The 60,948-nt window shown below is 57.9% G+C and overlaps 5 protein-coding genes and 1 long non-coding RNA gene across 6 annotated transcripts; all 6 read right to left on the reverse strand.

The window, feature by feature from the left end:
* Positions 1–3,526: 3,526 nt before the first annotated feature.
* On the reverse strand, positions 3,527–13,474 carry LOC105485864 (putative serine protease 29). The gene is made up of 9 exons (XM_011748441.3): positions 13,442–13,474; positions 9,317–9,425; positions 8,892–9,010; positions 7,057–7,107; positions 6,378–6,669; positions 6,061–6,241; positions 5,701–5,966; positions 4,062–4,225; positions 3,527–3,936 (listed from the first exon to the last, which is right to left on the reverse strand). Exons 1-9 carry the CDS (start codon positions 13,472–13,474, stop codon positions 3,772–3,774), a joined length of 1,380 nt encoding a protein of 459 aa, XP_011746743.2. The 3' UTR covers positions 3,527–3,771.
* Positions 13,475–16,967: 3,493 nt separating this feature from the next.
* On the reverse strand, positions 16,968–21,350 carry LOC105485865 (putative serine protease 29). The gene is made up of 9 exons (XM_011748442.3): positions 21,075–21,350; positions 20,614–20,888; positions 20,406–20,417; positions 20,234–20,321; positions 20,049–20,109; positions 19,704–19,884; positions 19,344–19,609; positions 17,493–17,656; positions 16,968–17,378 (listed from the first exon to the last, which is right to left on the reverse strand). Exons 1-9 carry the CDS (start codon positions 21,348–21,350, stop codon positions 17,223–17,225), a joined length of 1,479 nt encoding a protein of 492 aa, XP_011746744.2. The 3' UTR covers positions 16,968–17,222.
* Positions 21,351–23,184: 1,834 nt separating this feature from the next.
* Positions 23,185–27,064, reverse strand: LOC105485948 (mastin-like). Its single transcript, XM_071083664.1, has 5 exons — positions 26,887–27,064; positions 26,507–26,687; positions 26,019–26,284; positions 23,702–23,865; positions 23,185–23,609 (listed from the first exon to the last, which is right to left on the reverse strand). The coding sequence occupies exons 1-5, from the start codon at positions 27,032–27,034 to the stop codon at positions 23,445–23,447; spliced, it is 924 nt and encodes a 307-aa protein (XP_070939765.1). The 5' UTR covers positions 27,035–27,064; the 3' UTR covers positions 23,185–23,444.
* Positions 27,065–31,064: 4,000 nt separating this feature from the next.
* On the reverse strand, positions 31,065–33,304 carry LOC105485947 (mastin-like). Its single transcript, XM_071083665.1, has 5 exons — positions 33,103–33,304; positions 32,747–32,927; positions 32,321–32,595; positions 31,603–31,763; positions 31,065–31,502 (listed from the first exon to the last, which is right to left on the reverse strand). Exons 1-5 carry the CDS (start codon positions 33,161–33,163, stop codon positions 31,332–31,334), a joined length of 849 nt encoding a protein of 282 aa, XP_070939766.1. The 5' UTR covers positions 33,164–33,304; the 3' UTR covers positions 31,065–31,331.
* A 9,255-nt stretch (positions 33,305–42,559) lies between these two features.
* Positions 42,560–46,242, reverse strand: LOC105485863 (mastin-like). The gene is made up of 6 exons (XM_071083666.1): positions 46,110–46,242; positions 45,958–46,018; positions 45,601–45,781; positions 45,175–45,449; positions 43,176–43,348; positions 42,560–43,081 (listed from the first exon to the last, which is right to left on the reverse strand). The coding sequence occupies exons 1-6, from the start codon at positions 46,209–46,211 to the stop codon at positions 42,896–42,898; spliced, it is 978 nt and encodes a 325-aa protein (XP_070939767.1). The 5' UTR covers positions 46,212–46,242; the 3' UTR covers positions 42,560–42,895.
* Positions 46,243–47,610: 1,368 nt separating this feature from the next.
* Positions 47,611–57,571, reverse strand: LOC139359796 (uncharacterized). The gene is made up of 3 exons (XR_011616234.1): positions 56,503–57,571; positions 51,733–51,860; positions 47,611–48,780 (listed from the first exon to the last, which is right to left on the reverse strand). It is a non-coding gene; the product is annotated as an uncharacterized lncRNA (long non-coding RNA).
* Between the last annotated feature and the right edge of the window lie 3,377 nt (positions 57,572–60,948).

Below are 60,948 nucleotides of genomic sequence, written 5' to 3' on the forward strand. Positions count from 1 at the left end.
TCAGGCCAGTGTTGCAAAAGTGTTGGGCTGGAGAAAAGACCAGGCAGAGGGTCCCAGCTCAGGGGCCCAGGGGCCTCAGAACAGAGTGTGCAGAGCCCGAGGTCACTGGGACCTGGGAGATGAAGGGCTCATGACCACGATTCTTCCATGTCCCAAGGTCACTCAGCCTTTGTGTACAAATGGAACCCTGGTGTCCATCAGTCTGGCTTCCCTGGTGTGGAGTCAGCTCTCACAGACCTGCGACGCCCTGCACACCTGCTTCCCGGGGTCCTGGGAAGACGCTTCCTGGGCACAGGGTGGAGTCTGCTCCTCGTCCCAGGCGTCTGCTGGTCTTCCCCTGGCACCCTGCACGCCGGGTGCCCGCTGCTCACACTGGGCACTCCTTTGTGACGAGGCCACTGAGCTGCACTTCCTGGGTTGGGAGACCATTTCCCAAAGGCGTTTTAATGGAGTTTGTGATGAGCTTAAAACCCACATCGATATGACTTGAAAAACCAGAAAACATTATCTTCTTCCAATGTGAAATAGTTTTTAAGGTAAAAGACCTCGGCCAAAATACGTTTTTGAAGTAGAAGTTCTGCGTAATTCTATACCCTGCAGTCCCCGCTCTCACCGCCCGCCGTCACTTCCCCGGCGTACACCCGTGTGTTCACGAGAGACAGCTGTGCGGTGACGGTGCTGTGAACACTTCCCTCCCTGCTGACGACCTGCAGGAGAAACGTCGTGCTTAATGGCATGTCGTACCCGGCTGTATGGATTTAGGGAGACTTATTTCACCCGTTCTCCATGGACATTTAGGCAGTCTCCAATAATTTGCTGTTATAAACCATAATGGGAGGGGCCGGGCGCGGTGGCTCACGCCTGTAATCCCAGCACTTTGGGAGGTCAAGGTGGGTAGATCACGAGGCCAGGAGTTCAAGACCAGCCTGGCCAACAGAGCAAAATCCCATCTCTACCAAAGCATAAAAAAAAAAAAATTAGCCAAGTGTGGTGGCACACACCTGTCATCCCAGCTACTCGGGAGACAGAGGCAGAAGAATTGCTTGAACCCAGGAGACAGAGGTTGCAGTAAGCCCAGATGGCACCACTGCACTCCAGCCTGGGCAACAAAGCGAGACTCTGTCTCGAAATAATAATAGTAATAATATGAATGTTCTTGCATGTACAGAAGATGTATGCTTGTCCCAGTTAATTACGCACAATGCATAATGCTCAGTCAGGTGTATCTGAGTCCAAAATGATACCCAAACTGAGATCACTGAGCCATTGAGATCCACCCACTTACCCATCCGCCCATCCATCCATCCACTCACCCATCCAGCCGTCCACTTACCATCTATCCCCCAACTTACCCATCCATTCACCCACCTTCCTAACCACACACCCACTCACCCATCCACCCATCTATCCACTCAACCATGTACCCATTCATCCACTCACCCATCCAGCCATACACTCATCCATCTATCCACCAACTCACCCATCCATTCACCCATCCTGCTATCCACTCATCCATCCACCAACTCATCCATCCATTCACTCATCCTTTCAACCACACACCCACTCACCATTCCACCCATCTACCCACCCATCTATCCACTCAACCATGCACCCATCTGCCCACTTACCCATCCAGCCATCCATTCATCCATCCATCCACCAACTTGCCCATCCGTTCACCTGTCCTCCCAACCACACACCCACTCACCCATCCACCCATCTATCCATTCACTCAAACTTGCGCCCATCCATCCACTCACCCATCCAGCCGTCCACTCATCCATCCATACACCAACTCACCCATCTGTTCACTCATCCTCTCAACCACACACACAATCACCCATCCACCCATCTACCCACCTATCCATCCACTCACTCACCAATCCACCCACTCACTCATCCACACATTCATTCACTCACCCACTCATCCGTCCACTTTTTTTTTTTTTTTTTTTTTTGAGACAGAGTCTCACTCTGTGTCCCAGGCTTGAGTGCAGTGGTGTGATCTTGGCTCACTGCAACCTCCGCCTCCTGGGTTCAAGTGATTCTCATCCCTCAGCCTCCCAAATAGCTGGGACCACAGGTGTGTGCCACCATGCCCGGCAAATTTTTGTAATTTTAGTAGAGTCGAGGTTTCACCATGTTGGCCAGACTGATCTCGAACTCCTGACCTCAAGTGATCTGCCCACCTTGGCCTCCCAAAGTGCTGAGATTCCAGGCATGAGCCACCGCACCCGGCCTCCATCCATCTATTCTTCTATCCCTCGATCCACCCACCCATCCATCCATTCTCCGATCTTCCCATCCCTCCCTCTCTCCTCCAACTAGTCACTCGTTATGACTTATTCACATACTTCACCGTCTATTCCAATTATCTGGACGAGACACACCACCCCAGCCCTTCCCAGTCGTGCTTCTCTTGGGGTGAGTTGAGGGGAGAGGTGTGGGTCCAGAGCTGGGGGAGGACTTCTCCAAGTGTGTGCAGGCCAGCCTTGCTCAGCCCCGTCCCACCCAAATTCCCCGGGGACAGAGCTGGGGGCTGGTGATTTAGAAGGATGAACCCCGCCCAATAGCAGAGTCTGAAATGATTAAATGTCTTTCCTCACAGTGAAAATAACTTTATTGTTCCCTTTATGTGCACGGCGCAAGTTTGCTATCACTGCTCTAACTAACGATGCAGTGAGATGCAAGGGTTTCCGGGCTTCTCCCGCAGGTGCAATCGGTTTTTCCGACTGGCACCGCCCTCTGTCCAGCCTGCAGGCTCAGCCTTGCAACCAAGCCACACCTGACGCCTCCGGGGACCACTCAGGCTTCCCTTCCTGGCTAAACCTCACTGACACCCAGGGGAGCAGCCTCTTGTTCTCCTGTGGACTCTTCTGTCTATGACACGACCTCCTGCTGCATTTCAAATCCCTGTCACACACCCATCACCTCCAGGTCCTGAGATTGGGGTAGGACAAGGTTATTCCCCTATAGTCCAGGACATGCCACCTAGTGACATCGGTAGAACGAATGAATAAATGAATGGCATGAATGAATGAGATCTTGAAAATGAGTCTGAATTGTGTGTGAACCTGCCAATACCCTTGCTTGTGGGGTACACGGCATGTAAAACGCAATAGGGGTGAGGTGCAGTGGGCTGTAATCCCAGCACTTTGGGAGGCTGAGGTGGGTGAAGCACCTGAGGTCAGGTGTTGGAGACCAGCCTGGCCAACATGGTGAAACCCCGTCTCTACTAAAAATACAAAAATGAGCCAGGTGTGGTGTTGGGCGCCTGTAATCCCAGATACTCAGGAGGCGCTGCACTCCAGCCTGGGCGACAGAACGAGACTCCGTAAAACAGCAACAAAAAACCACGATAGGGAGTGATGGCCCCAAGCTTGGAGGAGAGGCTCTGAGCCTCTTACCCACCCGAACTCCACCTGCCCAAGCCAGGCCTGCTCCGTTCCCCCAGCACTCAGGGATTCCAAACGGGAGAGCTGGACCACCCCCTCTGCAGCCCCAAAGACCACTCTGACCGCCAGCCTGTTGGCTCAGTTGTTTAATGAGATGATCACAGCCGCATGGCACCCCAGCTCCATGGGCGCCTCCGCCCTCCTCTCGGAACTGGCGGGGAAGGAGAGGGGAGGAAGAGGGGGATGGGAGCGGGGCTGAAGCACGGGGAAGTGGGCGGGAGGTGTGGGTGGAGGGGATCAGAAAGCCCCACCAGGGAAAGTCGGGACAAAGCTGCCGCCTCCGCCTCCTCCGTGGATCATCGGGCCCACCCGGGGCTCACCCACACTTCCTGATTTCCCGGCGGATCCAGGCGACATGGCGCTGGACGCTTGTGAAGACAGCCGGCAGCTGGATCGTGGAGCAGCCGATCCCCCAGCTGACCACTCCCACCTGGACCCAGGAGCCTCCCTTCCTGCAGACCAGGGGCCCTCCGGAGTCCCCCTGCAGGGAAAGGGGACAGTCACACGTCTCGCCAGGGGCCTTGGCACAACGGGACTCCTTGTCCAGCCTCGAGAGGCCCAGACCAGGAGGCGCCCCCGGGGCAAGGCAGAACCCAGACATCTTACCATGCAGGGGCCGCGGCCCAGGCTGCCGGCACACAGCATGTCTTCCGGGATGACCCTCCCGTCGGCACTGGCGTGCAGATACTCCTTGTAGCCCTCCTCACAGGCCTCATGGTCTTCCAGTGGGATGTGCACCTGCTGCAGGCGGTAGGGTGGGTGTAGTGGCGCTGGGGGTGGAGGAGGGGAGTCAGGAAGCAGCAGGGGGCTGTGTCCCCGACACGGTGGATTCGTTCACACCCACCACGGCCAAGGCGGCCATGGGGAGGGGTCCCGAACCGCCTGTGATGCCCGGGCCTGGGGCTCTGGTCCTGCTCTTGTCACTCCGACCTGGAGCCAGCCTGAGCCTCAGTTTCCCCATCTGTCCTAGGTGGGAGTGTGACCTCAGCCCATGCCGTGATAGTCAGGCTCAGATTCCGCAGACAGACCCAGGCTGGGTGGTGTCCTGGCATTCACGTCCCTCCAAAGCTTCAGGATGGGGTCTTATTTAGAAATAGATTCTTGGCAGATTGATTAAGGTGGGATGAGGCCATGCTGGGTTAGGAACGGCCCTAATTCCAAGACAGGTGACCTAATGAGAAGCGGAACAGGGGCGGCCCCAGCCCAGAGGAGAAGGTGACATGAAGACCCAGGCGGAGATGGGAGCCATGCGGTCATGAGCCCCGGGACACCAGGGCCACCAGAGGCTGGGAGAGGCCAGGAGGGGCCCTCCCCTAATGCCAGAGCGGGAGCAGGGCCCTGCCCACACCTGGACCTTGGGAGAACCCATCTCCGTGCTGTGAAGCACCCAGGGTGTGCGACTTGTCATAGCCCCAGGACACACCCAGGGTGTGCATCTTGTCATAGCCCCAGGACACACCCAGGGTGTGCATCTTGTCATAGCCCCAGGACACAGACGGGGGGGCACCCGGGGGCCTGCAGCCCAAAGGTCCCAGAACACAGGAAGAAGCGTGACTTCCCCCATCAAAAAACATAACCAGGCCGGGCGCGGCGGCTCAAGCCTGTAATCCCAGCACTTTGGGAGGCCGAGGCGGGCGGATCACAAGGTCAGGAGATCGAGACCACAGTGAAACCCCGTCTCTACTAAAAATACAAAAAAAAATTAGCCGGGCGCGGTGGCGGGCGCCTGTAGTCCCAGCTACTCAGGAGGCTGAGGCAGGAGAATGGCGGGAACCCGGGAGGCGGAGCTTGCAGTGAGCCGAGATCGCGCCACTGCACTCCAGCCTGGGCAACAGCGTGAGACTCCATCTCAAAAAAAAAAATAAATAAAAAATAACCAGATTCTTCCTCCCACCCCCACCCCAAAAACCTGCACACAGCAGAGTGTGAGGGCAGCAGGCTGCGGACCCGGGGACTTGAACCGATTCCGCCCCCGCCGCTGGCAGACCCGGAGAGCTGTGAAACGCCCTTTACCGCCTTTAATGTAAAACGAATATCAGAGCATCAGGGCGGCCACGGGGGGCTGAGAGGTCGCGCCGGGGGGACAGCTGGGAGCTACAGGACGCTGCTTTCCTTCCCTGTCCCATTTATTTCCGAGCTTGTGAACCAGCCCCCGAGGGACCTGCCTCCAGGAATGGGCATGGAGGGGAAAACTGGGGAACTTCCCCATGCCCCTCCAGGACCCTCGCCCCCCAGCCCTTCTTACCGTAGTAGGACGTCCTGCCCCAGCCGGTCAGCCAGCACTCGTCCTCCGGGGTGAAGTTCAGGGCCTCGGGCGGCAGGGTGACCGGCTGAACGTTGCTTGCTGCGCCCACGCGGGTGGTCAGCTGCAGCAAGGCCAGGTCGAATCCGAGGTGGGCAGCGACGTAGTTGGGGTGGACGATGATCCGGCTGATGTTCAGCAGACCCCGGCCCCCGTACAGATACACGTCCCCGGCGTGGATCCGGTAGGTGGACGGGTCGGTGTCCTTCCTGGGGGAGGATGGACCTGGGCTGCTCAGGGGGCCTGGTCTGCGGTGGCCCCACTCCCACCTCCCCTCGCTGGGGTCCTCGGCCCAGGACTCACCGGAAAATGCAGTGGGCGGCGGTCAGCACCCACTGGGGGTGGATGAGGGAGCCCCCGCAGATGTGCACCCAGGAGGCCCAGTGGTAGCTGTAGATCCTCAGGCTGACCTGCCACGGCCACTTCCCCTGGGGGGCGTTGTGGCCCCCCACGATGCCCACCAGGTCATTCTCAGGGACGGGCTCTGGGAACAACCGAAGGAGGTCAGGGAGCCACCCTCCTGCAATGCCAGGAGCTTCCAGGTCCTGCTCGACGAGGGGGTCAGCTCTCTGTCCTAGCCCAGTCCCTGAGGTCCAGTGTGAGGTGGGGCCGGGACTCACCTGGGGTCTCGGGCATGGAGCCCCCCAGGCAGGGGAGGACCAGGAACAGCAGCCACAGCATCTGTGCAGGGAGGAGAGGGCTGGGTGGGAACAGCTGGGCAGGACCTGGGTCTGGAGGCCACAGATGGCTGCCGGTGGTCAGTGTCCTCACCGTGGTCTGTGGCCACAGCTGCCCTCCTGGACCCGCCCGGAGCTGCTTTATCTTCCTTGCAAAGGGAGTGGGTGGGGCTCGGTCACACCTTCCTCCCCTCGGGGGTGGGAGCAGTAGCTCCAAGCCCAGGCTGTGACCAGGCTGACCGTGAGGACAGGGGCCACCCCCAGCCCCTCGCATCCCCTCTGCTGGGCCAACAAGGGCCCCGCACCCGAGTTCCCTGTCTACACCAGTGGCTCCCACCGGGCACATTTATGGTTGTCAGGGGTATGGGGATACCACCCACATTTAGTGGGAAGAGGCCGGGGTTGGGGGGCTAAATGTCTCCAGTGCACAGGATGACCCCACTGCAGAGGATCCCTGGCCCCAAATGCCCACAGTGCCCGGGTTGTCGCCATGCTGCCCATTCTCGTGGCCAGTGCTCCAGAGGCCAAGGAAGCACCTGGGCCTCAGAGGAGAAACTGCCTGGTAACTAGCACTCCCTCAGCCTCTCCGGCCACTCGGGACAGGACGGGCACTTGTACCCACCTCCACGGGTGCAAAAGCATCAGCCAGAGGGCCCGTCAGAGACGCTTGGACCTAGGGCCAGGGGACCCGCCTGCTCCATGGTGGCTGCCCCAGGCTCAGGCTCCAGCCTTGGAGGGAGTTTGCAGAGTCCACACAGGCAGAGCTTCTGGGTGGGCTCCAGGAATCTATTTTAATCAGATACAAACCTCAGATTGCAGGAGGGGCACACCCTGCTCTGGGAGAGGGGCCATCACCTACTGGGATTCTCAGAGGGTGGGAAGCTGCATTCTCAGGCCAGGACCCAGCCCCCTAGGCCCCAGCCTGCCACTGCTGTGCCTCGGGGCCCCGGCAGCAAATGCCTGTTTCAGCCCAGGTGGCAGACACGTTCTGGGGCAGACAGGGGCAGTAGAGGCCGAGGCCCAACCCTACAGCCTCTCCTCCAGGAGTTTTGCTTTGCCATGAGATTGTAACGGAGGTGATCGTGGGGCTGTGGGAACACAAGGGAGCACTGTCAATGGGTGGGGTGTGTGCCTGTGTGTGTGCACGTGTGGGTGTAGGTGTGTGTGCATGCCTGTGCATGTGTGTGTGCATACGTGTGTGGGCATGGGGTATGTGCATGCCTGAGTATGTTCATGTATGTGTGTGCATGTGTATGTGTGTGCATGTGTGTGAGCTTGTGAGTGTGCATGTGTGTGTGTGTATGTGTTTGTATGCATGTGTGTGAGCATGTGTAAGCATGTGTGTGCATGATGTATGAGTGTGTGTGCATGTGCGTGCATGTGTAAGTGTATACGTGTGTGCATGTGTGTAAGCATGTGTGCATGAGTGTGTGCATGTGTGAGTGCATTGTGTATTTGTGTATGCGTGTATGAGTGTGTCTTGCGTGTGTGTGCATGCATGTATGTGTGTGTGCATGTGTGTGTGTGCATGTGTGCATGTATGTGTGCGTGTGTGCATGTGTGTGTGAAAATGTGAGTGCATGCACATGTGTTAGTGTGTGTGCCTGCATGTATGTGTGTGGTGCATGTGAGTGCATGTGTGTGCGTGTGTATGCATGTGTGTGCATGCATATGTTCCTGTAAGTGTGTAAGTATGCATGCATGTGAGTTTGAGTGTGTGTGCCTGCATGTATGTGTGCTTGCGTATATGAGTGTGTGTGCATGTGTATAAGTGTGTGCGTGTGTGTGCCTGCGTGTATGTGTGCATATGTGTGCATGCATGTACGAGTCATGTGAGCATGTGTGTAAGTGTGGGTGTGTGCATGCGTGTGAGTGTGTGTGTGAATGCGTGTATGTGTGCATGTGTATCAGCGTGTGCATGTGTGTCTGTGTGTATGTGGGTGTGTGCGCGTACATGTGTGCGTGCATGTATGTGTGCATGTGAGTGTGTATGACTGTGTGGTTGCCAGCATGTGTGCATGTGTGCCCGTGTGTGTGCCTGCGTGTATGAGTGTGTGCATGCATGTATGAGTGTGTGCCTGCGTGTGTGAGTGTGTGCGTGCATGTGAGAATGAATGAGCGTGTATGTGTGTCTGCATGCATGAGTGTGTGCATACGTGTATGAGTATGTGCATGCATGTGAGTATGAATGAGCGTGTGTGTGTGTCTGCGTGTCCTCCAGCTGGAGAAAATCCAGCTCTCTCCGTGCTACCAGCAGCTTCCTGGTGATGCCTCAGGATTCCCCGGAGGCTGAGGGAGTGGGTCCCGAGGCTGGGCCTGCAGCTGTGAAACCCTCTGCAGCCAGACTTCCGCCTGCATGCCCAGCCGTGGACCTCCCCGCGTGGGGAGGAGAGAAGCCCCAGGCTGCCTGGGATGGGCTCTCAGCCGCCTGTGCCCCTCCCTCCTGGCTGCATTCACCGGTCGTGGGCCAGGACCTCTGGCTCTGTTTTGGTAGCAGTCGCACCCCTCACTCCCAGAGCGCTTGACCCACGCCCACTTCAAGGTGCTACCCAGGCCCGTGGAACGGGCAGCTCCACCTGAAGACGCAAGGAGACAGGAGAGCAGCTGAGGATGGGAGGCCTGGGAGGCCTGGCCAGGTGAGGCCAGGAGAGGCTGATGGGAGGGAAGCTCGGGTCTGGATCACCTGGGTTCCGTGTTTAGACCCAGAGGGCCGAGGAGAAGAGAGGATGGCTGCTTAGCCCGGGAGCTTTCTTGGTGATTCCTCTCCCTCCCAGGACACCAGGATAATGTCGCAGCTGCATCACAGTGCAGGACCCTCCTGGGCCCCCACCCAGCTACCGGGAGGCAGGGTCCAGGAGGCCCAGGTAAGGCGGGGACAGCACCAGCCCTGAACCAGCCAAGATCCGCAAAGCGCAGCCAGTCTGAGGGCCGCGGGGCAAGCATGGCCAGGGCCTCCAGGGAGGCCTGGAGCCTGCAGACAGGGATCCTGGGCTGTGGGGGATAGGCGGGAGAGGCCCAGGAGCCCTCGGGGCCCCGCTGAGTCCAGGCTGGGTGAGCCAAGCTCGCCTGGGAGAGGCCTAGGAGCCCTCGGGGCCCCGCTGAGTCCAGGCTGGGTGAGCCAAGCTCGCCTGGGAGAGGCCCAGGAGCCCTCGGGGCCCCGCTGAGTCTAGGCTGGGTGAGCCAAGCTCGCCTGGGAGAGGCCCAGGAGCCCTCGGGGCCCCGCTGAGTCTAGGCTGGGTGAGCCAAGCTCGCCCTGTGCGGAGGCCGGAACGTCGCATTCTCACTAGATGCAGGTGACACTTTCCTTTCATCTTTTATTCGGTGCTTTATACTTGGAATCGTGTGAGGTCGACGAAAATTGGGCATTGTTGTGTGGAGAAGGTTCTGGAAGTTGCCCAGTGCTGTGTCTGCACAGATAGGCTCCTACAGGACGTGCAGGTGAAGGAGGAAAATACCTCGGGGGTAGGGAGCCGGGTGCCGCGGCAAGTGAACTGCATTTGCTGAAAACACACATTCAAGCCTGAGGCCCGGGGCCTGTGAACGTGACTTTATAGGGAAGTTGGTTTTTGCAGATAGAATTAATTATGTAATTAAGGATGTCAAGATGAGATCATCCTGGAGTTAGGGTGGGCCCTAAATCCAACGACAGGCATCCTTATAAGAGAAAGGAGAAGGGGGTTGAGACCTAGAGCAGTGGAGGAAGGCCAGGGAAGACAGGCAGGGATGGGAGTGATGTGGCCACAAGCCAAGGACAGCCAGCAACACCGGACACGAGGAGACAGGCACGGAGCGGCCCCTCCCTCCAAGCCTCTGGAGCAAGCAGCCCTGCTGACACTCCAGGATTGAGAGAGAGTAAGATTCTGCCCCTCAGTGTGCAGCACTTTGTGTAGCAGCCCCAGGGCACTGATACAGGTGATGAGAGATGGGGTGCAGGCTGCTCACCGTGGCTCATGCCTGTCATCTCAGCACTTTGGGAAGCTGAGGCAGGCAGATAACTTGAGGTCAGGAGTTTGAGACCAGTCTGCCCCAACACGGCGAAACCCCGTCTCTACTAAAAATACAAAAATTACCTGAGCACGGTGGCGGGCACCTGTAATCCCAGCTACTTGGGAGGTTGAGGCAAGAGAATCGCTTGAACCTGGAAAGTGGAGGTTGCAGTGAGCTAAGATCGTCCATTACACTCCAGCCTGGGCAGCAGAGCAAGACTCCGTCTCAAAAAAAAAAGAAAGAAAAAAGAAAAGACCGAGTAGAAAGATGTCAATAACACTTACTGTTGGCATCTGGGTGCAGTGGCTCACGCCTGTAATCCCAGCACTTTGGGAGGCTGAGGCAGGAGAATCGCTTGAGCCCAGGAGTTCAAGACCAGCCTGGGTAGCAAAGTGAGACTCCATCTCTACAAAAAAAATCAATAAAATTGGCAGGGTGTGGGGGTATGCCCCTGTAGTCCCAGTTACTGGGGAGGCTGAGGCAGGAGGATCACTTGATCCCAGGAAGTTGAGCAGGGAGCTATGACCACAACACTGCACTCCAGCCTGGGTGACAGAGCGAGACTCCGTCTCAAAATAATAATAATAATAAACATCACTGGATATTGGGATGGGCTGGAATCGAGCCCCCGGGAACCACAGTGGAGCCCAGGGAGGAGCTGGCTCTGGGGTTGGGGCAGGTGGAATGTGGGGACCAGCCTGGGAGTCGTTTTCCGTCCCTGGGCCGATGACAGATTTGTCGCCGTTTCTGGTGGGCGGGGCTCTCTTCCTTGTTATTTTTTCCTCACATGGTCTTGGATACGGTGGCCCTTTCTCTTGTGAAATCATGAGACTTCATATTGTGCTTTCAACTTAAATCCAACAAAATCTCTGTCTTTCTTTCACCGCCACAGCTGGTGTGGAGGGAAAACTAAACCAAGGGTTTTGGTGTCTTCCCGGCCAGCAAGACGATTTGTGTCTAGAGGACACTCCTGTCAGGGAGCTCCCGTGTAGGAGGTCCATGAGGGTGGTCAGTAGGTGAATCTTCAGAAGTTAGTGGGTAAATTTCGTTTCTGATGACAAGTTTTGCTTAGGGCTTTAAATGAACAAAAGCAGTTTTCTTCAACAGACATTGGAGCCAATACAATTATAAAAACTTTTTTTTTTTTTTTTTTTTTTTTTTTTTTTTTTTTGACACAGGGCTTTGCTCTGTTGCCCAGGCTGGAGCGCAATGGCAAGATCTTGGCTCACTATAGCCTGAAATTCCTAGGCTCAAATGATCCTCCTGCCTCAGCCTCCTGAGTAACTGAGACTACAGGTGCACACCACCACGCCTGGCTAATTTTTGTATTTTTTGTAGAGATGGGGTCTTGCTGTGTTGCCCAGGCTCTGCATGGCTTAAAACAAATGTTTTTATAGAGATAGACTCACTATGTTGCCCAGGCTGGTCTTGAATGCTTTGGCTCCATCTGTGCTCCTGCCTCGGCCTCCAAAAGTGCTGGGATTATAGGCGTGACCACTGCGCCCGGCCGGGAAGCCCTGTGTGTCGCCAGCTGTTGGTCTTGCACTGACGTGAGTCCGCTGCCTTGCTGCGCTTGTGCCCCTGATACTGTCTGCAGGTGACCTTGGATGGTCTATGAAGATCACCGCATTGTGGGCAGACACTGCAGCCCTTTCCCTTCCTTTCCAGTCCTGACACTGCTTGTTCCTTTCTCTTTGGTTTTTGTTTCATTTTGTTTTTCTGTTTTTGTTTGTTTGAGACAGAGTCTCACTCTTCACGCCGAGGCTGGAATGCAGTGGCACGATCTTGGCTCACCGTAACCTCCACTACACCAGGTTCAAGCAATTCTCCTGCCTCAGCCTCCCAAGTAGCTGGGATTACAGGCATGTGCCACCATGCCTGTCTAATTTTCATATTTTTAGTAGAGGCAGGGTTTTACCATGTTGGCCAGGCTGATCTCGAACCCCTGACCTCAGGTGATCTGCCTGCCTCGGCCTCCCGAGTAGCTGGGATGACAGGCGTGAGGCGCTGCGCCCAGCCTGTTTCTCTTCACATATGTGCTGCCTGGGGCTGCCTGCACTGAGCTGGGCAGAAGGAGGGGTGGTGGTCCCTACCCGTCCCTCACTCACAGGAGGGGCTTCCCGAGGTCCACTGTTAAGTAGGACGTTTGCTGTGGGCTTGGATGAGATCCCCCTAAATTTGCTAAGAGTTTTATTGCAGTTGGTGGTTGAATTTATCAACCAAAAGAATCAGATGCTTATCAAGTAGATTATCAAAGGTGGTTTATCTCTGCTCCGTTAACTGACAAATTAGATGGTTAGATTTCCAAGCGTTAAACCAACCTGATTTAGACCTGATTAGGTTTTCCTGTAATTCTGAGTACATTTTCTGAGTCAGCTTGTTAATGAATTGGGGGGATGTTTGAATCAGTGTTCGTAAGTGAATTCGGCCTGAAGTTTTCCTGTGTTCTATTAGTCTAGGCTTGTCCTGCAGGCGACACTCATCAAATCTGATCAGTCAGGACATTGGCCTCTTTTTTCTAGTCTCTGGAAGAGTTTGTTTGAAATGGGGATTATCTGTTCCTTGAAGATTTAGTATAAGTCTCACATAAAACCGTGCAAGATAGATATATACACAACTATGTACCCACAAAAATTTAAAAATAAAAAAGTTGAGAGAATTGGCCAGGTGCAGTGGCTCACACCTGTAATTCCAATACGCTGGGAGGCCGAGTGTGCGAGGATTGCTTGAGCCAAGAAGTATGAGACCAGCCTGAGCAACATAGTGAGACCTGGTCTCTACCAAAAATTTAAATATTAGCTGGACATGGCAGTGTGGCCCAGAGCGTCGTGAAATGAGGCTCGGGGCACACGTGGTGGACATGAGGAGCGGACGGATCCCAGGCCTTCCCGGCACAGCAGTGGGAAGAATGCAGTGGCAGGCACCCTCGGCCTGTCCCTGTGGGGCGTGGCTCTGCCCAGAGGCTGTCCAGAGGCTGTCAGACCCAGCAGAGGGTGGGTCACAGCACTGAGATGACCCACGGACAGGCACAGGACACCTCCGTGGGCCTGCATCCTCTATGAGCAGGGGGGACAACAGTGAGATTCCCGTCTCATCAGGGTGGCCCCTTTGTCCCTGTGGCAGGGCCCGGGAACAGCCATCGTGTAGCAGGTGACATGGGTGAGGGTGCCGGACACGGCCATCGTGTAGCAGGTGACGTGGGCGAGGGTGCCAGGGACGGCCATCGTGTAGCAGGTGACGTGGGCGAGGGTGCCGGGGACGGCCATCGTGTAGCAGGTGACGTGGGCGAGGGTGCCGGGGACGGCCATCGTGTAGCAGGTGACGTGGGTGAGGGTGCTGGAGACGGCCATCGTGTAGCAGGTGACGTGGGCGAGGGTGCCAGGGACAGCCATCGTGTAGCAGGTGACGTGAGTGAGGGTGCCGGAGACGGCCATCGTGTAGCAGGTGACGTGGGTGAGGGTGCCAGGGACGGCCATCGTGTAGCAGGTGACGTGGGTGAGGGTGCCAGGGACGGCCATCGTGTAGCAGGTGACGTGGGTGAGGGTGCCAGGGACGGCCATCGTGTAGCAGGTGACGTGGGTGAGGGTGCTGGGGACGGCCATCGTGTAGCAGGTGACGTGGGCGAGGGTGCCGGGGACGGCCATCGTGTAGCAGGTGACGTGGGTGAGGGTGCCGGAGACGGCCATCCTGTAGCAGGTGACGTGGGTGAGGGTGCCAGGGACGGCCATCGTGTAGCAGGTGACGTGGGTGAGGGTGCTGGGGACGGCCATCGTGTAGCAGGTGACGTGGGCGAGGGTGCCGGGGACGGCCATCGTGTAGCAGGTGACGTGGGTGAGGGTGCTGGAGACGGCCATCGTGTAGCAGGTGACGTGGGCGAGGGTGCCAGGGACAGCCATCGTGTAGCAGGTGACGTGAGTGAGGGTGCCGGAGACGGCCATCCTGTAGCAGGTGACGTGGGTGAGGGTGCCAGGGACGGCCATCGTGTAGCAGGTGACGTGGGTGAGGGTGCCAGGGACGGCCATCCTGTAGCAGGTGACGTGGGTGAGGGTGCTGGGGACGGCCATCGTGTAGCAGTGACGTGAGTGAGGGTGCTGGGGACAGCCATTGTGTGTCAGGTGATGTGGGTGAAGGGCCTGCAGACTCACTCCTGGCCCTGGCCCAGGTCTTTGGGCCTCTGGACGGTTGGCACACTGCCAGCTGCCACAGCACCCACCTGGCTCTGGCTCCCACTGCAATGTTGCAAAATGACCTGTGGGTAGTGGGTTCTGTGCCGTTGTCCAGGCTGCATCCTGCCTTAGGCACGGGGGCCCTCACCATAGTTCTGTTCCGTCCCTGATCTGTCCCCCGCACCCCACTGTCTGAATACAGAGGCCCCTCCTCTCTGTCGGGGAGCCCAGGCATCCAGCCCTTGCCCCGTGTGGTTCTCTCCGGGTGCGGTGGGAGAAACCTGCCAGGAGAGACAAGATTCCTGCTGCTTTATTCACAGTGTGAAGCCAGAAGGGACCAGACCCAGACCTGCTCCCGGGCCGGCTTCTCTGTGAAGCCCCTTTCTCCAGCAGGAGAGTGCGGCTGCCCCTTCGGGTGCTCAGGGGCCTCCTCAGCCTCACCTGGCCCTCACCTTGGGGGTGGGGGGTACAAGAGAAAGGAGAATGAAGATTTCCCCATCTCAGGTTGAGGATGCCTGGTGCCCTGTTACAGCCCAGCAGCCTCCCTGACCCGGTGTTGGTCCCAGAGCTTCTGCGAGGTGGGCACAGGGCGGCCATATGGGAAGTCTCAGTGCTAAATGCTCCAATGCCCCTGAGCAAACAGTGGCCCGGCAACTACGGATGTCACCCTTGCTTGGGTTTCCCCAGAAGCCTCCCGTGCAGCACCCTGGAGATGCCGTGGGCACTGGGCAGGGCTGGGCAGGGCTGCAGGTGGGCACTGGGCAGGGCACTGGGCAGGGCTGCAGGTGGGCACTGGGCAGGGCTGGGCAGGGCTGCAGGTGGGCACTGGGCAGGGCTGGGCAGGGCTGCAGGTGGGCACTGGGCAGGGCTGGGCAGGGCTGCAGGTGGGCACTGGGCAGGGCTGGGCAGGGCTGCAGGTGGGCACTGGGCAGGGCTGGGCAGGGCTGCAGGTGGGCACTGGGCAGGGCTGGGCAGGGCTGCAGGTGGGCACTGGGCAGGGCTGGGCAGGGCTGCAGGTGCCAGTTATTTCAGGGGTGGAGGAGTTGCCCAGGGGTTCAGAAGAGCTTGAATGGGAGGGGACTGAGAAGGAACTTAAAGAAGCACCCCCTCCTCCAAAAAAAAAAGCCCAAGAGATCAGCAGGGCATCCCAGGAAGCAGCAAGGCAGCCCTGGGGCTACAGCAGGGTCTGGGATGAGCAACCCTGGGTGGGGACAGGGGGAGGTTGTAGGGGTGGACTTTGCTTTATCTGCTGCTTATCTGAGGGAAGGGAGTCTGCCCCAGACCAGGCACCCCAAACCCCTGCAATAATGGCATGGACCTAGAAAAAGGGAGGGGGGAGAGAGGGGTGCATTAGATGGGTGGGTGGACAGACAGATGGACAGATGGACAAGTGGATAGATTAGTGGGTGGGTGGGTGGATGGGTGGATGGATAGATCAATAGATACGTGGATGGATGAGTGGATGGATGGATGGACAAATGGATGGACTAATGGATGGGTGGGTGGATGGGTGGGTGGATAGATCGATAGGTGGGTGAGTGGATGGATGGATGGATGGATGGATGGATGGATTAGTGGATGGTGGGTGGATGGGTGGATGGATAGATCAATAGGTGGGTGGGTGGATGGATGAATGGTTGGATGGATGGATTAGTGGGTGGGTGGGTGGGTGGATGGATGAATGGATGGATGGATGGATGGATGGATGGATGGATGGATGGATTAGTGGATGGTGGGTGGATGGGTGGATGGATAGATCAATAGATAGGTGGGTGGGTGGGTGGATGGATGGATGGATGGATGGATGGATGGATGGATTAGTGGATGGTGGGTGGATGAGTGGATGGATAGATCAATAGGTGGGTGGGTGGATGGATGAATGGATGGATGGATGGATGGATGGATGGATTAGTGGATGGTGGGTGGATGGGTGGATGGATAGATCAATAGGTGGGTGGGTGGATGGATGAATGGATGGATGGATGGATGGATGGATGGATGGATGGATGGATGGATGGATGGATTAGTGGGTGGGTGGGTAGGTGGATGGATGAATGGATGAATTCATGGTTGGATGAGTGGATGGATTCAGTGGGTAGATAGATGGTAGATGGATGAACTTTGGTGATGAGGCTGACCTGGACTTTTAGTGGAGGGCTGGGCTGGGAGCTGGGCCCCAAGAGAAGTCATCACTGAGAATATTTCCCCGCTCTTGCCACCCATCCATCATTTCCCCCCACCACCAGTGAATGCCTGGTCTGGAGCAGCCATTTCTACAGCCCGACGGTCCAGAGCAGATGCACCCGCATCAGGAAGCCCCAGTCCCCGCCCCGCTAGCCGCACCCACACTCGGGAACACACTGGCCACTTCTGGTTTGCTTTGCTAACAGTTTAATGCGACGACACTGCAAACTGGCTCCAGGACTTCCATCCCTAACCTCACCCCCATTCAAAGCACCTTCCATGCCTCCTCCTCCCAGTGTGAGGGAGGAAGGTGCAGGTCTGAAAAGGCAGAGGGAAGTGAGGACTATGTGGGATGGAGGAGCAGAGAAGGTGGGTGCTGGAAGGAGCAGGGAGCGGAGGGGCCGAGACGAGGAATGAGCTGGATTTTAGGGAGCTGAGAGGGGCCCGGGGCTTAGAGGCGCATTTGCTGCAGGATCCAGGGCACATAGGTCTGGACTCGTGTGTAGACGCCAATGCTGGGCTGATGACTGTAAAATCCCCAGCTCACCACTCCCGCCTGGAGCCAGGTACCTTTCTTCTTGCAGACCAGGGGGCCGCCTGAGTCACCCTGTGGAGAAGGAAGGCCCAGCTTGACCAGAGACCCAGGACCCTGCTCATCCCAGTCCAGCCTCAGAACTGCAGACAGGAAAAGAGATGGCAGGAGAGAGGCGCCAGGTGTCACCTTCCAGGTGCGGCGGCCCGTGCGGCCGGCACAGATCATGTCGTCCTGGATGAACTTTCTGTCTCCAGCACCGGGAAAAGCGTCGTGGATCTGCTGCTCACAGTCTGCGTTGCTCAGTGTGGGGACCTTCACCTGCTGCAGGCGGTAAGGAGGCGGCAGCGGATCTGCAGAAACCAACCATGGGTGTCAGGAGCGGCTCAGGAGGGGCCCCCGGCCAGCACCATGGCAGGACCCCTCCCCACCCCAAGCCTCAGCTCAGGACCTGGGATGCTCAGCCTGCACGGCCTAAGGTGGAGTTAAAGAGGAGAACCTCTTTTTTTTTTTTTTTTTTTTTTTTTTTTTTTTTTTTTTTTTTTGAGACGGAGTCTCGCCGGGGCTGGAGCGCAGTGGCCGGATCTCAGCTCACTGCAAGCTCCGCCTCCCGGGTTTACGCCATTCTCCTGCCTCAGCCTCCTGTGTAGCTGGGACTACAGGCGCCCGCCACCTCGCCCGGCTAGTTTTTTGTATTTTTTTACTAGAGACGGGGTTTCACCGTGTTCGCCAGGATGGTCTCGATCTCCTGACCTCGTGATCCGCCCGTCTCGGCCTCCCAAAGTGCTGGGATTACAGGCTTGAGCCACCGCGCCCGGCCAAAGAGGAGAACCTCTAAAGCTGCAAGAACGCAGAATGGAAATGCCAGAGTGGAGTACAGCGGCATAATCATAGCTCCTTGCAGCCTCCGCCTCCCAGGCTCCAGCAACACTCAAGCGATCCTCCAACCTCAGCCTTCCAAGTAGCTGGGACCACAGGCATGCAGCACCATGCCCCGCTAATTTTTTTTTTTTTTTTTAAGATGGAGTCTCGCCCCGTCACCCAGGCTGGAGTGCAGGGGCGCAATCTCAGCTCACGGCAATCTTTGCCTCCCAGGCTCAAGCGATTCTCCTGCCTCAGCCTCCTGAGTAGCTGGGATTACAGGTGCCCACAACCATGCCTGGCTACTTTTTGTGTTTTTAGTAGAGTCAGGGTTTCACCATGTTGGCCAGGCTAGTGTCAAACTCCTGACCTCAGGTGATCCACCTGCCTTGGCCTCCCAAAGTGCTGGGATTACAGGCGTGAGCCACTGCGCCCGTCCAATCCATATTTCTCTTAATTCTTTGTAGAGGTGGGGTCTCCCTGTGTTATCCAGGCTGGTCTTGAACTCCTAGGCTCAAGTGATCCTCCTACCTTGGCCTCCCAAAGTGCTGAGATTACAGACTTGAGTCACCGCGCCCACTCCCACCCCCCACCACCCTACCACCCCCATCCACCAATACCTCTTAAATTGGGAGAAGAGGGAGATGGGACCCTACACACATATTCTAGCGAACGGAGGCAGGACCCATGCGCACACTCTAGAAAAGGGAGGCGGGATCCACGCACGCACTCTAGAAAAGGGAGACGGGACCTATGCGCTCTAGAACAGCACCAGGTATTGCCTTTCAAAGAACAGAGGCCCGAAGCAGGAAATGAAGAAAGCCTCAGGGTCCCTGAAACCTTCAGTGGAGGAATGGACAGATGGGTAAATTCGTGCCCTCTTTGAACCCATTTTCTTTTCCACAAAACGAAGAAAATGTCTTGCAACGAGAATATGCATAAAATACGTGTTCTAGACACACACGCACAGCACGGTCGCTGCCTCCTCCCACCCACCCCAAAGGCTCATTTTCTTTCCTCCCTCTGTTTTATGAGCTTGTATCCCTAGGGCAGCTCACCTGAACCCTGCACCCCCAACCCTAGCAAGAGAGACCCCAGAATGTGCAAACCAAGCGCTAATCTTTCATGAGCCTCCCAGGACCCCCACGTGTGCCCGTCCCGCGTCCCTCTGGTTCTCACCGAACAAGCTGACCCTGCCCCAGCCTGTGGTCCAGCAGTTGTCACTGTCACTGAACTCCAGAGACTGTGACGGCAGAGCCACCGGCGCGAGAGTGTTTGTTTTCCTCACACTGGTGGCCAGCTTCAGCAGGGCGATGTCTGCCCCCAGGAAGAAGACAGAGTAGTTGGGGTGGACGATGATCCGGCTGACGTTCAGCAGACCCCGGCCCCCGTACAGGTACACGTCCCCGGCGTGGATCCGGTAGGTGGACGGGTCGGTGTCCTTCCTGGGGGAGGATGGACCCGGGCTGCTCAGGGGGCCTGGTCTGCGGCGGTCCCACTCCCACCTCCCCTCGCTGGGGTGCCCCGCCCAGGACTCACCGGAAAATGCAGTGGGCGGCAGTCAGCACCCACTGGGGGTGGATGAGGGAGCCCCCGCAGATGTGCACCCAGGAGGCCCAGTGGTAGCTGTAGATCCTCAGGCTGACCTGCCACGGCCACTTCCCCTGGGGGGCGTTGTGGCCCCCCACGATGCCCACCAGGTCATTCTCGGGAACGGGCACTGGGAGCACCGGGAGGAGGTCAGGGAACCCGGCCTCTGCCACCCGAGCCTCACCCCGCACCTGCCCTCGGGCAGAAGCTGGTCTGTGCACGTGTGCCCTGGATCCTGGGGTCAGGGGTGGCAGAGCCCCTGGGAAGGGAGGGCTGTGTGGGGTCGGGACTCACCTGGGCTCCCCGCGCTGCAGCTCCCCAGGGAGGAGACGGCCAGGAACAGCAGCAGCAGCATCTGCGGGGAGAGGGCGTGGGGTGTGGGCTGGGGGCTCAGACCCAGGATCAGGGGAGAGGGCGTGGGGTGTGGCCTGGGGGCCGGGAACCGCCTGCAGGCATCGGGGAGGGGACGGTGCCCTTACCATGCCGGGACTCAGCAGCTCTCTTCCCCGGCCCCTGGGAGCCTCTTTATCCTCAGCCACAGGAGGAGGGCAGCAGGAGGGTGGGGCCCTGTGGTGGCCTCAGGTCCAGGAGGCGTCTCTTCACCCCCTCCTCCTCTCTGTCTCCCACCCAAACTCCAAGTCTCCACCCTACCCACAGCCCAGGCTGGCAGGACAGGGGTGAGAGGAGAGGGTGAGGGCAGAGTGCGACTGGGGCGGTGCTGGGGCCCTCTGGTCTGCCTGTTCCTCCAAGAGGACGCCACAGCATCACGGGGCTGGTTTGGAGGGCCAGGCCCTTGGAAAAAACTCAGGTCTGGAGCTCAGGAAGGAGCCCGAGGCAGCGGCAAGGCTCTGCCTCCCACCATGGGGTCCCCAGGACAGTTGCCAGCAGTTCATGTGCTGCAGCACCCCGTGAAGGCGAGAGGTGGCCCCGAGTGGAGGTGCGGCTCGCTCCCAGGACAGGGGCCACAGGCCCAGCAGACTGTCCAAGGAAGGTGCCCACTGTGACGGTGCCCACCGCAACTGGCCAAGCCCATTCTGGCCAGATGTCCTCCAGCCGACTCACCCTGGGGTCTGCATGTGGAGACACCTCACTGGTGGGTGTGGTTGGGGAGAGGTCCTCTGTCCTCAGAGAGGCCTTCAGGACACAATTGAGTCAGGGTCTGGCTCTGTCGCCCAGGCTGGAGTGTAGTGGCATGAACACAGCCCACTGCAGCCTCCACTTCCTGGGCTCAAGCAATCTTCCCACTCGGCTCTCCCAAGGTGCTGGGACCAGCGGAGCACTATGCTCCAGAGACAGGAGAGAGACCCATGCAGTGCTGACCGGAGGGGCCCAGGGGCAGAAATGCTGCCCTGGATGTGCCACGGCTGCACCCTGGGTCTTGGGCAAGAGCTTCGGAGCTGTGGCGGCGTCAGAGCCGTGGTTCTTCCAGGGAGCACGGGACTTCGAGGACAGAGCCAGGACTGGCAACCACAGAGGCTGCCGGAAAGGCAGGGAGGGAAGGGACGGAGAGGAGAGAGATAGGGAAGAGGGAGAGAGGACCCGGGAGGAGAGTGGGATGCGGCTGTCCAGTGTTGGAGGACTCGGGGTGCCCCACATCCTGCAGCCCGGGCCATCTGTTCCCAGCCTCGGTGAAAGCTGGTCCTCCTCTGGGAACCCCCACCAACAGGTCACAGGCACCGTGAGAAAGGCCTGGCAGCTCCAGGCCCCTCCCTCCTCCAGCGGGTGCTGGGACCCCAGTCAGAGCTAATGAAGGGGCCTCGGGGGCTCACATCCTGCCCAGAGTGTAGGGAGCCTGACCCCCATGCTCCTTGAGGCCCCACGGTCCCTACTCTTCCCTCCCTCCCTCTCTGGCCTGGGCCCCCACCTGCTCCCCGACTTCTTCCTAAATCCCTTTCTCCAGTCTTAAGCCTTAAGCCCCTCCCCAATCTCTGTGTGCCCCCCACCCCTGCAGCACACCTCGGGCTTCCCAAGTTGGAGGTGCGTGTAGTTGGGGTGGGCAGTTTGCACTAAAAGCCAGAAGTTCCTCGGCCAGAGGTGAGGAGGTCAGAGGTCTCTCGGCCCCTTGCCTGTCAGGCGGATGGACAGACGATCCCATCTGATGGTCACAGCCACGGCAGGGTGGCGAGCCTGAGAGCATCAGGCACCCAGGGAGACCCTCCTGCTGAGGCCCGGGGGCGGAGGCAGCCACTCTGGGCACCCCCTGCCCCATCCATCTCAGGGCGAGGCTGTCCTGCCCCAGCCTGGGGGCCGGCGGGGGAGCTGACGAGGCAGCCAAACACCCAGAGCTGGAGAGAAGGCGCCACGGTGTTTCCCCCTGCGTTTCTTCACTGAACTTTCTCAGCCGTTTCCCCGCAGACCCCTGATAACAGAAACCCGATCTGATGCCCAGTCTGGGGACGTTCAGGTCCACCCAGGGTCAAAGGCCCTGTGGCCCATGCAGGCCCCCCGGGATCCCAGGAAGCCTGGGCTCTGGGAAGAATCCGAAATCCTGGTGGGGCCAGGAGGGGGTGCAGAGAGACCCCCAAGGAAGCTGTCTTCAGGCCCCTATCATGGAGGAGACCCTGGGAGGGGGATGGATCCCCTGTTTCGGAGGGGCCCGGGGAGCAGGAGGGGCTCAGCAGGGCGGAGGCAGGGCCTCCCTATGGCTCCTGGAAGCCCACACGGTGGGGGTGCTCCCGTCTCCCCCAGAGTTGGGGATGGACAGTGTTGGTCCCAGGTAAGTGGGAGTGGCCATAGCTCACCAGCAGGGGCCCTGGGACCACATGGCCTCGTGGTGCCCAGGCTGTGGCTGTGGCTGTGATGGGGCCACTGTGTCCTGTTTGGAGTCTTAAGGGCAACCATGGGGACCCACACCCACAGCGGCTCCTCTGCCTGGAGAGGAGGGATGAGGGAGCAGCTGCTCAGGGGCAGAGCTGGGGTCCCCCAAATTCCAGGGCAGCGAGCTCCGCAGAGACCCCACAGATCAGGGAGGCTGTGTCCTCAGCTGACCCCGAGACTCCGGGAGGTCCAAGGAGGAGACCCGGCCGAGGCAGCAGGCTCAGGCTGCTGGCCCCGCAGTGCGGCTCCGTGTCGGAACTGGGGTGCAGCGAGGCTGGGTTTGATGTCACAGATTTGGGGGAATGAGGGGAAGGAGCAAACAGCTGTCCCAGCCAGGGGTGGGTGTTGGGGAGAGAACAGGTAGCTCATCCCTGGGTTGTGGGAACCTGCGGGGAAGGCTGAGCCGCTCAGGGAGCTCAGGCACCGCCTCTGGGAAGCACAGCCCTCCCAGAATGGGCAGGAACCACACACCCTCCCCGTGGGCCCCCAGCCTGGCCTGAAGGTGCGGTCACTCCAGGCTGGCCACGAGCCCTCCAGAACCTTGGGATGTGTACCAGGAAGTCCCACCACGGCCCAGGACGCATCAGAGAATCGGAGACTCGGAGGCTGCTGTTCACACAGTTTAATAGCATGGCAGACCCAGGCAGGAGGCAGGTCCCTGGGTGCGTCCTCCCCTCCCCCACACCCACGGGACACCAGCTTCTGAGCTTCCCCTGCCGCTGTGTCCTCACCCCCAGGTCAGGGAAGGATGGGGTATTTCGGGGGCCAGGCGGGGTGGACAGGAACAGGGCCTGGAGGCAGGAAGGGGAGCTGAGGGGAGGCCCGGCGGGGATGGCAGGGGGACAGGTCGGCTCCCCAGCTCTCAAAGCCTTCTCAACGCTCCAGCGGGACGTGCTGGCGGACCCAGGAGGAATAGGTCATCACCCGGGTGTAGACACCAGGGTAGTTCCCGTGTCTGGAGGCCACGCCCCAGCTCAGCACGCCAACTTGGAGCCAAGTGTCCAGCCAGTAACAGACCAGTGGGGCCCCAGCGTCGCCCTGTATGGAGAGGACACAGTCAGGGGACGGCCCCACGGCAAGGCAGGTCCCACGGCTGACACCGAGGGCAGAGGGCGGGGCCGGGGTCTCACCTGGCAGGAGCCCTGCCCCTTTCTCCCTGCACACAGCATGTCAGCCTTGATGACGGTGCCCTGGCCGTGGGCAACGGAGCTTTTGTGATACATCCTCTCGCAAGCTCGGGTCCTCACGATGGGGATCTCAGCCTCCTGCAGGTGGGGGGCTGGGGGCAGCGGCGCTGTGGGGAGGGACTGGGTGAGCATGGCTGGTCCTGGGGGGGGGGCTCGTGCCCTCCCTCCATCTGCCAGGGAGCCTGGGCCTGGCAGCCCCTTTTGGGCTCATGTTCCCACTCAGCAGAAACAACACACTGAAGCTCCAATGGAAGCAGGGCTTCGGTGCTATAGAACATGACTTTCCCAAAATTAAAGACCAGAGCTCCAACAAATAGGAGAAAAAGCCATCTAGAAAATAAGCAACAGCCACACTGAAGCCGTGAGTCACCCTGAGAGCTGCGCCTTCTGGCTTTTGGAAGATCTCGCTACTTTATTACCAGTCAGGAAGAAAAGTTGCAACATTCCGGACCTGGAGACAGCCAGTGAGGCGCCTGCAGCCCGGAAGGCCGCCTGGAAGGCAGCCTCAAACCCAGACCTTTTTTTTTTTTTGGAGACGGAGTCTTGCTCTGTCGCCCAGGCTGGAGTGCAGTGGCCGGATCTCAGCTCACTGCAAGCTCCGCCTCCCGGGTTTACGCCATTCTCCTGCCTCAGCCTCCCGAGTAGCTGGGACTACAGGCGCCTGCCACCTCGTCCGGCTAGTTTTTTGTATTTTTTTTTTTTTTTGTAGAGACGGGGTTTCACCGTGTTAGCCAGGATGGTCTCGATCTCCTGACCTCGTGATCCGCCCGTCTCGGCCTCCCAAAGTGCTGGGATTACAGGCTTGAGCCGCCGCGCCCGGCACCTTTTTTTTTTTTTTTTTGAGGTGGGGTCTCGCTCTTGCCCAGGCTGGAGTGGAGTGGCGTGATCACAGCTCTCTGCAGCCTTGACCACCTGGGCTCAAGCGATCCTCCCACCTCAGCCTCCCCAGTCACTAGGAATACAGGCGCTCCCACCACGCCCTGCTAATTTTTTTTTTTTTCTTAGAGACAGGGTCTTTCTGTGTTGCTCAGGCTGGTCTGGAACTCCTGAGCTCGAGTCATCCTCCTGTCTGGACCTCCCAAAGCGCTGGGATTGTGAGTGTGAACCAGTGCACCTGGCTGCCAGATGGCTTTGAGGGAATAAGCCGGAACTGGCTGTGGCGGGGTCTTGTGATTCTGGGGAGCAGCGAGGTGCAGTGGCCTGTCTTTGACAACCGCCATAAAGAGGGTTTTGGGGAAGAGAAACCACATCGTGAAGTTGTCATCATCATGCGTAAGTCCCAGAGGAAAACACTCAGAACGCCGGCTGTTCAGGGAGGACCGAGGGGCCAAGTCCAGCACACGATTCCCCTGCGGTTACCAGGGTCGGAACCACGAGCAGCCAATGACACAGGCCAGGTCGGCAACAGCAGGCCCGGGAGCCAAGGCTGAGGGGAGCCTCTCTGAGAAGGACAGCGTAGCTCTGTGACCCTGGGCACGCCGTTCCCCCTCCCCAGCCTGTTTCCCCACCTCAATGCCGGGCGTATGGACAAAGGGAGTTCTCAGAACAAGCACGGAATCTAGAGATGAACAGCCCGAGAGACAGGGCCAGGAAGTGAAACAGGAGCCCACTCTCCCCCTAGGATCTTCCATCGGAAAAGTACAGACACAGACCATGCCTGGGCAGCGAGGCCAGAGAGCCATGGGCTGAAGGCCACGGCCCTGGGTATGAATCCTTGGCCAGCCCCTGGGAGTCCTGCCATCCAGATGCATTACTCGCTTTGACAACTGCAAACCGAGGCCAGGCACAGTGGCTCATGTCTATCATCCCAGCTCTTTGGGAGGCCGAGGCAGGTGGATTACCTGAGGTCAGGAGTTCAAGACCAGCCTGGCCAACATGGCAAAACCCCGTCTCTACTAAAAATACAAAAAATTAGCCGGGCGTGGTGGTGCGCACCTGTGGTCCCAGCTACTTGGGAGGCTGAGGCAGGAGAATCGCTTGAACCCAGGAGGCAGAGGTTGCAGTGAGCCAAGATTGCGCTACTGCACTCCAGCCTTGGGGACAGAGCAAGACTCGGTCTCAAAAAAAAAAGACAATTGCAAACCGAGAAATGGTGTCCAGCTCCTGCAGCTGTCTGTCTCCAAGGTTTAAACAAGAGCTAAAGATGCCTCCTGGTGGGGAGGCCTGGAGCCCACCTGTGGCCTGGGCACACACCTGCCGTCCCCATGCACCCTGCCTGAGTGCTGCCCAGTCCTTCCTCGCCCCCCTCCCCTGATCTTACCGAGGGTCCCCCAGCCGGTCACCCAGCACTTCATCCCCGGGAGGAGCATTAGTGAGTCGGGGGCCAGGGAGACCGGGTGGACGAGATCGGACAGTGTCACGGCGGTCTCCAGCTTCAGCAGGGCGATGTCTGCGCCCCCCCAGGCTGACAGGCTCATGTTGAACTTGGGGTGCAGGATGATCTGGGCCACCTTCGTCAGCTGGTCGTGGCGATAGAGCGTCACTTGTCCAATTTGGACCCTGTATGTCTGTGGCTCCCATGCGGCCCTGGGAGAGACCAGCTGCCTCTCAGGGCAGGGGGCCTCAGCCCCCAGTGCAGCAGAAACAACGTCCAGGGGCTCAAAGCTGGGACCTCCTGTTCCACAGGCTCAATACCACCGGGAACCTGAGCCGCCTCCTGCCCCAGGACACGGCCCCGCCACACTGCGGGGCCCCTCGGCTTCCGCCCGCCCGCATCTCCCACCACAGGCCTTCGGGTGAGCCACTCACAGTGCCACGCAGTGGGCTGCGGTCAGCACCCACTGGGGGTGAATGAGGGAGCCCCCGCAGCTGTGCCCCCACTGGTTTTGCTCCTTGTCGAAGGTCCTGAGGCTGACCTGCCACGGCCACTTCCCGGGAGGGGCACTGTGGCCCCCTACGGCGTGCGCCCACTTAGTCCCTGGGCTGAGATCTGGGGACACGGCGAGAGGGGCTGTGAGAGGCCCAGGCGCCCTGCCCAGGGCCAGCATGGCCTCCCACACACAGTTCCCCAGAGCCCAGGATGAGCCAGTGGCTTCCAGGGGGTGCTCAGCACCCGCCCCACCAGAGCCAGCGCAGGCCTGGGGTCAGGGCGGGTCCCAGGACAGTGGGAGCATTGGATAAGGACTCACCCGGGAACACGGGCACGGAGCCCCCCAAGCGAGGCAGGGTCAGGAACAGCAGCCACAGCATCTGCAGGGTTAGGGGGAGGGCAGGGTTGGGTGAGCAAAGCTGGATCCCAGGTCTGGGAGGACTCGAGAGGAACCTGGCCCTCACCATCGTCGTGTCTCTGGCCTCTGCCTCTGGGCGCCTCCGAGCCCCCTTTATCATCTCAGCATAGAAAGTGGGCGGGGCCTGTGCCGCCTGTGGGCGGGGCTTCCCTCCTCCCAAGTCAGACCATCAACATCTCAGCCGGGATCTGCGCCAGGCCCCGGGGAAGGCCCCCGGTGGAGGTGGTGGCTTTGGCACTGAATGGGGAGTTTCAAGGAGTGCTCAGTGCTGCGGGAGATGCCCGGGCTGGGCCAGGCCGCCAATGCTCAGGAAAGGCCTCTCACCGCAGGAGCCGCCCCAGCACAGCCAGGGCCTGGCCTGTGCTCCAGCCCGGGGGTTCACGGTCCACAGCCTCCCTGGGAGGTGGGGTCCGGGCATGGGCCGCTGCCTCCTCCAGTGGGCCTGGCGCAGAGCCCCCAGTTCCCACCCACCTGGGAGAGCTCCAGGGCGGGCTGAGTGGGAGGCGGAGGCAGCCAAGGGGCAGACAGGACTGGGAGGGGACGGGGCCTCCCACCCTCTTCCTGCCTCTTTCCGAGGCACCGGGCGTCCGTGGGTCCTGGAGGAGAAGGCTCCCCGGCTTCCCCCAGAGCCGAAGCGCCAGGACTGGTGAGATCTCTGAGGTGGGGGCGCTCCCCCTCGGCCTCCCCCAGCCAGAGAGGAAACAAGAAGGGATTGTCCGCTGGGTACAGTGGCTCACGCCTGTGATCCCAGCACTTTGAGAGGCTGAGGCCGGGGGATCAGCCGAGGTCAGGAGTTTGAGAACAGCCTGGCCAATACATTGAAACATCGTCTCTACTAAAAATACAAAATTTAGCCAGGCGTGGTGGTGCGTGCCTGTCATCCCAGCTGCTTGGGAGGCTGAGGCAGGAGAATCGCTTGAACCTGGGGGACGGAGGTTGCCGTGAGCTGAGATCACACCACTGCGCTCCAGTCTGGTGACAGAGCAAAACTCCGTCTCAAAAAAAAAAAAAAAGAGACTGTCACCATCACCCGAAGGAGTTCCCTGTTCCTGGGAGAGGCCTCCAATCAGCACGGAACCTGGGAGGCGAGGGACCAGGGTGGAGGACGCCGGTGGGCGCAGTGTCCTGGCCACCACCTGTGAGCCCTGTGCCGCTGCTGCTGGGCCCCACCCAAACCAGTGACTGCCTGAAGAGAGAGACTCCACCCCTGCCAAGACCCCGCAGAGGGACTCCCCACACTCCAATAACCGCACACGCCCAGGGTGGTCCTGCCGCAGACCCTGCCTCGGGAGGACAGGGCCCTGGTGATGCCCGACGTGCAGGGCGGGGTGCCTGGAAGGCTGGGGCCGTGTGTGGGCCCGTATGACGAGGAGGCCCCTCAGGGGCTCGTGTTGCCGCTTTGCCGTTGTGAAAGAATTGGGGAAATGAAGATTTCTTATTTTATTTTTTTGAGACCGATTTTCGCTCTTGTTGCCCAGGCTGGAGTGCAGTAGTGGCGATCTCGGCTCACTGCAACCTCTGCCTCCCAGGTTCAAGCCATTCTCCTGCCTCAGCCTCCTGAGTAGCTGAGATTACAGGCGTGCGCCACCACGCCCGGCTAATTTTGTACTTTTAGTAGAGACGGGGTTTTTCCATGTTGGCCAGGCTGGTCTCGAACTCCCGACTTCAGGTGATCCACCCTCCTCAGCCTCCCTGAGTGCTGGGATGACAGGTGTGGGCCACTGTGCCTGACCTCTTTTTAGTTTTTCATATTTATCTGGGTTTTTTTTTTTTTTTTAACAGAGTTATTGAGATTGAGTTCACAAAAACTTACAATTCACCCATTTAGAGGGTGGAACTTCATCGATTTTCACGCATTCGGAGGCATGTGGCTGTCGCCATTCCCAATTGTACGACATTTTTATCGCCCTGAAAAGTCCACACCCTTCTGGTGGCTGTCGCTTCCCATCCCTGTCACCGCTCCCCCGGGCCCCAAGAACCTTCCGTCCACCGCTACGGATCTCCCTGTTCTCTAGACCTGTGGCCGCGGTGCCCGGCTCCCCTCTCAGAGTGGACGGCAGAATTTTGGGCTCTTCCCCTGCTTGGTGCCCTCCCCTGCCTTGGGAAGCCGGCTCAGCCGCAGGCTCAGCCGTAGGCCTTCGTGTCAGCAAAGACCTCCTGGAGACCCCTCGCCTGGCCTGTGAGGAGGCCTGGGTCACCCGTGCCCGGAGGGACTCTGCCGGCGGCTGCAACAGGCCACAGCCGGGCGGTTTACGCACAGCGGGAATTCATTCCCAGTGACCCCGGAGGATGGAGGTCCGAGGTCTGGGGAGGACCCACCTCCTGGTTCATAAACAGTGCCTTCTCTTTGGGTGCTCCAGGCTGGGAGGGAGGAGTGAGCTCTCTGGGGTTCCTTCTCTAAGGGCATGAATGCCCTGTTTACCTTCCAAAGCACCCCCTCCCGATCCCATCGCCCCAGGGGTTAGGGCTTCAACATGTGGATCTGCAGGACCACAAATCTTCAGACGAGAGCAGGGGTCTGAGCTGAGGGGCCTCCAGGAGTGAGGAAGGGGCTCCCTTTCTCCCATGCCCGGGGTCCGGGGGGTGTCTGTGCACCCCTCCACGACCCACCTCTTGCCGCTGCATCTGGCAGGGATGGGGTGTGGGGCTGGGGAGGAAATGGCCTGAGAGCCCTTGGGAGCTGACTCTGGACAGAAGCACCAGCTGTCTCCAGGATTTATCCACGACGCGGGAGGGAGATCAGCTCTCAAGCCTTCAGATTTTGAATTGCCACGTGGCTCCCAAAGTGACACTGGGCACTGATGGGAGGGACTGAAGTATCGGGGCAGGTCCCCCCAAGCTGAGCTCTGCCTGAGATTCTGGGGCCTGCACAGAAGGGCAGCCCAGGATGCCCGCAGGGAACGCCAGCTCTGTGGGGCTGACCTCCAGCAGGCCACACACAGACAGTGAGTGGGGAGGGAGTGGCTCTCCAGCCCTGACGTGGCCCCTCGCCTGCCTTTCTGGACACCCTTGCTCTGCCGGCTCAGCAGCCCCAGCACCCGCTTCTGAGCTCTTGGTTCAAGCAGAGATTAATCAGAGCGTCATCAAGTGCACCGGGCGCCATGCTGCATCACCACAGAGCCAAGGAGACGCAACCAACCCCACACAGCATGAGGCCGATGCAGCCCAAGACGGGGACAGGACCCCACGGCCGATTCAGGACAGACAGCAGGCTCTTTCCACTAAAGTCATTTGTCCCAGAGGTTCCCGAGGGACGCGGGGCTAGTGTGGGGCCTGGAGTCAGGTAGAAACCGGGCAGGTTACAGATGGGGGCCCTGAGCTGTCCACCTCTCCCCACTGTGCTGTCCACCACCCCAGGACCCCCCAAGAATCTCAGGCTCTGGGCATTCAAAGGCACCTTCCTGTGCCCCAGGCCAGGCGTCCAGGATGACCAGCAGGACGTGTCACAGCCAGAAAATCCAGAGGTGCCCAGGGGCCTCCTGCTTCCCAGGGAAGCTGTGGGCCCACAGAACCCCTGTAGGAAGCATGTCTGGGGTTGGGACTGTGGGGTCACATTTGCAGAACACAAACCAGAGAATCTTGACTTAGGACATTTGAAATCCAAAAAAGAGGATTTTGTGCCAGAAAAGGAGGAGAAAGTCTAGAGTCGGCCGGAAACACTGTCTGGGGATGGAGGGGCCTAGAGCATCGGGAGAAAGAACCGGGCCCCATGGGCACCAGGACCCCGCACCGTGCCAGCTGCTCTCAGGGCCACATGTTGTGGGACCAGGAGGACCCTGGTGGTGGGTCAGGGCGCGGGAGTTCTAGGAGGAGGTGGCTCTGGAAAGCGGAGGGAAGGAGAAGTCCGTCAGCTTGGGACAGACGCTCCAATGTCAATGGCCCTGACAGACCTGTGTGCGCTGGGGGAGGGGGTGCAGCAGAAAGGAAGCCGTCCCCTGCCAGCCCTGGGGCCCATCCCTGTTCTCCTGCCTGGCCTGAGAGTGCCAGGACCCGGGCTCTGCAGCCAAGCCTGGCCACCCCACTCGGTGACCCCCAGCTGCTCCCACAGTCCAGACACACACCGCAGACCCGGAGCGGTTTCCACACTGTTTAATGGAGTCAAGTCACAAGAAGTCATCTAGGATTTCTGGGATTCTGTTCCCACTCCCGACTCATCTCTGAGGGCCCCTCCCCTGCTCCCTGAGCCCCCTGCCGGCAGGAAAACACAGAGCCTTGAGAGGCTGAGAGCAGCAGAAGGGTATCGGGGCAGAGACCCGCGGGAGGGTGAGGCTGGGACTGGGGAACAGCAGGGGTGTCCACAAGGAAGACGGGGCCTCCTGGATCATGCAGACCCCACTGCACCCCAGCTAGGGTCTGGGGAACGGAGGGACGCACTGGCGGATCCAGGACACGTAGCTCGTCACGCGGGCGTACACGCCGGGGTAGTCACGAAGGCCACAGGATTTGCCCCAGCTCACTACCCCCACCTGGACCCAGGTGCAGTTCCACCTGCACACCAAGGGGCCTCCAGAGTCACGCTGTGGGGAGAGAGATGCTCAGCAAAGCCCTTGCATGCACCCACAGCGACGGGGCTGGTGGGCAGGGGCAGGAGGAGGCAGGGCGGGGCTGGGGTCCCACCTGGCAGGAGTCCCGGCCCTCACTCCCGGCACAGAGCATGTCGTCTTGGATGACCCTGTCGTCGCTGCCTGAGGACTGGTTCTGGTACTGCTCCTCACATTCGCTGTTCCCCACGATGGGGACGTCCACCTCCTGCAGGTGGTAGGGCGGGGGCAGCGGCTCTGTGGGGAGAACATGGAGCTGAACCTGGACGTGGGGGGCCCTGCTTCTTCCTTAAAACAAAGACCTCACTCCACCCAATGCGGGGCCTCCCCGACCTTCAGCGGAGAGCACAGGGGAGCCCCCACCCATGAATCCTGACCCAGTGACTCAGTTTCCCCAAGTCCACTATAGTCAGGATCTGACCACATGACATCTGAGGGTCTGGACACCAGCCCAGCACCAGGACACAGGGCTCCTCTTGGAAGCAGGGGCAAAGCCGCAGGACTCAGGACCCCGGACCAACCCTCCGTCCACAGCGGAGGAGCCTGGCCTCGGCTGCCATTGGCAGAGTGGAGCTGGGAAACACCGGGTCTGGAGCGGCGGCCAAAACTGCCTGCCCAGAGCAAGTCCCCGTTCCTGATATCCGTCCCAGAAACGTCCTATCCAAAACCTGGGCTTGCAAAGGGGGTCAGGTTTGCAAGGGAGCTTGCAAAGGGGGTCCCAGAAGCCACAGAGCGAGGGATTTTCCGCAAGACCCAGCCCCTCGTCCTCCCCAGAGAGCCTCGCTGACACCCACGGTTGTGTGTAATGTCACCCCAGCCGGTCACCCAGCAGGTCTTCCCCGAGGGCACGTCCAGGGAGGCAGGCGGGAGTGAGACCGGGTGAACGAGCTCAGACAGCGGCACTGGGGCCTCCAGCTTCAGCAGGGCGATGTCCGCACCACCCTGGGTAGACAGGCTCTTGTTGTACCGGGGATGACGGACGATCTCAACCACCTTCGTCGGCCGGTCGTCCTCATAGAGCCTCAGCTGCCCGACCTGCACCCTGAACGCACAGGCCTCCAGCTCCTCCCTGGAGAGAGGAACGGGCACCTCTCAGAGCAAGGCTGGATGCTCAGGACCGGGGCTTTCCCTGAATCCCGGGAGGGGCCCCCGGCACACAGGACACCTGCCCGTCCCCACCCCCACTCCCACCCACCGAGGGGACGGCAGGCTCCACTCACGGCTCGAGGCAGTGGGCGGCGGTCAGCACCCACTCTGGGTGGATGAGGGAGCCCCCGCAGATGTGCTCCCACAGGCCCTTCTCCATGCTGTAGAACCTCAAGCTGACCTGCCAGGGGAACCTCCTGGCCGAGACGTCGCAGCCCCCGACGATGCCCACCAGCTCACGCCCCGCGCCGGGCTCTGGGGAGGCAAGGGAGGGGCGTGAGGGGGCCGGACGAGGGTCTTCCCAGGGCTCAGGGGCACCAGGAAAGACCAGCAATCAGACAGTCCCCACGTCCCCTGCAGGGCTGGCGCTCTGAGCCCAGGGCAGGGAGGGGGTCCTGGGCAGAGGGGGTACTGGGTGGGTTGGACTCGCCTGGGTTCCTGGGCACGGAGCCCCCCAGGCAGGGGAGGGTCAGGAGCAGCAGCCACAGCATCTGTGAAGAGGCCTGCAGTGGGGAGGGGGACCCCAAACACCAGCTTCTGGGGACGGAGGTTGAGCTCAGGGATTCGGCTCTGACAGGAGCAGCTCCCTCCCACACTGGCCTCCACACGCACCCCTCCCGGGGCTGTCTCGCTCAGGGCCCCCTTTATCCTTCCATCACAGGAAGTGGGTGGAGGCTGGGAGTCCTACTTCGTGGGTTCAAGATGTGCCCAAAGAGATCTCCTCCCCCGGCCGAGCTTGGTGTCTCACGCCTGTAATCCCAGCACTTTGGGAGGCCGAGGCGGGCGGATCACGAGGTCAGGAGATCGAGACCATCCTGGCTAACACGGTGAAACCCCGTCTCTACTAAAAATACAAAAAATTAGCCGGGTGTGGTGGCGGGAACCGTAGTCCCAGCTACTCAGGAGGCTGAGGCAGGAGAATGGCGGGAACCCAGGAGGCGGAGCTTGCAGTGAGTCGAGATCGCACCAGTGCACGCCAGCCTGGGCGACAGAGCGAGATTCCATCTCAAAAAAAAAAAAAATCTGACCCCTTGACTGCGGCTGTGGGGCCTGATGACCAGAGGAAGCACAGACCTCACGTTCCTCCACGGGGCAGGGGCGGGGCGGGAGGTGCAGACGGACACGGGCCGTGTGCCGCCCTCCACCGGCCTGTCCTGTCAGTGAAGGAGAGTTTGGAGAGGCTGACGGTGAGAGAAGAAAAGGCCTGTTCAGGGCGGCACTGGAGCCTGTGACAGAGGGAAGCGTCTCTGAGAGCCACTGGAGGGCCTGCAGCCGGGGCCCTGAGCCCTGGCCCCGCCCTCAGGAGTCCTGCTTCTCTGCGTACCAAGTGCCCCAAGGGTCTGGACACCCCAAACCACCAGAAAAAGGCTCTAGCACGGCCCCAAAGGACACACAGTTACTAACCAGAAATAGGCTCCAGGAGGCCCAGAACCCAGGCCAAAGGAGAGGGTTGTCAGAGACCACGGGACTGGTGCGGACCCGGCCTTTCCAGGAACATACTGTTACCCAGAACAGCCGGAATGGACCACGCCGTCCACTGTTAACGCCCTGCTTGGGGCGGGAGGCCCAGGAACGTTGCCCGGGATCTCAGGTCCACTGTGCTCCAATGGACACAGCAGAGTCCTCCAAGCAGGTGGAGAGAAGGAAGGGTCAGGGCACTACGGGGGTCCCAGGGACATGACCTTCCCCTCCAGTGAATCTCCAGGGTGAGGGAAGAGGAGGACCAAGCTGTCATTTGGTGTGGTCACCTGTGCAGGACCCGGGGTGGGGTCCACATCACAGCTGCCCCCACTGCAGCAATGACTCAGATACCACAGACCCTCCAGCCCAACCAGTGAAGCACCTGTCCCTGCTTCTCAGACCCTCTGGCTCCCGGTACAGCTGGATCCTCCCCGTTGGCAGATCTGGGTCACAGACGGCACCCACGTGGGGGGAGGTGGGAAGGGCACTGCCTGGGGCTGGAGAGGCCCCTCCCCTGCCGAGGCACCCAAGGTGGGACTCCATAAACCTGGAGGGAACGGGGCGCTGGCCCCAAGTGAGGACAAGCATCTGTGCCCCAACTCCATGCCTTTCCCAGCTACCCTGCATCCCACGTGACTCTAGTCAAGAGCCTCTGAGGCCGGGACATGGCTCTGGATCCCTGTGCGGCCAACAGGTCGCTGGTGGACTGTGGTTTCGTTGCTGTGAAAGAATCAGCAGACAACAGTGGACGTTTCTCTGCATCTTCCCTTCCTAACAAGCCACTGTGATCCCAGCAGCCCACGCAGTGCTGCTTGAAGATGGCTTGGGCCCGGCTTCCAGGGGGTCTGAGGGTTTGAGAACGTTTTGCTAAGTGTTGGAAGAGGCGTGTGTGTTTGAGAGAAGACAGCCCGACCTGGGAGGGAGGAAGGGAGGGAGCAGGAGTCTTCCATCCCCTTAGGAAGAGGACAGGGCCTGTGGGTTCGGCGAGGAGGGGGTCCTTGTTATGGCCTGGAGTGTGACCCCCATTCCTACATTTGTTGTTTTATTTTTGAAACACAGTCTCGCTCTGTCACCCAGGCTGGAGTGCAGTGGCGCGATCTCGGCTCACTGGGTTGAAGCGATGCTCCTGCCTCAGCCTCCCAAGTGGCTGGGATGACAGGCGCCTGTCACCACGCCTTAATTTGTATACTTCATTTTTATTTCATGCGAGGCGCCGTAGCTCTCCTTGCTCACCAGGGGAAGGAGCTTTCAGGACCTCTCGGGCCCCCAGCACCAGGGTCCTCAGGATGATGTGACGCCCTCGTGCCTGGACCCTCGGCCCAGGGTGGGTTCCTCCTGGAACCTCACTCTTGCTGCCTCAGCCGTGGCCAGCACTCCCTTCCGCCCACAGAGTTTCAGGAAGAGGTCAGAGGACAGTAACGGCAGGTGCTGCCCCATCCCTATCTCTCACTGCAGGGCCCCAGCCCAAGCCCCACCCTGCAGGGTGCAGATGCCCCCAGGCCAACCGAGGGTGGGAGCCTGCACGGGAGTGTCTCCGACACAGAGCAGGACCCGTTCTCCTCCCCTCTGCCAGGCCTTCAGTGCCTGCCACTGGTCTGCAGACCTAGGTTTGGGCATGGAGCTGGGGTCACTTAGAGAACAATCAAGGTGAAGGCAGATGCCACCTGTATGGGGGTCTCCCAGTTTCCTCCCACACGCCGACCAGTGGCCCCGATCCCCGCTTCCATCTCTTTTTTCTTTTTCTGAGACAGGGTCTCATTTTATTGCCCAGGCTGGAGTGCAATGGCACAGTCTTGGTTCACTGCAACGTCTGCCTCCCAGGCTCAAGCGATTCTCCTGCCTCAGCCTCCCGAGTAGCTGGGATCATAGGCACCCACCACACCCAGCTAATTTTGTATTTTCAGTAGAGACGGGGTTTCACCATATTGGCCAGTCTGGTCTCAAACTCCTGACCTCAGGTGATCCGCCTGCCTCGGCGTTCCACAGTGCTGGGGTTACCGTGCCCGGTCTGCTTCCATCTTCCATCCCTTAAGGCTGCTCACAGAGTCACAGACTTCCGTCCAGAGAGAGGCATAAACGCCTCAGGCCTGGGGAGCGTCTGTGCCCTGCCACACGTTTCACCCTGACGATAGCCCACAGCAGGCAGGCTCCCGCAAGGGGCTTCGTTCAGAGTCAGATGGACAGCCCCAGGAACACCCCACACCCATTCTTACCCAACCCCTGCCCACCCAGGCAGCTGCTCCTCCTTCTGGGCCTCAGACACTAAAGGGCTGACCACGGCCCTCGGGGGAAGGGTCACCATCTCCGCATGGTCCACCCACGTGCAGGGAGGGAGGGCTACTTCTGTGCCTCCAAGGGGACCCAGACGGCCATTCCGTCACCACAGCGTTCCGTTTCTCCCCGGCGTCGGCGTGTCTGCCGTCATCTACATTGATACCAGCGTGGCTGGTCCACGCGTTTTACCCCTTGCAGTGTGGATGTCGATATGGTTACACAAGGGATTCATTCATTTCAATTGAAGAGTTTGTAGTTTTTATCTCCAGGTTCTTGCCACCACAAACATAAACAGGACTACCTTTATTTATTTTTTTTTTGAGATAGAGTCTCACTCTGTTGCCCAGGCTGGAGTGCAATGGCATGATCTTGGCTCACTGCAGCCTCTGCCTCCCAGGTTCAAGCAATTCTCTTGCCTCCGTCTCCTGAGTAGCTGGGATTACAAGCATGTGCCACCAAACCTGGCTAATTTTTGTATTTTTAGTAGAGACGGGGTTTCACCATGTTGGCCAGGCTGGTGTCGAATTCCTGATTTCAGGTGATCCACCCGCCTCGGCCTCCCAACGTGCTGGGATGACAGGCGTGAGGCACCGCACCCGGCAAACAGCACTACCGTTTAAGGAGTCTTCTGGGGCCTGGGGCCTGTTTTTCCTCGGCTCACACAGGGTGGAAATGGCTCGGCCCGTCCTGGATTGCAGCCAGCTTGCCCTGTGGGGAGGCTGGAGCCATTTCCATCCTGCCCTCGGCTCTGAGAGTGCCGATCTCCCCGGGTCTCCCCCAGCACCATGCTTTTTAGTTCTCTTCAAGCTGAGAAGCGCAAAGTGGCTCCTTGTGGATGTTTAAATAGCCCATCCACAGCGACCGAGGAGGGTGGTCAGTGTCCAGGTCCTTGACTCTGGCTGCTTCTGTGAACAAGTCTGTCTGCTTTTCTTTTCTTTTCTTTCTTTCTTTTTTTTTTTTTTTTTTTTTTTTTTTTGAGACAAAGTCTCGCTCTGTCACCGAGGCTGGAGTGCAGTGGCACGATCTCAGTTCACTGCAGTCTGCTTCCTGGGTTCCAGTGATTCCCCTGCCTCGGCCTCCTGAGTAGCTGGGATTACAGGCGGCTGCCATCATGCCTGGCTAATTTTTGTACTTTTAGTAGAGACGGGGTTTCTTTTACCTGGGTAAAAGAAACAGGGTATCTTTCTGATCTTTACAGTGAGCTGAGATCGCACCACTGCACTCCAGCCTGGCAACAGAGCAAGCCTCCATCTCAAAAAATAATAATAATAAATAAATAACTTAGAACCCAGAACACGCTATCCAAGAAAACTGCCACCCAAGGCTGAGGGCAATATAAATGCATTTTCAGGCACAGTGCATCTCGAACTTTTCATATCGTTTAAAACAGTCTATATAAAACTCTTAAATAAAAGGAAAGACAATTACAGAAAATGTTGCAAGAGATACATTCAGCAAAGGAAATCAAATAGCGTGATAAAGTTTAATGTTATCTTTTAAAAACTGATAACACTGAAGAAAAAGAGAAAATGTATCCACAATAACCCAGAATTAACAGTCCAGATGGTATCAACATGCTGGATTCAGGGGACGAAGAAAGGCCAGGGGATGTGAGAGGCTGATAAACTTTCTATCTGATTGAGGGCACACATAGCTGTCTGTTTCAGAAAGGTGAGAAGGGGAAAAAAAGGAGACAAAAATAACTGAATTTATAAAATAATAAGATAATAGGAACCAGTCTGAGTAAATCAATGATTCTAATAAATATGAAAGAGTGAACTTACCAGTTAAAATATTATACAAATATTAGCAAAAAAAAAAAAAAAACTTTAAAAAAAGAGGAAATTTAAAAATACAAGCATGGCCGGGTACAGTGGCTCACGTCTGTCATCCCAGCACTTTGGAAGGCTGAGGCCGGAGGATCACCTGAGGTCAGGCGTTTGAGACCAGCCTAAACAACATGGAGAAACCCAGTCTCTACTAAAAATAAAAAAATTAGCCGGGCGTGGTGGCAGGTGCCTATAGTCCCAGCTACTCGGGAGGTTGAGGCAGGAAAATCGCTTGAACCTGGGAGGTGGAGTTTGCAGTGAGCAGAGATCTCCCCACTGCACTCTAACCTGGGTGACAGAGTGGGACTCCATCTTAAAAAAAAAAATACAAATATTCATGATGGATATAAAAAACAAATCCAGACATATACTGTTTACAGGAGAGAGAAAAAGAGAGATAGTAAAACAATGGGAAAAGATATTATAGTAGACTACTAGCTGAAAGATGGCGTAATTCATTTTTAAAATACAGACGGGGTCTCACTATGTTGCCCAGGCTGGTGCTGACCTCCTGGCCTCAAGGGATCCTCCTGCCTCAGCCTCCCAAGTGCTGAGATGACAGGTTGAGCCAGCGTGCCTGGCCCATTTTAAAAAATAGTTTTCTTAGCTAGATTTTATCAAAATGAAAAACCCTTATCAAAAAATACTCTTAAGAAAATGAAAACAAAGTTACAGACAGGGAGAAAATATTTATTAAAGATACAATGTTTGTATCCAGGAGGTGTAAAGAATTCTCAAAACTCCAGAATGAGAAAACAGAAACGCTTTTAAAAAAGATTTAGGGCTGGGCGCGGTGGCTCACGCCTGTAATCCCAGCACTTTGGGAGGCCGAGACGGGCGGATCACGAGGTCAGGAGATCGAGACCATCCTGGCTAACACGGTGAAACCCCGACTCTACTAAAAAATACAAAAAACTAGCTGGGGCCGGGCGCGGTGGCTCAAGCCTGTAATCCCAGCACTTTGGGAGGCCGAGGCGGGTGGATCACGAGGTCAGGAGATCGAGACTATCCTGGCTAACACGGTGAAACCCCGTCTCTACTAAAAATACAAAAAACTAGCCGGGCGTGGTGGCGGGCGCCTGTAGTCTCAGCTACTCGGGAGGCTGAGGCGGGAGAATGTCATGAACCCGGGAGGCGGAGCTTGCAGTTAGCCGAGATCACACCACTGCACTCCAGCCTGGGCGACACAGCGAGACTCCGTCTCAAAAAAAAAAAAAAAAAAAAAAAAAAAACTAGCCGGGCGAGGTGGCGGGCGCCTGTAGTCCCAGCTACTTGGGAGGCTGAGGCAGGAGAATGGCGTGAACCCGGGAGGTGGAGCTTGCAGTGAGCTGAGATCCGGCCACAGCACTCCAGCCTGGGCGACAGAGCGAGACTCCGTCTCAAAAAAATAAAATAAAATAAAATAAAATAAAATAAAATAAATAAATAAATAAATAAATAAATAAAAAAGATTTAAAAGATTTGAATGGCCGGGCGCGGTGGCTCACGCCTGTAATCCCAGCACTTTGGGAGGCCGACGCAGGCGGATCACGAGGTCAGGAGATGGAGACCATCCTGGATAACACGGTGAAACCCCGTCTCTACTAAAAATACAAAAAATTAGCCGGGCGTGGTGGCGGCGCCTGTAGTCCCAGCTAATCAGGAGGCTGAGGCAGGAGAATGACCTCATTCTAAATCAGCAACTTGGCACCGTGATGCTGAGTACACGGTTTCCTCCCTGGGAGCCTCCGTTGCCCTGTGTGAAGCTTGACGGCTCTCCTGAAATAAAGCCTATGGGGGGCATGGCACGTCTCCCCTTGCTGGAGCTGGTGCTAGTACCATCTTTCAGTCAATCAACAAATGTCTGTTGAGTTCAGTCTTTAAAACACCTGGCAGATTTTATTTAGACAGTCTCACTCTGTCGCCCAGGCTGGAGTGCAGTGGCGTGATCTGGCTCACTGCAGCCTCTGCCTCCCGGATTCAAGTGATTCTCCTGCCTCAGCCTCCCGAGCAGCTGGGATTACAGGAGTCAGCCACCACACCCGGCTAATTTTTGTATTTTTAGTAGAGACGGGGTTTCGCCATGTTGGCCAGGCTGGTCTTCAACTCCTGACTTCAGGTGATCTGCTCACCTCGGCCTCCCAAAGTGCGGAGATGACAGGCATGAGCCACTGCGCCCGGCCAAGATTATTTTAAAGACTTGTATTCTCTAATCCCAGAACATGCGGGTCCCATTTCTCTGTCTCCCTCCCCGTCTTGGGGGTCACAGTTGTTCTTAGGATGAAAGGGAGTGACACCTGGCGGGGAGGGGACGTTTGTCTTCTCTCCAAGAACCAGAAGGTGTCAAGTGTTGCCTGATGAAAGGTGGAGAAACCTGGCCTCTGGGAGAGTCTTGTCCTCTCTAGGGGTGGAAGTGAAACACTCACGTGGGTGCAGACCAGGGCACGTCAGCGCAGCTGCAGTGGACTTCAGACTCGGTGGGTGTTCTGACATGTCTCACTCTGCGGAGACTTTGTTCACAGTGCCCTGCGCGGTGTGAGAAACCCCTAAAAACACCGAGATGGAAACGCTCGCTAACGTGCAGGGCGATTTTCTATGATGTGGAGAACACGGGACAGTGTGACTGCTTTGCTCGTCCGCGAGATGGTGAGTGAGGAGATATTCACGGCTCCCAGCACCAAAATCTCCAGAGGCCTTGACCCCCAGACTCTGTGCTGAGTCTCGTGGTGGAGAACCCCCTTCAGCAGCCAGGGACTCACCCAGTGCGCTTCTCGGCCCTGCTGGACACGGAGCTGCAGACAGAGATGAAGGAGATAGTGGGAACCGCGGGCCTTACCCAACCCAAGCCGCAGCCCCCTCACCCCGCCCACGTTGCATCACAGCCCACCCGAGGAGCCGACACAGCCCCCAGAGGAAGACGCGGTGGGGCCGACACAGCCTGAGATACGGGGAGAGAATCCCGTGCCCAACTCCGGACAGAGCAGGAGCCTGGTCTCCCTCCTCTGGGTCAGATCTCCCTCCTCCAGGTCAGGTCTCCCTCCTCTGGGTCAGGTCTCCCTCCTCCAGGTCAGGTCTCCCTCCTCTGGGTCAGGTCTCCCTCCTCCAGGTCAGGTCTCCCTCCTCTGGGTCAGGTCTCCGGCCCTCCCCGGGCCTGCAGGGCTGCATTAGGATGGGGAGTTTGAGGTCAGAGACCAGTCCCAGAAACGCAGAGAGAGGGTGCAGCCCCCAGTCCTCTCCCCCACACCCCAGCAGGCTGGCTCACCGCTTCCCATGACCAGAGCCACCCCAGACCCTGGTTTTCCAGCAAGAGGCACCAGAGGAGGCCTTTGGTCAGTGCCGTGGGCAATCTACAGACAGCACAGCTGGGCCCCAACCCCAGGAAAGGGCAGAGGGATTCAGGGTCCCCTCGGAAGAATCGCCCTTCCCAGGAGAACTCAGCACCCGGCAGACCCCACAGTCAGATAGTTTCAGCCTGAGGCCCCTGCACACGCTGGCTGAGAGTGGGCGGGAAATGAGCAGGGTGCCACTCAGGTGGGGCTGTGGGCCACAAGTGGACACCTGGTCCAGCCCTGCCAGCAGCCCTGACCCGTGCTGACCCACTCTGAAGGGAAGGGGCCTGTCTCTGGTGGGCCTGGACCCCCACTCCCTGCAAGGGGGCATCTGTCCTTTCTGACTCTGACCCTGTGGAGGTGCAGGTATGGGCCCTCCCCCAAGGAACGTGTACGTCAGGCCCCCTGGGGCGAGAGAGCACCACCATGGCCTCTGAATCCCAGGACCTGAGCTTGGAAGGGCTCCCAGAGCAAACACCGCAGCCCACAGCCTGGACTGCAGATTGTAGGGGTGGGAGCCGTGAGCCAAGTTCCAAGGAGATGGAGGTAGAACCCAGCCCCACCCCGCAGGTGGCCCTGACCCTCTTGCAGGCAGGAACAAAGGTGAGGCGCTTGACGCTAGAACCTCGGCACATCCCTGTGACCCTGTCATTTCTCTGCCCCCCGGGGGAGCCAGCCTCAGCGTCACCGTCCAGCCCAAGCAGCTCCCACTGGTTAAGCCCCTCAGCTGGTCCAGGGACGCCCGGGACCCCACTCCCAGGCTGTTCCAGTGCACCCTACAGCCGTCCCCACTGCCGGTGACACGGCGCCCATGCTGTCTGTGGACACAGCTCCCTCCCTCCCGCTGTGGAAACCACCACCTTATCCAGCTGGAACCTAAGGCCTGGCCCAGGGCAGACTATTGCCAATGAGGAGGGAGAGGCGAGGGAAGGAGCAGGGAAGTGCCAGCCAGGATGAGCCCCCACAGCACCCTGGAACCCCCACTGCCCACACCCAGCTCCAGGAAGGGCCGGAGCTTAGAGACCCCAAGGGAAGCCTCCCCAGCCCTGTGGACAAATGCACTCAGACACACAGAGGCTGCTTTACGCACAGTTTAATCAGAGTCAAGGGCCAGGCTGGGCAGGAGGCAGGAGAGCCGGGCCTCTGCTCCCCACGCACACCCGCCTTCCTGGAGACATCAGCCTGCAGAGGCGCCCAGGCCTCTCCCTCGAGAAGGACGGGACGTGGATGAGAGGCAGGAAAGGGCAGCAGAAATGTGGGTCCCAGGCAGAGGACCACTGGGTGCCAGGATAGTGAGGCTGGAACTGGGGAGGGGCGGAAGGTGTCCACAAGGAAGGCGGGGTCTCCTCCGTCACGTGAACGCCCCTGCAGCCCCAGGGAAGGGACGGACGTGCTGGTGGATCCAGGACATGTAGCTCGTCACGCGGGCGTACACGCCGGGGACGTCGCTGTGACCGCAGAAGGTGCCCCAGCTCACCACCCCCACCTGGACCCAGGTGCAGTTCCACCTGCACACCAGGGGGCCCCCGGTGTCGCCCTGTGGGGAGAGACGGCACTCAGCAAGGGCTCCCCATGTGCCTCCCCACGTGTCCCCCCCAGGAGGGGACGGACAGGTCGGTCTGGGGTCTCACCAGGCAGGAGCCGTGGTTCCTGTCCCCGGCACACAGCATGTCGTCCTTGATGAGCTGCTCAGACGGCTCAGTGTGGTTGGAAGGAAAGCGGCGGCAATAGATCTGGTTACAGAGGACGTTGCTCCTGACCTTCACCCTCACCTCCCGCAAGCTGAGGGGCCAGGGCAGTGGTTCTGCAAGGAGAGGCGTGGTGAGGCTCAGGGGCCTGGTGGAGGCAAGGCTGCGGCTTCTCATTTTGTCCAGAGCTGAGGCATACTATTCACTCACAGCTGGGCCTTCCCTGGCCGGGGGTGAGCCCCAAGGCTGCAGTCCCGGGCCCAGGAGCCCGGAACCACAGGCCTCACTCTTAGAAATGACGAGGGGCCGGGCGCTTTGGCCCACGCCTATAACCCTAGCACTTTGGGAGGCCAAGGTGGGAGGATCACTTGACCCCAGGAGTTCAAGACCAGCCTGGCCAACATGGAAACTGCATCTCTACTAAAAATACAACAATTAGCCAAGGGTGGTGGCTGACACCTGTAATCCCAGCTACTCAGGAGGCTGAGGCAAGAGAATCACTTGAACCCAGAAGGCGGAGGTTGCAGTGAGTCGAGATCACACCACTGCACTCCAGCCTGGATGACAGAGACTCTGTCTCAAATAAAATAAAGTAAAAATAAAATAAAATAAAATAAAATAAAATAAAATAAGACAGGCATGGTGGCGCACACCAGTAGTCCCAGCTATTCAACACTTGGAAGGCTGAGGTGGGAGGATCACTTGAGCCCAGGAGTTTGAGACCGGCCTGGGCAACACGATGAAACCCCGTCCCTACGAAAAGAAACAAAGTCAGCCGGGTGTGGTAGCTCACGCCTGTGGTTCCAGCTACCTGGGAGACTGAGGTGGGAGGATCACTTGAGCCTGGGAGTTTGAGGCTGTAGTGAGCTATGACTGCACCATTGCACTCCAGCCTGGGCGACACAGCATAACCCTGCCTCAAAAACAAGTTTTTAAATAAAAAATTTTTAAAAAAGAAACTGGGAAAAGCATGGGACCGGGACTCCGCCTGGACCGCGTTGTGGTGGGAATGAGGCTCCAGCGGCTGACGCGCTGCAGGGCCCAGGGCGAGTCCCCCGCCTCCCGTAGCTCATGGTTTATTTGCTGCAAAGGAAGAGCAGGCAACTGAGTGTGACACTGAGGATGGAGTAAACTCACAAAATGCCTGTTGGGAGGTGGACAGGAGCACCCGCATGTCACAACCCCAGAACTTGCCACTGTGACCTTATTTGGAAAAAGACCTTTGCAGACAGAATTAAGACGAGGTCATGGCCGGGCGCGGTGGCTCAAGCCTGTAATCCCAGCACTTTGGGAGGCCGAGATGGGTGGATCACGAGGTCAGGAGATCGAGACCATCCTGGCGAACACAGTGAAACCCCGTCTCTACTAAAAAATACAAAAAAAAAAAAAAAAAACTAGCCGGGCGAGGCGGCGGGCGCCTGTAGTCCCAGCTACTCGGGAGGCTGAGGCAGGAGAATGGTGTAAACCCCGGAGGCGGAGCTTGCAGTGAGCTGAGATCCGGCCACTGCACTCCAGCCCGGGCGACAGAGCGAGACTCCGTCTCAAAAAAAAAAAAAAAAAAAAAAGACGAGGTCATGTTAAATTAGAGACATCCTAAATACAGCACCAAGTGTCCATACAGGAGAAGGGAGAGGGGAGCCTGGAGAAACACGGCTGCAAGCCCAGGGGCATGGGGATGGGCAGAGGTCCCAGAAGCCGAGAAGGCATGGAACGGACTCTCCCTCGGGCCCTCTGAAAGGAACCAGCCCTGCCCACGCCTGGAGTTTGGACGTTTCACCTCCAGAGCCGTGAGATAAGCAATTCCTGCTGCTCTGAACCACCTGGCCTGTGGTCACCCGTCTCAGCAACAGCAGGAAGCCATCCGGGTGCATCTGGAGCCCAGGCCCGCACCGACATTCCAGGCCATCTCCCCACATCCCACCCAAGGGGCTCTGTTCCTGACCTCCATGTCCAATGTCACCCCAGCCGGTCACCCAGCAGGTCTTCCCCGAGGGCACGTCCAGGGAGGCAGGCGGGAGTGAGACCGGGTGGACGAGCTCAGACAGCGGCACTGGGGCCTCCAGCTTCAGCAGGGCGATGTCCGCACCACCCTGGGCAGACAGGCTCTTGTTGTACCGGGGATGACGGACGATCTCAACCACCTTCGTCGGCTGGTCGTCCTCATAGAGCCTCAGCTGCCCGACCTGCACCCTGAACGCACAGGCCTCCAGCTCCTCCCTGGAGAGAGGAACGGGCACCTCTCAGAGCAAGGCCGGATGCTCAGGACCGGGGCTTTCCCTGAATCCCGGGAGGGGCCCCCGGCACACAGGACACCTGCCCGTCCCCACCCCCACTCCCACCCGCCGAGGGGACGGCAGGCTCCACTCACGGCTCGAGGCAGTGGGCGGCGGTCAGCACCCACTCTGGGTGGATGAGGGAGCCCCCGCAGATGTGCTCCCACAGGCCCTTCTCCATGCTGTAGAACCTCAAGCTGACCTGCCAGGGGAACCTCCTGGCCGAGACGTCACAGCCCCCGACGATGCCCACCAGCTCACGCCCCGCGCCGGGCTCTGGGGAGGCAAGGGAGGGGCGTGAGGGGGCCGGACGAGGGTCTTCCCAGGGCTCAGGGGCACCAGGAAAGACCGGCAATCAGACGGTCCCCACGTCCCCGGCAGGGCTGGCGCTCTGAGCCCAGGGCGGGGGGTGGGGTCCCGGGCAGAGGGGGCATTGGGTGGGGTGGACTCGCCTGGATTCCCGGGCACGGAGCCCCCCAGGCAGGGGAGGGTCAGGAGCAGCAGCCACAGCATCTGTGGGGAGAAAGCCAGGCTTGGGGTGAGGAGATCTGAGCCCCAGTTGGGGTCTGGGAATGGAGAGGGGGGTTCGGAGTGGGCGGCATACCCGTGTCCCCGGTCTCTCTGCCTCTTCCCTGGCGTCTCTGGGAGCCCATTTATCTCTCCTACAGAGGAAGTGGGTGGGCAGGGAAGCCCCTCCTGGGCACATTCAGAATGCTGAGAGCAGGTGGGGCCAGGCGCTGAGTCCCACTGGGTGGGACTGGGTCCAGGGCACAGAACTGCAGTGTGTGAACCGTGGCCATCGGAGCTGCAGGGGTGGGAGGCAGCCCCGGTGGCGGCGGGGGGGTCTGAGAAATGGTCAACGCCTCAAAGAGAAGCAGCAGCGACACCCCAGCTAGGGAGGGAGGGAGGGAGGGAGGCGTGTGTTAAAGCATAGCCCGTTCTGTTCTCTGGCCAGGTCCCCTCCTCACCCTCACCTGGGACACCCACCGTCCTTGGGAGTGAAGGATTCACTTCCTGGTGCCTGGAGCCCGTTCTCCTCTTTGGCCCAAAATATCCGCCTCCCCAAAATAACCCTTAGTGCCTCCTATCTCACGACGGCCTCGGGCTGCGAGAACCAGCTCCAGGAGAGTGCAAGTCACCAGCCAGGGAGAGAAGGGGACAAGCCCAGGGCGCACCGAGCAGCCCGGTCCCCGACCTATCTCTGGACCTTCCACTGCCCGGAGGTGCTGGGGTGGGAGCAAGAAAACCTGACCCAGTCTGGCCTTGTCAGCAGCTCCGAGGAACGAGGACTTGACATCCCTTTAGTCTGTTTCCAAGACCCCGAAGCTCACCCATGGGAGAGGGTCATGAGGACCCAGGAGCCCTTCCCCGCCGAACCCCCAGCACCAGTGTCCCCAGAATGTCAGGATGCTGCTGGAGGTGACTGTCCCAGTGCTGGTTCCCCTGTGGAGACCCCACCTGGCCGCTCTCAGCCTCACCCAACACCCTTCTCGGCCCTGCTGGACACGGAGCTGCAGACAGAGATGAAGGAGGCAGAGGGAGCCGCAGGCGTTACCCAACCTGACCCCCAGCCCCCGTCCCCACCCACGTTGCATCATAGCCGACCCGAGGAGCCGCAGCCCCCAGAGGAAGACGCAGTGGGGACGACGCAGCCTGAGATACAGGGAGAGAACCCAGTGCCGGACCCTGGACAGAGCAGGAGCCTGGTCTCCCTCCCCGGGGCCGTGTCTCCCTCCTCCGGGTCAGGTCTCCCTCCCCCGGGCCTGGTCTCCCTCTTCCAGGTCAGATCTCCCTCCCCCGGGCCTGGTCTCCCTCCCCCGGGCCTGGTCTCCCTCCCCCGGGCCAGGTCTCCCTCCCCCGGGCCTGGTCTCCCTCCTCCAGGTCAGGTCTCCCTCCTCGGGGCCTGGTCTCCCTCCTCAGGGTCAGGTCTCCGGCGCCCTCCCCCGGCCTGCAGGGCTGCGTTAGGATGGGGAGTTTGAGCTCAGTTAGAGACCAGCCATAGAAACGCAGAGAGAGGCTGCAGCACCGCCCGCAGCCCTCTCCCCGCGCTCTCTCCTCCCTGCCCGCACAGCCAGCATCCTGCTCCAGCTCTCTGTGTCCCACGGCCACGGTGGCATCCTCCAGGTCTGGGAGCGACAGCAAATGCACGCGGATCTGCTGCAACCTCAGGTCTTGCCTCCTCAGAATAAAAATTCGACTGAGGGGCAGACGTCAGAAGGTGAGACTGAGGCAAGTTTTAGAGCAGGAGTGACAGTTTATTAAAACGCTTTAGAGGCCGGGTGCGGTGGTTCACGCCTGTAATCCCGGCACCATGAGAGGCCAAGGTGGGAAGACCACTTAAGGCCAGGAGTTCGAGACCAGCCTGGCCAAGGTAGTGAAATCCTGCCTCTACTAAAAATACGAAAATTAGCCGGGCGTGGTGGCACATGCCTGTAATCCCAGCTACTTGGGAGGCTGAGGCAGGAGAATTGCTTGAACCTGGGAGGCGCGGGTTGCAGTGAGCTGAGATCACACCACTGCACTCCAGCTTGGGTGACAGAGTGAGAACCTGTTTCAAAATAATAATAATAATTAAGAAAGAAAAGTGAGCAGCTTTAGAGCAGGAACAAAATGAAGGCAAGTACACTTGGAAAAGGCCCAAGCAGGCAACTCAAAAGGCTAGTGTGCAGTTCGACCTTTGACTTGGGGTTGTTTTTTTGAGACGGAGTCTCGCTCTGTCACCCAGGCTGGAGCGCAGTGGTGCCATCTCGACTCACTGCAAGCTCCACCTGATGGGTTCAAACGATTCTCCTGCCTCAGCCTCATAATTAGCTGGGATTACAGACATGCATCACCACGCCCAGCTATTTTTTATATTTTTAGTAGAGACGGGGTTTCACCATGTTGGCCAGGCTGGTCTTGAACTCCTGACCTTGTGATCCGCCTGCCTTGGCCTCCCATAGTGCTGGGATGACAGGCGTGCTCCCGGGGTCTCGCATCCCTTCTCTGTGATTCCTCCCATGGGTGGGCTGTCCGCGTGTGCCGTGGTCTGCTAGCGCTCGGGATGGGAGCGTGTGTGGTGCGTTGGCTGGAGCTGTGCTTGTGCTCACTTGAGATGCTCTTCATGACCAGCTGCAGATCCCTTGAAGGCCACAGAACAGTTAAACTCCGCCATTTTGCTTCTTAGTGGGCCTGCTCCGGCCCGCTCGCCCAGCTCCGGAGATCGTACTGGGAAGCGGCTGATCACGTTTCAGGTGTTTGCTCTCTGCTGGGAGACTGTCGTTCCCTGGTGCCAGCTGCAACAAGTATTACGTTAGCGAGGCAGCTAACAACCGCCTGACCATCACCCGAAGGTCTCCCGACATCCTGGTGTGTGGGAGGGGAGCCCTCTCCTGCCCTGCCCATGCCTGACCGGTTGCCGCTGTCACAGGCCCAGCAATCGTAAGTGACCAGCAGGACACGTTCCTGTGACGAACAGCCACACCCGGTGAAGTTTGTTTCCCACCCAAAATCTCCTTCCTCTGGAAACCTGGGTGGGCGCCGCTCAGCCCCTTGGTCTGGCTCTCGGTCCCTCCCAGTCCTTCTCTCTTGCTTCCTCCCTCACCGTGGGATACCCTGGCTCCCCATTGGCCTTCCACCACCATGGGTGGTTCCCGAGGCCTCCCCAGAAGCCAAGCAGATACTGACACCATGCCCGTGCAGCCTGCAGAACTACAAGCCTCTGTTCCCTCTCCTTTTCTCTTTTTTTTTTTTTTTTTTGAGATGGAGTCTTGCTCTGTCGCCCAGGCCAGAGTGCAGTGGCATGATCTCAGCTCACTGCAGCCTCTGCCTCCTGGGTTCAAGTGATTCTCCTGCCTCAGCCCCTGGAGTAGCTGGGACTACAGGCACACACCACCACACCTGTCTAATTTTGTATTTTTAGTAGAAACGGGGGTTTCACCCTGTTGGCCAGGCTGGTCTCGAACTCCCGACCTCAAGTGATCCGCCCACCTCGGCCTCCCAAAGTGCGGGGATTACAGGCGTGAGCCACCGTGCCCAGCCTGACTTTCCTTTCTCCTCTCCTTTCCTTTTCCCAGGCTATTGCTCTGTCACCCAGGGACATGATCTCAGCTCATTCAATCTCTACCTCCCAGGCTCAAGCCATCCTGTCCTCAGCCTCCAGAGTAGCTGGGACTACAGGTGTGCGCTACCACGCCCAGCTAATTTTCTTTTCTTTTTTTCTTTTTTTTTTTTTTTTTTTTTTGAGGTGGAGTCTCGCTCTGTTGCCCAGGCTGGAGTGCAGTGGTGGTGCAATCTCCGCTCACTGCAAGCTCCGCCTCCCGGGTTCACGCCATTCTCCTGCCTCAGCCTCCCGAGTAGCTGGGACTACAGGTGCCTGCCACCTCGCCCGGCTAATTTTTTGTATTTTTAGTAGTGATGGGGTTTCACTGTGTTAGCCAGGATGGTCTCGATCTCCTGACCTCGTGATCCACCTGCCTCAGCCTCCCAAAGTGCTGGGATTACAGGCGTGGGCCACTGTGCCCAACCATACCCAGCTAATTTTCTTATTTTTAGCAAAGACAGGGTTTCACTGTGTCACCCAGGATGGTCTCAAACTCCTCAGCTCAAGATTCTCCCACCTCGGCCTCCCAAAGTACTGGGATTACAGGTGTGACTCACTGCCTGCACAGTGGGCCCGGTGTGGTGGCTCATGCCTGTAATCCCAGCACTTCAGAAGGCTGAAGCGAGAGGATCACTTGAGGTCAGGAGTTTGAGATCAGCCTGGGCTGCACATTGAGACCCCATCTTTTTTTTTTTTTTTTTTTTTTTTTTTTTTTGAGACAGAGTCTCACTGTCGCCCAGGCTGCAGTGCAATGGCGCGATCTCGGCTCACTGCAACCTCCGTCTCCCAGGTTCAATCAAATCTCCTGCCTCAGTCTCCCGAGTAGCTGGGACTACAGGCGCCCACCACCACGCCAGGCTCATTGTTTGTATTTTTAGTAGAGACAGGGTTTCACCATGTTGGTCAGGCTTGAGACCCTATCTCTTAAAAATATAAATTAAAAATTAGGCTCGGTGGCACGCACCCGTGGTCTTAGCTACTTGGGAGGCTGAGGTGAGAGAATGGCTGTGTTACGGGAAAGGGGTCCCGATCCAGACCCCAAGAGCGGGTTCTTGGATCTCTCACAAGAAAGAATTCAGGGCGAGTCCATAGAGTAAAGTGAAAACAAGTTTATTAGGAAGTAAAGGAGTAAAGAATGGCTACTCTGGCAGGGCGCGGTGGCTCGTGCCTGTAATCCCGGCACTTTGGGAGGCTGAGGCAGGCAGGTCATGAGGTCAGGAGTTCGAGACCAGCCCGGCTAACATACTGAAACCCTGGCTCTACTAAAAATACAAAAAATTAGCCGGGCGTGGTGGCGGGTGCCTGTAAACCCAGCTACTCAGCTAGGCTGAGGCAGGAGGATGCCAAGAACCCAGGAGGCAGAGGTGGCAGTGAGCCGATATCATTCCACTGCACTCCAGCCTGGGTGACAGTGCAAGACTCCATCTCCAAAAAAAAAAAAGAATGGCTACTGCATAGACAAAGCAGCCCCGAGGACCACTGGTTCTCTGTTTTTGTGGTTATTTCTTGATGATCTGCGAAACGAGGGGTGGATGATTCATACCTCCCCTTTTCAGACCGTGTATGGTGACTTCCTGACATTGCCATGGCGCTGGTGGGAGTGTGGCAGTGAGGACAACCAGAGGTCACTCTCGTCGCCATCTTGGTTTTGGTGGGATTTGGGCGGCTCCTTTGCTGCAACCTGTTTTATCAGCAAGGTCTTTATGACCTGTATCTTGTGCTGACCGCCTGTCTCACCCTGTGACTCAGAATACCATAACTGTCTGGGAACGCGGCCCCATAGGTCCCAGTCTCATGTTACCCAGCCGCATTCAAGATGGAGTTGCTCTGGTTCACATGCCTCTGACAGCTTGAGCCCAGGAGGTTGGCGCTGCCCTGAGCCATGACTGCACCACTACACTCCAGCCTGGCAGGCAGGGCTACACTCTATCTCTAAAAAAAAAAAAAAAAAATTCCAGGAACATGAAGATAATGAGTGACGGTTACATTGTGCGTCTTGTGGCAACATTGTAGGTAATTTATCACCTAGCCTGAAACTACAGGGAAAGAAACCCAAATGCCCTGAAACAGTTTCCCGCCTGGCACGGTGCCGGGACTTCACACGCCTCCTGCTCAGGCCTCTCTGGGCCTGACCCAGGTCACAGACCTCACGTTTCCCAGGCTGCTCTGAGCCACTTTTCTTTCTCACATCCATGAGGTGGGCTCGGTGCACCTTTCTGAACCTCACCCTGAGTATCTCTTCATCTGCCCGCTCATTTTTATCCTCTAAGACATCTGCAAAGCAAAAATAAAATTATAAGCCTTCAACCAGCAAAACGGACCACTCCTCTCCTCCAAGGGGATTCTGAAGCGGCTCAAAACACTAGTTCAGGCCACGCTGGGAAAGGGGATTGGAAACGCCTCATTACACCCTCCTCCCTTTGGGATTCAGGCACTGCTGACCAGCCTTAACATTAAAACAGAGATCTTTTTTTTTTTTTTAGAGGGAATCTCACTCTGTTGCCCAGGCTGGATTGCAGTGGCATGATCTTGGCTCACTGCAACCTCCGCCTCCTGGGTTCAAGCAATTCTCATGCCTCAGCCTCCTAAGTAGCTGGGATTACAGGTGCCCACCATCACGTCCGGCTAATTTTTGTATTTTTAGTAGAGATAGGGTCTTGCCATGTTGCCCAGGCTGGTCTCAAACTCCTGATCTTAAGTAATCTGCCCATCTTGGCCTCCCAAAGTGCTGAGATTACAGGTGTGAGCCACCACGCCCAGCCCCAAAATGTATTTCTTCGATATATTTTTAAATGGCCCTGCAAAGCTGCCTCTTGTGGGCGAAATTTATGTTTTGTAGAGAATTGTCTTCCCTTACTAGGCTTTTTTTTTTTTTTTTTTTTTGAGATGGAGTTTCGCTCTTGTTGCCCAGGCTGGAGTGCAGTGGCGCAATCTTGGCTCACCGCAACCTCTGCCTCCCAGGTTCAAGCAATTCTCCTGCCTCAGCCTCCCGAGTAGCTGGGACTACAGGCGCCTGCCACCACACCCAGCTAATTTTGTATTTTCAGTAGAGACGGGGTTTCTCCATGTTGGTCAGGCTGGTCTCAGACTCCCGACCTCAGGTGATCTGCCTGCCTCAGCCTTCCAAAATATTAGGATTACAGATGTGAGCCACTGCGCCCAACCCTTATTAAGTATTTTCAGGAGCGTCTAGCACCTTTTAAGGTCTGGTAAGAGACATTTGCCATCTATTCTCTCTGAAGCCTGTTACCTGGAGGCTTCATCTACATAACAAGAACCTTGGTTTCACGATTCTGTGACTTTAGCCCCATTTTTTTCTGCAGACTTCAACTCTTTAGGCAAAATTTAACTCTTTCAACCAACTACCAGCCAGGAAATCTTTGAATCCACCTATGACTGGGAAGCTCCCCTCAGACATCCCACCTTTCCAGACTGAACCAACGTGCACCTTACATGTATTGACTGATGTCTGCCTATAACTTTGGTATCCCTAAAATATATAAAACCAAGCTGGAGACCAGATGAGTGGCTCACACCTGTATCCCAGCACTTTGAGAGGCCGAGGTGAGCAGATCACTTGAGGTCAGGAGTTTGAGACCAGCCTGGCCAACATGGGGAAACACCATCTCTATTAAAAATACAAAAAAAAAAAGCTGGGCACAGTGGCTCACGTCTGTAATCCCAGCACTTTGAGAGGCTGAGGAGGGCGGATCACTTGAGGTCAGGAGTTCAAGACCAGCCTGGCCAACATGGCGAAACCCTGTCTCTACTAAAAATACAAAAATTAGCCATGCGTGGTGGCACACGTCTGTAATCCCAGCTACTTGGGAGGCTGAGGCAAGAGACTTGCTTGGACCTGGGAGGCAGATGGTGCAGTGAGCCAAGTAGCCAAGTAGATTACAGGTGCCCGCCATCACGCATAACTTTTGTATTTTTACTGTAGACAGGGTTTCACCATGTTGCTGAGGCTGGTCTTGAACTCCTGACCTAGCGATCCGCCCGCCTCGGCCTCCCAAAATGTTGGGAATACAGGCTTGAGCCACCGTGCCCAGCCTCAAGACAATTTACATCTCTAGAAGGGTGCGTCTCATGGATGGAGCAATGGCGACGGCACACTTGAACAAGGGAGGTAAAGGGGTTCTTATCCCTGACACAGGTAGCCCCTACTGCTGTGTCGTTCCCCTATCGGCTGGGGTTGGACCGCACAGTCTAAGCTAATTCCAGCTGGCTATTTTAAAGAGAGCAGGGGTACGAGTCGGAGTGGCAGAGTGAGTAGTCTGGCGGGAAGGATGGTTACAGAACAGGTGACTCAGGATGAGTCAGGGCGGAGCAGGTGACCAGGGGTGACTCGGGTCAAAGCAGGTGACCGGGGAAGAGATGTGAGCTACTGATTAGAACTGGTGGGAAAGTTGTTTACTGAAACTAGAGGCAAAGGGGCAAAGAGAACCAGGAAGTTAAACTTTAAAACGGAGAATCAAAGAATAAGAAAGCTGAACTAACTCACATGCTGATGCTTTGAAGAGAAACTCGGAGTTCACTGTATTTAACACAGTGAACTGAGATGGCCTCGCTGCACCCCAGGTGGCGACAGGACAAGACTCTCTCCAGGAAAAAAAAAAAACAAAAAAAAAACCCAGCTGCAGCCCAGCATTTCCGTGAGTTCCATGAGCCACTCTAGCAAATCGTTGGACCCAAGAAGGGGGTCCTGGGAATGGCCTATTTGTAGCCAGGTCAGACAGAAATCGTGGGTGACCCACGGGTAACCATGGTCCGATGCCTGGCAGGTCAGTGTGCCAATCCCAAAGGCTGAAGGGCTGTAGCAGAGAAGGTTTTTTTTTTTGTTTGTTTTGTTTTTTTATTTTTTTGAGACGGAGTCTCGCTCTGTCGCCCAGGCTGGAGTGCAGTGGCCAGATCTCAGCTCACTGCAAGCTCCGCCTCCCGGGTTCACGCCATTCTCCTGCCTCAGCCTCCCAAGTAGCTGGGACTACAGGCGCCCGCCACCTCGCCCGGCTAGTTTTTTGTACTTTTTAGTAGAGACGGGGTTTCACCGTATTAACCAGGATGGTCTCGATCTCCTGACCTCGTGATCCGCCCGTCTCGGCCTCCCAAAGTGCTGGGATTACAGGCTTGAGCCACCGCGCCCGGCCCGATTTTTTTTTTTTTTTTTTTTTTTTTTTTTTTGAGACGGAGTCTTGCTCTGTCACCCAGGCTGGAGTGCAGTGGCCGGATCTCAGCTCACTGCAATCTCCACCTCCCGGGTTCACGCCATTCTCCTGCCTCAGCCTCCCAAGTAGCTGGGACTACAGCTGCCCGCCACCACACCCAGCTAATTTTTTTGTATTTTTAGTAGAGACGGGGTTTCACCGTGTTAACCAGGATGGTCTCGGTCTCCTGACCTCGTGATCCACCCACCTCGGCCTCCCAAAGTGTTGGGATTACGGGCGTGAGCCACTGCGCCCAGCCTTTTCTTTACAGATGCATATATCCCCCCACAAAAGATGACTTTGCAGGGCCATTTCAAAATAGTTTTTGTTTTGTTTGTGTGTTTTTTTTTTTTTTTTTTTTGAGATGGAATCTTGCTCTGTCCCCCAGGCTGGAGTGCAGCGGTGCGATCTCGGCTCACTGCAAGCTCCGCCTTCTGGGTTCACGCCATTCTCCTGCCTCAGCCTCCAGAGTAGCTGGGACTATAGACTCCTGCCACCGTGCCCGGCTAATTTTTTGTATTTTTAGTACAGATGGGGTTTCACCATGTTAGCTAGGATGGTCTCGATCTCCTGACCGTGTGATCCGCCTGCCTCGGCTTCCCAAAGTGCTGGGATTATAGGTGTGCGCCACCGCGCCTGGCCTCTTTTTAGTTTTTTGTAGAGATGGGATCTCACTGTTTCCCAAGCTGGTCTCGAACTCCTGGGTGCAAATGATCCTCCCACCTGAGCCTCTCAAAGTGCTGGAATTCTAGGTGTGAGCTGTTGTGTCTAGCCTGAGAAAGGGGAACCCTTGTGTGGATGTATTAATTTCCTGCCACTGCTGTAACACATTACCACAAACATGGTGGCTTAAAACAACGGAAGTTATTTATGTGTTTATGTCCTGTCCTGTCTTCTTGGCATGATGGCTGTGCCACTCCCTGCTGCCTCCATGGCCGTGCTGTCCCCTCCTGCTTGCGTCCCCTCTGTGGAACCCTCTTTTTTTTTTTTTTTTCAGATGGAGTTTCGCTGTGTCACCCAGGCTGGAGTGCAATGGCGTGATCTCCGCCTCCCAGGTTCTAGCAATTCTTGAGCCTCAGCCTCCCAAGTAGCTGGGATTCCAGGTCACCACGCTCGGCTGATTTTTGTAGTTTTAGTAGAGACAGGGTTTCACCATGTGACCCAGGCTAGTCCCAAACTCCAGACCTCACACGATCTGCCTGTCTTGGCCTCCTAGTGCTGAGCTGACAGGCGTGAGCCCCCGTACCCAGCGAGCCCCTCTTATTGGAAAGACATATAAGATCCCATTCAGGGCCCACCTGGATAATCTCCTCTCAGCACCCTTAACTGAATCACATCATGTGCTACATGAGACACAAAGGTTCCGGGAACTCAGACATGGACATATCTTTGGGGAGCCACCACTGAGGAGGGGACAAGAGTGCACCAACCCCTTGGAAGATAATCTAGCCACACTTAGTGACATTAGGGGTACTTGTGTCCCCTCCTGGGCAGACTGCCCAGAGAGATTTCTCACACAGAAGAAGACCAGGTACCATCTGAACAGGAGTGTATCTGGAGATGGGGTGGGAGGAGGCCACAGACCGGGTAAGCTCAGTGCTGAGGGACAGGAAGACACCCCCAAACAAGAATCCTTGCCACAGGCTCTGCTCCGGGGGAACTGACGGGAGACCAGGACCTAGAGCAAACCCTGGGAAAGGTGCCCAGCTCACCCTGCATTCGAGTCCTGCCAGGGAACACGGCAACGAAGGGTGTGATGGCCCCAAGTGGATTTCACAGCACCGGGGAATCCGAGAGGTTCCGTCCAATTGCCGGATCCCGGCACCAGGAGCACGGGCCCTGGTTTTTCCTCCAAGTCCCAAGGCCAGCAGGGTTTCTCCTTCGATGGTCCTTCTGTCTGTCCTCCAGGGCTCCCTCCTCCTCTCCCCCAGCACAGCAGGCTGCCCCAGCTGCCTGCCTCCTTCACTGGGTGCCCCCCCCGCACCCCTGTACCCCCAGGTGGGAGGACTACTGGACGGCCAGCGGCCAAACCTACGCGTGTGACCTGCAGTGTATTTCACCACAGTAGGTGAAACCTGAGAACCGCGGGGGCAAAGGTAGAACTTTTTTTTTTTCCTTTCATGTCTAGTCCTGCAGAGAGGATTTTTATTTACTAAGTGAAATCATTTTTCCCTCTCAAGCTCTAAGTCTGTTTGATTCAGCCAACTGAATCCAGACATTTCCAGTCAATGGCCCCCATGCTTCTGGCTGGTTCATTCATTCATTCATTCATTCATTCCACGGATAACTCACTAAGCACACACCACAGGTCAGGCACTGCTCCAGACACCAAGAATACAGCAGTGAACGCACAGGCAAATGTCCCTGCTCTCCTGGATCCACAAGAGGGCACGACCCAGGGAACACGTTTCAGAGCCACATTACCTGAGCCTCCAAAAGGTTGAGAAATGCTGTGTAGCTAATACACCCCGAAATGCCTGCACCAAGTGAGCACATCTGTGTACATCTGCTCCAGCACACACACGTATGTAAGTGGGTGTAAATGTGAGTGATTTCTGTAGCCCTGAAAGCCCATCGTAGAAGCTGAAGTTTGTTTAAAAAAAAAAAAAAATTAACAGTGCCGGGGCGGGGCGGGGAGTGTCGGGCACGGTGGCTCACGTCTGTAATCCCAACACTTTGGGAGGCTGAGGTGGGCAGATCACCTGATGTCAGGAGATGGAGACCAGCTCTGGCCAACATGGCAAAACCCCATCTCTACTAAAACTACAAAAAACGAGCCAGGCATGGTGCTGCACGCCTGTAATCCCAGCTACATGGGAGGCTGAGGCAGGAGAATCACTTGAACCCAGGAGGCAGAGACTGCAGTGAGCCGAGATCGCGCCATTGCACTCCAGCCTGGGTAACAAGAGCGAAACTCAGTCTCAAAAAAAAAAAAACAAAAAAAAAAAACCGGCCGGGCGCGGTGGCTCAAGCCTGTAATCCCAGCACTTTGGGAGGCCGAGACGGGCGGATCACGAGGTCAGGAGTTCGAGACCATCCTGGCTAACACGGTGAAACCCCGTCTCTACTAAAAAATACAAAAAACTAGCCGGGCGAGGTGGTGGGCGCCTGTAGTCCCGGCTACTCGGGAGGCTGAGGCAGGAGAATGGCGTAAAAACCCGGAAGGCGGAGCTTGCAGTGAGCTGAGATCCGGCCACTGCACTCCACCCTGGGCGACATAGCGAGACTGTCTCAAAAAAAAAAAAAAAAAAAAAAAAACCAAAGTGCCAGGCTACCTTGCGAAGAAACTGAAGTTTCCCAAGCTGGCTTCAGATGGCGGCTGCGGCATCCAACCGACCGTCCACGCACATGGGGATCCCAGGAGCCCAACCCCGCCTGGCTGCAGCCCCATGTCAGGAGACCTGGTCCAACCTGCTGCCCCGCCTCCCCACGCCCCTCCTGCTGGGTGCGGTGAGGGCTGAGAGCCCAGACGCCCTGGTGTGTGACTCTGTAGAGGAGTGACTGCGGGTCTGTCTGCCCTGCCTCAAACATCTCAGACACCAGTCACTGCCCCACTGTCCTGGCCAAAGTGTGTCCTTTGTGCCCCAACACAAGCACAGCCCACTCGGCAGGCGGGGTCTGGGCTCAGGCATCCGACGTCCCTGGAGGGGTCCCCAAAGGCTCGGCGCTGAGCCTTTCCCGGGGGCTGCCCTACACTGACACCCCCAATCCAGGGCCATGGCCGTGTCCCCTGAGGCACCAGCGTTTCCCGGCAGGGCCACCAGGGGGCGGCAGGCAGCCCGGGAGGCCAACTGACCCGGTGCCCCGCCTGGGTGGACACAATGCGCTGGGGTCCCGCCTGGGTGGACACGATGCGCTGGGTCCCGCCTGGGTGGACACGATGCGCTGGGTCCCGCCAGACCTCCCCGCAGCTCTCTCTGCCCGGCTGGCCGTCTGTTCAGCCCTGTTGACAAACCTCCCCTGGTCTCCTGCTCCAGCGTCCACCCCGCCGCAGGCCCCTCTGCTGACTCCTGCTGCCGTCGCTTGGGTCCCGGCACAGCCTTCTTGCCTCTGCCCGCCCCGTCCCTGGCTGCCTCCCCCATGGGGCTTCACGCACCTGCACAGCCTGGACAACCAGGTCTACACTGCACCGGGTCCCAGGCTCCTGGTGCCCAACAGGACCCAACCTGAGCTCCCCGCCCGACCCCCGGCCACCCAGACCTGCAGACCTGGCATCCCCCAGCCACCCAAACACTAAGCCAGGAGGTCACCCTGGACTCCCCCTGCCCTCCCGCTCCCTGCAAATCTGAGTCCCAGGTACCCCTCCGTCCACCTCTCTGCGCGGCCCTGTCCACACCACCGAGCCCCCACACCCCACATTTCTGCAGGAGTGCGGCTGACAAGCTCCCCCAGGGGTCCCGCCCCTCCCAGCTGCTCCACAGCTCTGACCCAAGCAGAACGCGAATCACTCGTGTTATGAAGACCCTACTCTGGTGCCCCTCTGCCCGCAGGCGAGAGTCTGAATTCCTTGCTGGGCTCGATTCAGGCAGCTCCACCCCCTGAGCCCTCAGCCTGGCCATTCCGAAGCATCTCCTGGCCCACTCTCTCTGACTGCACCCTTCACCGCTGCGTCCCGGAAACTTCATGCCCACCTCAACGCCACCTCCTCCGGGAAGCCTGCCCGGACCTGTGAGCGTGCCGGGGCCTTTTCCACCGTCCTCACAATAGTGTAGCTCTGGCTCTGCAGCAACCCCCACCTTGCTGACCATCTCCCCAGCGGCCTGTCAGCTCGGAACGGAGGTGGTGGCAGGAACAGATCCTCCTTTACCCCAGCACGGTGCTGGCCCAGCATAAACACATTCGGGGAGCCTCTGTTGTCTTGAAAAGAACAGAGAGTAAACATGAAGTTGGGCCTGGTGTGGTGGCTCATGTCTGTAATCCCAGCACTTTGGGAGGCCGAGGCAGGTGGATCACCTGAGGTTAGCAGTTCGAGACCAGCCTTGCCAACATGGTGAAACCCCGTCTTTACAAAAATACAAAAATTAGGCTGGGCACGGTGGCTCACACCTATAATCCCAGCACTTTGGGAGGCTGAGGACGGTGGATCAAGAGGTCAGGAGATCAAGACCATCCTGGCTAACACGGTGAAACCCCGACTCTACTAAAAATACAAACAACTAGCCGGGCGTGGTGGCGGGCGCCTGTAGTCCCAGCTACTCGGGAGGCTGAGGCAGGAGAATGGCGGGAACCCGGGAGGCAGAGCTTGCAGTGAGACGAGATCGCGCCACTGCACTCCAGCCTGGGAGACAGAACAAGACTCTGTCTCAACAAAAAAAAACTAAAACAATAATAAAAATTTTGAATTATAGAGTGGGCCAGGCACAGTGGCTCATGCTGCAATCCCGGCACTTTGGGAAGCCAAAGTGGGATGATTGCTTGAGCCCAGGAGTTTGAGACCAGCCTGGGCAAAGTGGTAAAACCCAGTCTCTACAAAAGGTACAAAAATTAGTGGGGTGTAGATTAGTGGGGTGTGATGGTTCACGCCTGTAGTCCCAGCTACTCAGGAGGCTGAGGTGGGAGGATCGCTCGAGACTGGGGAGGTCAAGGCTCCAGTGAGCCAGGATTGCACCACTGTACTCTAGCCTGGGAGGCAGAGTGAGACTCTCTTAAAATTAAATCAAATTATATTAAATTAGCCATGCATAGTGGCTCACACCTCTAATCCCAGCACTTTTGGAGGCTGAGGCAGGAGGGTCCCTTGGGCCCGGGAATTTGAGACCAGCCGGGGCAACACAGGGAGACCCTGTCTCTAAATCTATTACTTATTTATTTTTGAGACGGAATCTCTCTATGTCTCGCGGGCTGGAGTGCAGTGGTGTGATCTCAGCTCACTGCAACCTCCACCCAGCGGGTTCAAGTGATTCTCCTGCCTCAGCCTCCTGAGTAGCTGGGATTACAGATGCCCGCCACCACACCCCGCTAAGTTTTGTATTTTTAGTAGAGATGGGTTTTCATCATGTTGGTCAGGCTGGTCTCGAACTCCTGACCTCGAGTGATCCACCCACCTTGGCTTCCCAAAGTGCTGGGATTACAGGCGTGAGCCAGTGTGTCCAGCCAAGGGCTGCGATTTAGAGGATGCCGGAAAGAGCCACCGGGGCGGCTGGGGTGGGAGGGCGGGG

This window comes from Macaca nemestrina, chromosome 18 (genome assembly GCF_043159975.1).
Source record: "Macaca nemestrina isolate mMacNem1 chromosome 18, mMacNem.hap1, whole genome shotgun sequence".
Lineage (NCBI taxonomy): Eukaryota > Metazoa > Chordata > Mammalia > Primates > Cercopithecidae > Macaca > Macaca nemestrina.

Bases quoted from the DNA above. Each gene is read 5' to 3' on its own strand.
- LOC105485948 (XM_071083664.1), bottom strand. From the start codon at position 27,034: ATGGTGAGGGCCAGGTTCCTCTCGAGTCCTCCCAGACCTGGGATCCAG. The intron at 26,285-26,506 runs GTGAGTGGCTCA...GGTCTCTCCCAG, and splicing joins GCAGCCCACTGCGTGGCACT to GGCCGCATGGGAGCCACAGA. The intron at 23,610-23,701 runs GTGAGACCCCGG...CTCTCCATACAG, and splicing joins AGGGGCAGGGCTCCTGCCAG to GGCGACGCTGGGGCCCCACT.
- LOC105485864 (XM_011748441.3), bottom strand. From the start codon at position 13,474: ATGCAGGCCCACGGAGGTGTCCTGTGCCTGTCC. The intron at 9,426-13,441 runs GTGGGTCATCTC...TATCCCCCACAG, and splicing joins GAGGTGTCCTGTGCCTGTCC to CCCAGGATCCCTGTCTGCAG. The intron at 4,226-5,700 runs GTAAGAAGGGCT...CTCCACCCCCAG, and splicing joins GGGCAGGACGTCCTACTACG to CGCCACTACACCCACCCTAC.
- LOC105485865 (XM_011748442.3), bottom strand. From the start codon at position 21,350: ATGTGGGGCACCCCGAGTCCTCCAACACTGGACAGCCGCATCCCACTC. The intron at 20,889-21,074 runs GTCAGCACTGCA...TGTGTCCTGAAG, and splicing joins TCTGCCCCTGGGCCCCTCCG to GCCTCTCTGAGGACAGAGGA. The intron at 19,885-20,048 runs GTGAGTCCCGAC...CGGTGCTCCCAG, and splicing joins CTGCAGCGCGGGGAGCCCAG to TGCCCGTTCCCGAGAATGAC.
- LOC105485863 (XM_071083666.1), bottom strand. From the start codon at position 46,211: ATGTGCCCAGGAGGGGCTTCCCTGCCCACCCACTTCCTCTGTAGGAGA. The intron at 45,782-45,957 runs GCGAGTCCACCC...TTGCCTCCCCAG, and splicing joins CTCCGTGCCCGGGAATCCAG to AGCCCGGCGCGGGGCGTGAG. The intron at 43,082-43,175 runs GTGAGACCCCAG...CTCTCCCCACAG, and splicing joins GGAACCACGGCTCCTGCCTG to GGCGACACCGGGGGCCCCCT.
- LOC105485947 (XM_071083665.1), bottom strand. From the start codon at position 33,163: ATGCTGTGGCTGCTGCTCCTGACCCTCCCCTGCCTGGGGGGCTCCGTG. The intron at 32,928-33,102 runs GCGAGTCCAACC...TTGCCTCCCCAG, and splicing joins CTCCGTGCCCAGGAACCCAG to AGCCCGGCGCGGGGCGTGAG. The intron at 31,503-31,602 runs GTGGGACCCCAG...CTCTCCCCACAG, and splicing joins AGGGCCGGGACTCCTGCCAG to CGTGACTCTGGAGGCCCCTT.